Below are 67,051 nucleotides of genomic sequence, written 5' to 3' on the forward strand. Positions count from 1 at the left end.
CTAATTTTCTCTACCTAATTTATACTCATACCTGTGCATATTACTTATTTTTTAAACAGTTATAGAGATCATTATATCCTCTTACCCATAAGCATGTATGTATTTCCTTAGAACATGGTATTTTTATATATGACTTTAACTCAGTAAGGCTAAGGAATTAAACACTAAAACGGCTACATTTTGAGAGTGCCATGTCTTCCACAGGCTCATGTATTTGAACACTTGGTTCCAGATAGTAGCGCTGTTTTAGGAGGTTGTGGAACCTTTAGGAGGTGGGGCCTAGCTGGAGAAAGTGGGTTTCTGGGGGACAGGCCTTCCAGGTTAGAGCAGGGACTTGTTTCTGCCCAGGGCATTCGCTCTGCTTTGGATCCACTGAGATGTGAACAAACAGCCCCCAGCTCCCCCCACTCCAGTGTGGTCCCTCCCAGCCACAGTGCACTACATTCCCTTAAACGGCCAGATAAAACCTTCTCCCTGCAGGTTTTTCTCTCTGGTACTGTTTTCAACACAGTGAGAAAAGTAATTGGTACAAACTCCTTACTGTTCACACATGCAAATGCTAAGCCACTTGTGTGTTCTCAGAATAAACTCCATTTCAACGTGGTATTTTATCCTTATTGTATTGTTCTGGCTTTAGATTTGTTTGATCTCCCTCTCTCCCTCCCTCCCTCCCTCCCTTCCTCCCTCCCTCCCTCCTTCCCTCTTTCTGTGTTTACAAGAGAGCTTGGCCCATCCATAACTTCCTTCTTGGTAATAACCTTGCTCAGTCTTGAATGGTGAATGGGTAGTATTCACACTCTTTTCCGTTTCCTGGAAGATCTGTGTAAGAGTCTACTATTTATTCCCCAAATATTATCAAGAACTCACCTCTGAAGGGCTTTGGAACAGCTGCAAGGCTGGATTTATTTTCTTTTCTAGTGTCTCTTTTGCAAATAATGCCTTGAAAAGTGGTCATTTAACCCAATTTTCCTATTTATTGTAAAAAAATTGCTAATAGTAATAGTGTCCAATTATCTTTTTACTGTAAAGAATGAGTCATGTCCTCTTTTTTCTTCTTCATGAATTTTTTGTATGTTTTTCATGATTAATCTTAATACTTAATTTCCTTAGAATTTTCAAGTAACTCACTTTCTGTCTTGCTGACTCTTACACTCTTGCTTTATATTTTATTAACTTATATTTTTATAGTTTCACTTTCTTCATTTTTTGCCTTTGGGCTTGATTTGCCCTAGGCCTTCACTTCTGGAGACAGATGCTTACAACATCAAAATTTTGGTCTTTCTATTTTCTAATATATCCATGTAAGATTACAAATTTTTCTTTAGGTGCATCTCTGGCAGCCTTTCTTAAGTTTTGAAATGCTGTGCTCATAATTTCAAAGTACTTTTAACTTTCATTGGTATTTTCAACTCTTTACATTTTTTTAGTGAGATTTTTTTTCATGTAGTATATTTTGAACATATTTTTCCCCTCCCCTAACTTCTCCCCCAACTTTGTGCTTTTTCTCTGTCTCTCTAAAATAACAAATCCTACAATCAAAACAGACAATTCAACAAAAGAAAACTCATAAGATAAAAAAATGCTAAAATAAATTAAAAAAAAACAAAGTACATTAAAAAACACAGAGTCCATTCTGTGTTGGCCAACTGTTCCTGAGCATGACGTCTGTCCTGGAGTGTGGCTGGTATACCCAGTGTCACTCCTTTGGAGAAAACTGATTTTCCTCTTCCTAGCAGGTGTCCAGGTGTCCACTTCACCTTCTCAGTGCTAGGGTTTTGTCTGGTTTTGAACCTGTGCAGATCTTGTGCGTGCCACAGTCTCTGTGAGTTCCTATGTGTTTCCATCACGTGCTGTTTTCCTGGTGTCTTCCACCACGCCTGGCTCTTACAGTGTAAGTCTCTGCTGCTCAACTCTCAAACAGTGTAGAGACTATGACATAACTTTTAAATATTTAGGGAAATAGTTTATTTTATTTACTTGTTATTTTTGGTTTTTCAAGACAAAGTTTCCCTGTATATCTGTGGCTGTCCTGGGACTAGCTGTGTAGACCAGGCTGGCCTTGAACTCACAGATACCTACCTGTCTCTGCCTCTTGAGTGCTGGGATTTAAAGGTGAGCACCACTGCTGCCTGGCTAGTTTTAGTTTTTATGTGATTGATTTCTAGTTTAACTTTATTGTAGTTAGAAAATACACTGTATAGGATTCCCATAGTTTCAAAAATTTTAAGGACTTGCTTAATGGTAAATAGTGGTAAAGGCAGTAGGTTTACTGAGATGAAATACATAGTCCTTTAGTTCTTGGATGCAATATTCTAAATACGTTAACTAGCTCATTTGTTAATCATGTTGTTCAACTATTATAGTCTTATAGTCTCATCATGGTTTTTTTTTTTTTTTTTTTTTTTTTTTTTTTTTTTTTTTTTTTTTTTGTCTTGTCCACAGCTCCTAGCTATGGAGAGAGGGATATTATGGTTTCTATGCTCTGGGGTTTGGTTCCCCTGCATGTATCAAATTTGGCTCTCTGTATTTGGTTTTGTAATCTGCCACACAAATTTGTGAATGTCCTTTTCCCCTGAAAATTAAGATTTATTTATGGCTGAAAAGATCCCGATCTGATTGCTTTTATTTTTTTGTCATATTTAATCAGACTTCAGATTGTAATACGTTGTTTCCAAGCGTTCATCTCCTTGCACCTCCCCCACCGCACTGGATCCTGTTGGGAGGTCCCTTTTCCAGACCTTCCCTCCTGCACCCACTTGACTCAGCTGGCTTGGAAGTCCTCAAATATCCATCCATCACGCTCACCACTAGTTTTTTTGTTTTTGTTTTGTTTTCTATAATTATAAACAACAGTAACTTTACTTTTTAAGTAAAAAAATTGGACTTTATACTTTTAACTCATCATAGTCGATAGTCTAACAATTCCCATATACTCATTTTTTCATGAATAATAGTTTAATGCATATATTTTTCATTTCCAGGGGTAGGGATGTGTGTGGGTTGTCTGTAGTGCTGGGACTCAACATAGGGTCACATGTATGCTAGGCAAGTGCAGTATCCGTTACCCTGAGCCCAGCAACCTTCATTTTTGTATGTCTTCGCACACCTTTACATCACCCCCGTTGTTAAAGCGTGGTTCGGCTCAGTGTGTCACGCTAGCCTGATAGTTATTTTTCCTCAGCATTTTGATGCCAGCAGTTATTGCCTTGGGCCTCTTTTGGGGCTAATATAAAAATGCTAAGCACCTAACTGCTGTTTCTTTGTATGTAAGTTTTCATCTCTTTCTTGCACTTTGCAGTGTTTTCTCTTTGTCCATGTGGTTTCAGAGTTTCACTATGACGAATCTAGATGGAGACTTCCACTAAGAGAGGCTAACGACTTTATGATTCCGTATCTTTCTTTAGTTATGGAGACTCTTAGCTCACAACCCCACAAAGATTGCTTCCTGCCATTCCCCAAGTATCCACTCATTTTACTAAAATCTTGTGAATGAGTCTATGAATTTCTTTATCTAAGCATTATATCTTTTAAGTGCTGTTTGGAAAAAAATTTAATATTATACATATGTGTGTATGTATATAAGTGTATATGTTTTAAGTTTAAATTTGCTTTTAAGTGGTTATTTTCTGTGAAGATTTACTATTTTTCTTTGTGTGGGTGTGTGCATGGGAGTGCAGGTGTCCTCAGAGCCCAGAGGTAGCAGGTTCCCTGGAGTCGGGGTTCTAGGTAGTTGTGAGACACCTGAACCAAACTCGAGTCCTCTGCAAGAGTAATACATGCTCTTAACTGCTGAGCCGTCTCTCCAGGCCCTTAACTGTACTTTTAAATTCTATATAACAACACAAGTTGTTATACTCAATTATGGGATACTCTATGATATTTAAGAGATACAATGTTTAAATCACATTAATCATTTATTTCCTGAAATATTTATAATTTTTTATACTGAAAATTTCAAAGTATTTTATTTTAAATTTAAAAAATTACGTTATTTATTTTGTGTTCGTGTATGTGTTTGGGTGGGTGTCATGCACATGTGGAGGCCAGGGGACAACCTGAAGGGATGGATTCTGTCCTTCTACTGTGTAGGTCCTGGGGATTAAAGTCACTTAGCAGGCTTGAAAGCAAGGGCATTTCCTTGCTGAGCCATCTTTCTGGCTCTCTTTCTGAAACATTTCACCATATTTTTGTGATCTAGAGTTACTTTATTGCACATAATGTGTGTCTATATAGATTTGGAGTGTTTTGTCCTACACTGTGTTCTGGAGAATTCTTCAGTACTTCCCTCTAATTAGCATATTGTTTCTCTGTATCCAGTTTGGACTAGACTCATAGACAGACTTTAAAAAAGGAGTCTATTTTTATATTTCAAGCTCTCTAGATGATCCTTTTTCTATACATCTGCTTCCGTTAGTTTCCTCTCTGCACATGGCCTCTGTTGGTTAAAATGAAAGTTATTGTTTCACTTAATGTCATTATCACTTTTATCAACCTGTAAAGTTGGTCTAATCAGAAATCAATTGGCCCTCAGATTATTGATTTCATTATCATTAAGTATTTCTTGTTTTGGAGATGTTTCCTATGTTGCTCTTCACCTACCTTCCTTCTGCGTGGTTTTCTGTCCTTACTAATGATCTCACAGTTGCGTAGAGTGCTTAATACCCATGTCTCTAATGACGGCCCGCTTCTCCAATTTCAGGGTGGTCTTCCTTTACTGGTCAGGTTCTTCAGAGAAACAGAGGACAGTCTATAGACTTACAGAGGCAAATGGCCCTTGCTACTATGGGAGACAAGAAGCCCCGTGATTTGCCGTCCGTGCTCTGGAAGAGCGAAGCTGTTGTTGAGCTCTGGGACCCACGTACAGGAGATGGACACGCTGGCCCAGGCAGAGGGAGTGTCCAGTTATTCCCTGGCCCCTTTCTGTTCTCTTTTGGTCCTCAGTGGGTTGGATGCTGCCCACCCACACAGATGAGAGCCACCCCCTTCACTTCTTCTGATTGCTAATTCTCTTCAGAAGCACCCTCCCAGACACACAGAAATATTTTACCAGCTCCCCAAGTATTCCTTAGCTTAGTCAAGTGACACGTAGAATCAACAGTCACATGCTGTAGCCATCCTGGAGCTATCTTATCCACTGAGTTTAATTTAGTTTCTTTGCCCAAAAGGTTTCCTCTTGTCTTCTGTCTCCCCAGGCTGTGAAGGGGGAGACCTGGAGACAGACTGATAGCACCTTAGAGTTCAGATTTCTTCCCTGAAGAACACCTATTCCAGTGGCTTCCTCTGCCAACAACTCCTCTCCCTTAAAACATGACTGATCTCCCCGTTCCGCAGGAGTCAAATTCTAGAGCTTTCCTATCTGAAGACCCGTGACTCCTGTTGCTATCAGTTCCTAGCCTCTTAATTAATTAATAAAGCTGGAAATTGGGGCCTTACATGTGCTAGGCAAGTACTCTACCACAGAGCTGTATTCCCAGCCCAGTCTCAACTGTCTTAAGCCCAGCTATGTGGCTTGTGTTTAGTTTTGTGCCCATCATTGCTACGTTTGTGCAGCAAGGACATGTGAGACAGAGCAGGAGCACCCTGGCTTGCCCAGGACTCTCCCCATCTTAAAGATCGATTGTTCTCCCTCCTCTAGGAAACGCACACACTTGTAATTCAGAGGGCTTTCTGTGAAACCTCGACACTGGCCTGACGATCAGTCTCATCCCTCAAAGAGATGCCGGGAGTCAACATGGAGCCTTCTGCCAAGGGAAGGAGCGGGAGTGGGTGGAGACATCAGCTGTAAAGACCACAGTCTACACTGTAAGGAGGTGCCGGAAGAGATGAGGCTGGAGGTCGGCGGCTGGTACAGTTTGCGTTTGAAACATCCTGGAACGCTCGTGTGTTGAAGGCTCTCGGACTTCAGTTGGTGCAATTGGGAGGTGGCACCATCTTAGGAGGCGGGGCCTGGGTAGAAGAAGAAAGTCTTTAGGGTCGTGCTGTGTAGGGGCTTTGGGACCTTGGTCCCTTCCTCTCTTTCTTTGCTTCCTGCCACCGTGAAGTGAGCAGTTCTCCTTACCACATGTTCCTGCCGTGATAGACGGGGCTGCCACAGGACCCAACGCTACACAGCCAAGCAACCACAGACAGGAACTCTGAGCCCAGGTGGATCTTCCCTCCCTTTGAATTGTCGCGGGTATTTTATAACAGCGATGGAAAGCTAGCCCAGGAGCTTGTTCTCCGCTCTTCCTTTCCATCAGATTCCCAAAGGAAAACAAAGTTTTAACTTCTAGGAACAGAGATGTGGAAACCCTGGAAGAAACTAGATGCCAAGGTTGTGTCTCTTTTTAACTTTTGTTTACAAAATGATTTATGACACTGAAGCAATCTCAAATGTTCCCAAATGTACAGAAACTTTATGTGAGGACAATAAACATTCTTGTGTAATTGACTATGAGAAAAATCAGAACTAAAAATTTTTACTGTATTTTTCTAATATTATTTGTTTTAAATAAATTTTCCGTAAGGAGAATTTGAAGGTAATTCATACATTTGAACAATCTAGTCTTGGATATTAATTAGCTCTGAAATTTCTGTGTACATATGTGCATGAAGCATATGAGTACGTGTACATGTGTTTTTGGTGCAGGCACCTGCAGAGGCCAGGGGACGTTGGATGTCTTGCTCTATCATTCATAGCAAACCTGAAGCATTCAGTCTGGGCTAGGCTGTCTGGCCAGTGAACTCATAGGATTCACTGTCTCTGTCCTGGAGTGCTGGGGTTGCAGTCACATGCAGCCATGTCCAGCTTTTCCATGTGGGGCCAGGGATTCGACCACAGGTCCTCATGAATACACGGTAAGCACAGTTATCACTGAGCTACCTTATCACCCCAGTTCTGAGTTCTAAAGAGAAGATTTCCAGTAAGTTTGCACTGTAACCGAATCCGTACATGGTGTAAAACTATTTAAAAAATTAATCTAGAAGTTGATTATTATTATTTTTTCCATGATAAAGCTGAACATCTCAGGTCATTCAATGTGAACTTTCTCTTCACAGTCTGTTAAAAAACACAACTGTGGAGGCAAGCTCAGTTTTGTGCGTATGCAGATGTAGCTCTCAGGGGTTGAAACCTCAGTTTCTCTGAATTCTGTGAGCATGTGGCGGCCAGCCCTGAGCCATGTTCATCTCCCAGAAGATTTCAAAGAATTATCTTTTGAAAAGGAGAAGTTTGAGCTAATGAAAACCAGGGTAACCTCGGGCAGTCTCGTGGAGAAGAATAGAAACAAATTACTGCCGGCTTGTTCGACATTGTTGCTGGGGGCTTTCTTTTAGTCAAAGCAGCCGGCTTTGTTTTCTTGATTCCAAAAAGGGAAGTTACTTCAGTGAATGTCCTGGGAGAGGTAAGACAGCCAAGTCATGCCAGTGCTCATCTGGGTTCTTGTTTAATGATTTTGTTTGTGTGTGTGTGTATGTGTGTGTGTGTTTGTGTGTGCGTGAGTGTGGGTGCCTGTGGAGGCCAGAGCCATCAGATTCCCTGAAGAGGCAGTCATAGATGGTTGTAAGCTACTCCACATGGGTGCATGCTGGGAACTGAACTCCGGTCCTCTGCAAAAGCAGTACACACTCTTGACTCTGTCAAGTCATCTCTCCGGCCACACCCACTGTCCTTCTTAGGCTCAGCTCTTTGAGGGAAGTATTGTGAGGACCAGAGGAACTTGACATCAGCAGCCCCTGGGTCTGAATTCCCGCTGAGGTGGTGTGAATGAGATGTCCCCATAGTCTCAGACATTTGAATACTTAGTCCCTAGTTGGTGGCACCATTTGGTTAGGATTAGGAGGTGAGGCCCTGCTGGAGGAAACACGTCACTGGGTGTTGGCTCTGAGGAGTCCAAAACTGGGTGCCTCCCCCAGTTCACTCTCTGCTTCCTTCGGTTTAAGACCTGAGCTCTCAGCGGCTCATGCCTGCTGCCGGGCTTCGCTGTCATGATGGCGATGGACACATTCCTCTGGAACCGTAAGCCCAAACGCTTCCTTTTATAAGTTGCACCAATAGAAAAGTAAGTAATACAGCCAGTTTGTCGCTGGTCACTTGTCCAGGGAAGCCTTGGGGATCCTGCTTTCCTAACTCTGAGCTTCAATTTCTGTAACAATGAAGCAGGTAACGAGTGCTCCCACCCGCGACGTGATGATGGAGGTTTGGATTATGGGAAGGTCTACAATGCACCTGGTACATAGTAAATACTGAAAATTTTATCCTGATCAGCTCAGCCCTTCACTCTCAGGCAGTGATTCACAAGTGCTGATTTTTGTTGTTTTGGGGTGTGTGTTAGGGATGGGAACCACAGCTAGTCTTTGAGCTGCACTCCTAACCCCGAATCACACCAGTTTTATAAGTAGTTTCTTGCAAGTGGTGCCCAGATGATTCATACAGATTTTGTGTAAGAATTCAAAAGAAAACATCAGGTATCTATTAGCTGTATAACAAGTTATATCCCAAACAGCTTCAAACAACCATTTTATTGAGCCCCTCAGAGTCTGGAATGAAAAGGAACTCTGAGGTCCACTGCCTTATTGAGTAGAATTCAAGGGTTAGGGGCTCACCAACTGGAGTTAAAGAGTTACCTAGAAAAATCCTTTCCTGCCTTCCTAGCTATCAGTCGAGACTTTACGTTCAGGACACCTAAGCATGGCGTCTCCTTATAACTTGGGGTCCTCACCATATTGCAGCCCTATGATTTTATACACAGCAAACAAAGACCTGAAGGGAAGTTTCCCAAGAGAACCAGATTAAAAAAAAAATGTTCTAACCTTGGAAGAAGTCACATAATGTCACTCATGGTCCTCAATCGCTACCGAGTTCTAGGGGAGGGAACATAGACCATATCTGCCGTCGAGAATTCCCAAGTAATGTTATGAAACATGAGGAATGGGAGAGATTGGTCTGGTGTCTTTAGAAAATAGAATCTTCCCCACAGATGAGTCAAAAGTCCTCAAAACAGGCTGGGCATGATGGCACACACCTTTAATCGCTGCTCTTGGGAGGCAGAGCCAGGTGGTTCTCTGTGTGTTGGAGGCCAGCCTGGTCTACATAGTAAGTTCTAGGACAGCCTGGGCTATGTTGAAAGACTACTCATGTCTCAAAACAAAACAAAAACCAAAACAGTCCTCAAAGTATTTGACTGGCTCTGGCAGGAGTGTGGCGGTCTGAGAAAGGCCACCAGGTGCTGCTCAGTCTGGTGGAAGGAGGGAAGACAGACGGACCAAGGCAGAGCAAGAGAGGATGGAAAGGAGGTCGAGGGAGGAGACCCCACATCTCACACAGGCAACGAGGAGGAAAGGGAGGAAGGGGAATTAAAGGGCTCTGAGGTTTAAGTCTGAGTGTCAGCAGGGTGGAGCTGCTGTGATCTGAAACAGGGAAGTCACAAAGAAAAGCAAAACCCTCCTTGTTCCCTCTCCACTGACCACATACGCACACACAGTCTCCATCTGTTTTGCATGTATGCAATTTTGGTTTCACAACTCTGTTTGGGGGCTCAGATCCTGAGCCCCCAGGAAGCCCCTAAGGGGCAGAGGTGATGACTCCCTGAGAGATGACATCAATGATTGTGAGGGGAAATGAAGCCGTTTATGAGTCTCACTCTGGAGTCCAAATCCTCTGGTAATGGCAGGCTTTCCCTTTTTACAGGAAGGAAAGGGTAGGACGGTACGACTGGGCAAAATGCTGTAACACCGTCACGAAAACCTGTGATCCAAATATTTGCTGGAGGGTGATCTGGGACTCCTTTTCCGTGCTCAGAGGTGAGGCCCCCAGGTCTCCCTCCTTGACTTTACCTTCGACATCTTGGTCTGCTGTCCAGGGCACAGACATGGCTTTCCTCACACAGCTTCCCTTTCATTCCCCAGAGTTTCTTTCACCAGAGAGGTTAGGGCGTCATTTTAAAACCTTCTCAGTGAGTGCTCCACCCTTCTTAGTGGGGTCCTCAGAGGGACACTGAGCATGCATTCCCATGAAACTGCCACTGCTTTGCCATTTTAGGAACTAGCTTTTGGGAATTGCTATTAGAAGGGTCTGGGACGCAGCTCAGCTGGCAGAGCGCTTGCCTAGCAGGTACAAAGCCCTAGCTCGGATCCCCTGTACCACGGAAACGGAGCGTGGTGGTGCGTGCTTGCCATCCTAGCACTCCAGAGGTGGAAACGGGAGGATCAGAAGTTCGTCATGTTCAGCTCCATAGCCAGCCTGGGTTACCTGAAACCCTACCTCATGATCCCCTGCCCTCACCCATGGAATTTCTGTTTGGGTCATTTGGGAAACATCAGGGATCTTTTATTTGTAAGTGACAGAGATGAACCCAGAAAAATGAAAAGCAAATTCCCGATATATACGCCCAGCTCCAGTGTCTGGCATCGGACATGGGGTCAGTGTATCTCTGCTCCTTTCTATTCTCTTTGTAGAATCAATGACCAACTCTGAACATTGGGAACTCGGCTCCCATTGGAACTGGCCCGTCTCCGTGCGCAGCCACGCTGGACCTAGGAGGTCTGTGTTGGTGACTCTTTAAAGGTCACTATTTCCTTCTAGTTCCTTCTAGTGATCTTTAAGCCAAGCTCACAACCACATAAACAGGTACAGTGCTCTTAGCTTGGGCTCATGGCTGCCGGTTCCAATGGAATTCAAGTCCCAGAGTGTAGGGTACAGGGTACAGGTTCCTTGGGTTTGAATCCTCTCTTTGTTACTTACTATATGCAAATATTGGGGGGAGTTACCTAACTTAGGTCTTCTCAATGGTTGGGATCATCGGTGGGACTGTAAATGAATCGTAGAGGGAGAGGTCCTCCCCCTGCCCCGCCAATCATATTTTGAGTACTTTCTGTAGCGTTTTCCTGTGCACTTTATTCCATGCTCAGAACATGTCATTCTAGTCACATAGGACAAATACAAATTGACATTATTTTAGTCTTGAGAACTTTAAGGCATCTTTCTCTTGAGATGGTTGGAGACGTCCCAGGGATTTAGAGGAAAGCCGAGTCATGAAGTGATTTAGGGCTCACAATGCTCAGATTTGGGCACCGAGCATGTTAGTAGGAATGGAGGGCTGGTCTTCATGAATTCCTTTCAAGTCCCCATGGCTCCCATTAGAATTGGTCTTGCCTTGTGCACTGCCATGCCGGACTCAGGAGACTTGTGTTGGTGACTCTTTAGGAAGCTCACCTCACTTCCTTTGGTATTCTAAGAACTAAGCCCACGCTCACACACACACATATTGGGTTCCTGGGCTCATTTTTCCTTTATTCCTTGGCCATAGTTCTTCAGACTCCCATCTATGGAGGGCAGAGAGCTTATGCCCAAGGGGAGGTTAAAATCCGGGTTTTATATGTTTTCTGTCTTTGCCTGTACTCCCTTGCTTGGCCATCCTGGGAAGCAGCATCCATGGAGCCTCCCCCCACCTCCATCCGTCCACTGCAGTTTTTCCCTAGACAATTCCCCAACTACTTGAAAGCCGAAGAGTCTGCAATCTGGGTCTGAGTTCCCAGCTCCTTTCTAGAACCAGGACCCAAGTACTCCAGTCTCATGGACACACTTACAGGGTTGTCTGAACTTCCATCTCAGGAGCCCTGTAGCTTTGTGAGTGATGTAAGTTTGAGTGCACCAGAATTCCTGGAGGGCTGTGGCGATCTGTGCTCTAAATGTTTGCACATTTCTTCATTGACATTGTTTCCTGAGCACGTTCTGGGCCTTTCTTCTTCACTGCATTACCCAAGTAGGGCTTCTCCTTTTAGGCAAATCAACCTGTGTTTCACAGGCTGCGTGTGGCCAAGGATAGTCTAACGCAGCTCAACACAGAATCACAAATTTCCCTAAATCACTAAGAGTTTTTTTTTTAATTCAGATTTTCTTTTCAGTAACAAAATTGTAAGATTCTTATATTTTTGGTTGTGAGCCTAGCCTTTAACGGCTGTGCCATCTCTCCAGCCCAAAATTGTAAGATTCTTGAGCAAAACCTTTTTGATAACCATGCCATGTTGAAGTGTCAAAAGGTTTGACATGCCTGTTGGGCAGTCTACACACCAGCCTATCTGCTTCTTGTATCTGTTTAATAATGTGAACCATAATACTGATTCTCTCTGAAGTTATTTTTCATACTTTGCCTGGACCAGGGCAACTTCTTATGTGACCTATCCTGAATCCCTTCAGGCTGCATGCAGGCTCAGGTATCTGAGGCCTGTATCTGTCCATTCTCTCTCATGTTGGAAGTACTGATGGCAAGCTTTGTAAAGGGCAGGGAGCAATCTGAAACTTCTGTCTCCTGGAGTCTCCCAGGGAGCCGACATTCACTAGGTGACCTCAGGCAGGACAGTTATCTGCTCTTCATCTGTGCCTAGGGGAGATTGTTACTCAACTAGAACAAGCAACCCACCAACTCGATGTGTACATAGTTCCTCCCTCTCTCTCTGTGCCCCCTAGATGTTTACTTAAAAAAATTCTGAATGGACGCATGGACAGATAGGTACACATGGAATGGTTTCCTTCTATTCTAGTGTGTGTTCAGCCACACTGTTTATCTTCATTAATTTCAGTGACATAATTGTTATGTGAAAGACAACAGGGATGTGGACTATATTCCCCTCTCGGTGTTGTTAGGGCTTCAGGCAGGATCAGAGTAATTCAACCTATAGGAACGCTGGCTTTTATCCTGTGGCGAGTTCCATAACCTGATAGGAGAAAAGTCAATTCCATCGCTGTTTCTGCTTTTATTTCTCTGATTGCCAGTGATGGGAGGCACTTGGGAAAAACAATGGGAATATTTGTGCTGACCCACTTGAATGTCATCGAACTGCTGTGAGACACCAGACACAGTGTCTAAGTGCGGCTGGATATGAAGGCAAACATGACCAAATTCCTGAGGCTCCCCAGGCTGAGGAGTCTCACAGATGGAAACAGGTCAACTGTGTGGGAATGAGAGCAGCTCCCAGGGGAGTCTGCAAAGTGCTCCTGTGACTCTCTGCCCAGCCCAAGCTGTTCTCTGTCCTGGTCAGCAGCCATAGCGCCTCATCTCTTGCCCCTCACATCTCTTCCCCAAGTCTTACCTATGGCCAGGCTCCTGAGCTCAGCTTAGCTGACTCACTGGAGACCTTTGGAACATGTCATTTTTGCCCAGTCACTTTGAAGTGTCTATCATGTAAGAAACAAGTGCTCACTCATTACCCTTGGACAGAGTCCCAGGCTGAAATGACCCTGACAGTGAGTGTGTGGGTCCTCAGAGGGGACGACCTCTCTCCAGCAGAGCTGGCCTGGCTCTGGGCTTCTCTAAAACAGTCCTGAGGACTCAGTGAGCTCGGAGAAGCGTCATCAGTGGCTTTTGTGGAATGATTGACGCAGGCTAGACCATATGTGTCTGCTCTTTGTAGGGAAGCTCACTGACTAAGGTGACTGTCTCTTGTACGCTGCACCCCACTCTGCTGTGAGCCAGCACTGGGGAAACCAGCAACAGTAAGAAGTTAAGAGCTGACAATGGCCTTTGGGCACTGAAGAGCAGACATGATTCCAAGTGATGAGGCACAGCCATCTGACCAAGGACCAGAACCTGCCTATCCTGGAGCTAGATCTTAGTTACACCTTTGCCTATTGAAGAAACCCACAGAAGTGTTTTTTCCTACTATAAGGGAGTAGAGATTAATGGAAAAATTCGTGTCTCGAGGTAAACTAATGCAAAATAAGAGATGCCACCTTTTTCCTAGCTTGTGTCCTTCAAAATTAGATGTAGATAGATATCAGATAGATAGACAGATGGTAAGTAGGTAGGCAGGTAGATAGATGATAGATTGATTAATAGATACCGGTGATAGAGGTATACATGATAAAGATGATTGGTAAATATGATAGAGACAGATGGTACAGATATAGGTGACAGATCAAAGGTATAGATAGATGAAAGGGGTTAGAGATGATAATCCATTAATGGAAAGATAGATAATAGAAAAATGCAGATGATAGAGACAATAGATCAATTGATATAGATGATAGAGATGGTTGCTAGACCCAGATGATAGACCCAGATGTAGATGATAGAGACAGATGATAGATATATAGAAGACGGATAGGTAGAACTGGGTTCCAGGTGGGCTCCAACTGTGGGCATGTATTGGCTTCTTCCCTCTCTCGTCTGGCAGTGCCTCAGATAGCAAGAAACTGGACTCAGAACTCCTCCACAGAATGCTGTCACCTGCAGGGTGACGACTGCATCTACATGAAGGAGTCAGGCATCTCAGGTGACAGCTTGGGCTTGCAGGATGGCCACAGGTTAGCACCGTGCCTGACCCTATTCTCCAGGGGCTTACCCTACAGCAAATCTATCAGTCAAAACTTGCAAGTGTCTGGGGCTGGAATGATGATTCAGTGGTTAAGAGCACTTGCTGTTCTTGCAGAGGACCAGAGTTTGGTTTCCAGAGCAAATAATTGGCTGTTACTGATTATCACTCCAGCTTCCAGGATCTGATGACCTCTTCTGGCCTCCAAGGGCACTCCACTCATGTGGCATACACTCAGACAGACAGACACACATGCACACACACACACACACACACACACACACACACACACACACACAAAATCTAAAAAGTGTCTATGAAGAATCAGGAGAAATACCAAAAGAGAGGGAACAGCTGAAACCTAGCATCATTGTAGTGGGGGAAGAGTATGCAGTGACCTGTGGGGTAGGAAACGTCCATAATCACTATTTTATGGGGAGCACTGTGGACTCAGAGCACCGCCTGGATGAGGCTGTTTAACTCTTCTATGGGAGCACTGTGGACTCAGCACCGCCTGGATGAGGCTGTTTAACTCTTCTATGGGAGCACTGTGGACTCGGAGCACTGCCTGGATGAGGTCATTTAACTCTTCTATGGGAGCACTGTGGACTCAGAGCACCACCTGGCTGAGGCCATTTGATGTAATAGTAACTCCTTGGTAGAAACCCTGACTGTGCTGAGCAGCTGAATGACCTTCAGCACATTAAACTTCTATAAGTCTCAGTTGCTCCCATTGGGGCCAACGATGGCTACATCTTCAACTGCACAGGGCTGTGGAGGGGCCCAAGCGAGGTGATACATGTGCTTAGGATGTGACTGCATCCAGAGGCAGCTCCTCAGAGGATAGTGACAGTCACTACCACCCTGTCTTTGGCTGTGGCTGTTAGGTGACATAGACTCAGACTCACATGGGACGTGCTAGTGAAGGGCAGTGGTGGCTGGTCAGAGACAGTGTAGTGTTTTCCTGCGGGAGGCCAAGGAGCTGGCAGCCTGGGCTCTTCTTGGAGTTATTTTGTTGTGAAAATGTCCAACATACAAAGCCAGCGGGATAAAAGCGTAGTGGATATGTGTCAGCCCTTTAGGTGGATACATCAGTTGTTAACATTTTGTAATATTTTATTTATTGCACAGGGTTTGTTCATAAACTTTAAAGTAACTTACAAATATTATGTTTCAGTCCCAAGTGCATCTTTGAACCATGAGCACGTTTTCTTCCAGGACCACCATGTCATTATCCCACCTAACTAATTAACAACTCCACAAACACCCAAGCACCTTGGAATTTTTTTAGACTTTAAAAATTTTATTTTTTGTCTACGAGTGTTCTGTCAGACATATGTATGAGTACCATGTGCGTGCCTGATGCCTTCAGTTGTCAAAAGAAGACATCAGATCCCCTGGAACTAGAGCTGTAAATGGTTGTGAGCCACCATGTGGGTGCTGGGAACCAAACCCAGATCCTCTACAAGAGCAACAGGTGCCCTTTACCACTGAGCACTCTCTTTAGCTCCCATATTGGAGAGTCTGGAATCGCCTTTTCATTTCAAGATATATCATGCTGAGAACCAGACCATTCTTTAGACACAAGTTACCACATGCAGGGGAGTTGTCCCAGACGGTAGGACAGAGAGGAGACTGTATTGGTGGGCCAACATCCTTGGTGTATGTTCACTCTCTGTATACTTTTGGAACAGTGGAGCCTGGCCTGAGATCCTTAGCATGGATGAGCTCATTATAATTTGCTTCTTTCAAAAGGAGGAAAACATGTTTTTGAAGGCTGCTTGACAGACAAGGAGGATATTAATAAATGACATGCAAATTTCTTAATTTCGCTTTGGCTGGCTATGTGATTGCGACTTCTGTAGTACAGGCTGCTGATGGAACTTCTGAGCTGTGAGTCGGTATTAGGCTGTCTGGCTGGACTCCGCTAATAACCAGAGGGCAGGGTCGTTCTAACTCAAAACAGCAAGATGAGGACACATCTGATGAAAATTGGCCCGGCATGAGAAGTTGAGAGCTTAATTCTGGGGCTGTTTCTTGGGCAGCTACTCTGCAAAGCCTTGCCTGAGAGGCTGCTTGAAGTTCTTTTTATAGCTCCATGCCTCACACATGACAAACGGTTTCATTGATTACTGGCCTCCTGACACTTCACTTTGCCGTGTTATTGGTTTTTCTGTTTTTCCCTTCGGTTCTATACAGGGATGGGGGGCATCTGTGTCCTATTATGCAGGCTTGTGAGCTCTGGCCTTCTCGTTCATATCCTTTCCTTGTCTCCTGAAATCACATGTGAGGCCCTTCCTCATCATTTCACAGGATGCCTAGGGTCCCCTAGGGTCTCACTGTTGCCTTGATTGTTACCTGGAGAGAACCCAGCGGTGTAAGACAGTAGTTAAGAATGTAGGTATTGGAACAAGACTCCTTGGGCCGAGAACCTGCTTCCCACCACTCACTGCTTCTTCCTCTTCTCCATGGCACGATGGATCCTGTCCTTCAAATGGCCATTTCTGTGAAGAGCTGTCCTTTACTGCAACAAAATACCCAAGGCAATCGACTTATAAGAAGGAGGGGTTTGGGTTCACAGTTTCAGAGGTTTCAGAGCATGATCATGGGGTGCTGCTGACTTTGGGGTGGTGGCAAGGCAGTATGACACCACGGGAGCCTGTGGTAGAAGAGAAGCTCACCTCATGGTAACAGAGAAGTGAAAAGAGAAAGGAGGAGGAAAGACCAGGGTCCCACTACTGCCTTCAGATGCATATCCCCAACAACTTAACTTCCTTCAACTAGGCTCCACTTCTGGAAAATTCCATTGCCTCCCAGTAATGCCATTCTGGTAACTAAGCTGTCACAGGCCTGGGCAAGAATTAAGTTCTAGACTATGTTGTCATTCTCTTGCATTTATTCTTTTGAGAAGACTTTTTTTTTTTTTTCTGGAAAAGATTGTCCTCCCGAAGCATGAATGAATGAAGAACTTGTGTGCTGAAGAAAAGTAGCAGCCGTAAATTGAAGGCACATGGTAATGCAAGATGCCTATTTGTGTCCTGTCAGGTGAAGATGGAGCTCAAGTCTTATCTCCTCCTCTTTGAATACACAAGGTTTTGGACTGTGTGTGTGTGAATTGCATGTGGGTTGTGCTTATGTAAAATAAAACAAAAATCACACTCTCCCAGTTCCAAGATGTAAAAGTGACTGGTTTTATGAAGGAGCCCTTTTTATAAGATCTGAAGGTCATAACCAAACACAAGCTAGATACAATTTGATTGTCCAGCTCTTATTTAACAAGTTGCCAACACTTTGAACCCACTGCTGGGGATTCATATCATACTGTACAATCTCCCATAGATTTAAAATAATACCACCAACTCTAAGCAAGTCCTGAGCTTTGAATTACTTATAAAATAGTTTGTGGATGCCAGGGCTGACTTTGAAATATGTGAATTTTGAACCTCAGGCTCTTGCCTGTGGACATTGCTCAGAAGTCTAGTGAATAAAGAGCCCATGTTTCCTGGGCAGAACATTCTCCAAAGAGGCGATGACCAGCAATGCCAGGGAACATTTCTAGATACTTCTTTAAGCCGGCTAGTAGAATATGAGTGATTTAAAAGCTTGAGAGATGGGAGTAAGTGTTGGGAGCTTAAGTGGTTGGGAAAAGAGAAATTAGATAGCCTTGAGTAGCACTCAACATGGGAAGAAAGAAAAGAGAAAAGGAATCTTGTCCTCTGCTGAGCCGTAAGCAAAGCTCTGTATTCAAACACGAACCGTGCGAATGAGCCGCCTGCATGCATGGTCTCATTAAGCAGCATTGAATTGGAATGGGAAGATAATTATAATCTCGTTCTTTTCCCACTCCCATTACTGTTCAAATGCTTGTGTTATGGTAGTCATAGGTTGGCTGTGAACTCACTGAGAAGCCATCAAACTGTGCTCGACAGGATGAATGCTAACTTGTACACAGGCACAGAACTTGTTAGGTCTTGGCTGTAATTGGGGCAAGTGTTCACTCAACATCTGTCTTCTGTAGGTGTCATTGTTTAGCAAGCCCATTTTTCAAGGGGTTAGCAAGACTGCTGACTGACAGTAGTCCTTTTCTCTGCTTTCACACAGCTGGGGATCCACTTCTCTGGTCATGAGTCCAGGGAAGAAACTGTGGACAGCATGCACCTTTCAAAGCAGAAGGCAAAGCTTTACAAAGAGAAAACCCTCTTTTCTGCACTTTGTTCCTCCCTCTGGCTACAATTTGGATTTGCAATGTCCCTCCCCCCTCAAAGCCAATATATTAAAGGCTTGGGGTCCACATGCTGCTATTGGGAAGTGATAGGACCTTTGGGAGGTGAGGCTGACAGGGAAACTAAGTTATCGGAAGTGTTCCCTCAGAAGGCATTGTGGTACAGTGGTCTGTTTATTTCTCTTAATTTCCAGCAGTGAGGTGAATGGGTCTGCCACAGTGTATGCAGCCACTATGATGTGCTGCACAGGCCCTAACCAATACAATCATGAACTGAAACCTCCAAAACCCATGAGCCAAAATAAACCATTTCTCTTTATTAGTTGACCCGTGTCATGTGTTACAGTCACAGAAGGCCAATGTCAAAAGATCCAGGTGGCATCCAGCAAATGTGTAGGAAACCATGACTATGTTCAGAATGGAGTGAGGGACAGAATGATGGACACAACCTAGGTCCCCCACAGCATCAGTGATGCTCTGCCTCGGCCCTCATAGCAACCTTCACACGTCTTATTGTTGGAAAAGGGGCCCTGTTTCTCAGCCACTCTATCTCCATTTTCTGTGACTTGTAGATGAAAGCACGCTTTAATTATTTTATTACCTTAGTTAATTTGTGTGTGTGTGTGTGTGTGTGTGTGTGTGTGTGTGTGTGTGTGTACATACTGCTGTTCCATGGTGCATATGTGCAGGTCAGAGGATAACTTGAGGGAGTTGGTTCTCCTTCTGCCGATGTGGGTCCCAGGGATCGAACCCAGGTTGGGTGGTCAGGCTTAACAGCAAGTGACTTCTGCTGAGCCAATCATTAGCCCTGAAGGCATTTATTCCTGACGAATTGTGATCCAAAGGAATGTTCTTCCAGAAACCATGAGCCAAACACACTTAGCAATTTATTAGCATCTTCCAAAACAGTCTATCTGCAGCTTCAAACTACAGCATAGATGATTTTTTTCCTAATCCATGTTTCTTTCGGCTAAGACCAAGCAATTCCAGCTATCATATCCTGCAAGTGTGGGAGAGGCAGAACTCAGGACCTTCAATGGCGCATCTCTCCTCTGTGTTCTCTCTTTCTCCTTCCACCCTCCCCCTCTCTGTCAGGAGCAATTTGTATTTTCTTTGTCTTGTTGAGATGAGGTCTTGCTAAGTTACCCACACTGGCCTCGAACTCTTGGCTCAAACCAGCCTTCTGCTTCATCCTTCCTAGCATCTGGAGCTATAGGCATTTGCCTGGCCTAGTCCTTCTGTATTGACCACTCAAAAACCAGCATCCCTGGGCCGGGCAGTGGTGGCACACACCTTTAATCCCAGCACTCGGGCTGCAGAGGCAGGTGATCTCTGTGAGTTCGAGGCCAGCCTGGGCTACAGAGTGAGTTCCAGGAAAGGCTCCAAAGCTACACAGAGAAACCCTGTCTCAAAAAACCAAAAAACAAACAAACAAAAAACCCAAAACAAAACAAAACAAAAACCCAGTACCTCACAGGAGTGCTGTATATGTTTGGTTTACATAGCATGGCTTTGACCCTGTGTCAGATAGAAGAAAAGCATGAGAAACAGCTTCATGAGTGTTTCCTTTATTTATTCCCAATATTTATTTAACAAATATAAATTGACTAGACTTGTTATAACTGTCTCCTCAGAGGGTTAAACAATTCCAGAGGAAGTTTGCTTGTCCTTAGGCCTGCCTCAACTCTCTAAGCTGAATTCCAATGCAATGATTATCTGTGTCAAAGTCCATGAAACCTTGTCTGGATCATTTCTCAGTGCAACTGGGCCAAACCAGTCCCTCTAAGCCTAAAAAAGTTCACCAGACCAGACAGGATAAAAACTAGAAGGGTTAGGATGCATCTTTGGGGGGCGCTCTTGCTTGGCATGTGAAAGGCCCTACATTTGAACCCCAGCACTACAAACCAAAAACCAAGACCAAAACAAAATTGTGGAAGGCCAAAATGCAAGACTTGCTGAATAAAGGGAATGGATTTGCTTTTGCATATGTATGTGTGTGCATTTATATATGTATGGATACATGTATGTGTGCAAGTGTATGCGCAGGTGTGTGTATCAGACTTCTGAGTGCTGGCATTATAAGAGAGCCACCACACCCACCCAGCATTTATGTGGTGTGGTGGTTTGAATGAGAATGCCACCCCCCTCCCTAGAGTCATATGTTTCAATGCTTGGTTCCCAGTTAGCAGAACTGTTTGAGAAGGATTAGGAGGTATGGTCTTGTTGGAGGAGGGGTGTCACTGAGAGTGGGCTTTGAAGTTTTCAAAGCCCACACAAGGCCCAGTGTCTCTCTTTCTCTGCCTGCTGACTGTGTTTAGGATATAAAGCTCTCAGCTACTGCTCCAGCGCCACGCCTGTCTGCTTCCTGCCATGATGATCACGACTAACCCTCTAAATCTGTAAGAAAGTTCCCACTTAAATGTCTTCTTTTATAAGCGTTGCCATGGTCATGGTGTCTATTCACAGCAATAGAGCAGTGATTAAGACATATGGATCCTGGGGATTCTAACTCGAGTCCTTACACTTGATCAGCAAGTGTTTTATCCACTGAGCCACACCCTAGCTCCTGGAATGGAATTCTTAATAAGCCTACCAGTTTCTAGATCAGCCCATCTTGAAGAATTTTGATGCATTTGAAATGGGGCCATTTTAACTTTTCCTGATTAGCATTTCCAAGTTTAAGGAGCTGGTCATCCTTTGCCAGAACCTTCTGCATGGAAGAGGAGACCGGTAGAGATTCTAAGAGTTCCCAGAATCCTGATTCGGATTCACTGTCACCAAAGCCCAACAGATGGGTGTGGAGATTGCCACAAGATGAGCCTGGAGCATTTCTCCAAAGAATTACTTCTGCCTGATAATAAATAACCATGACACTTTTATGTTTAAATAGTAGACTGTGGAGTACTACTAAATGAGACGCGTGTGATACAGAGTCACACAAGGCTCAGGCTGAAGTCTGAGAGCAGTGCGTAGGTGAATCAGGCTTTCCAGATGTTGAGCTCTGCCCAGATGTCAGTCTTAGGAAGTGGCTCCCCTAGGAAGGGGCCCTGTGTAGTTTACCTTCCCTTTCTAGGCATTTCCCCTACAATATAGAAGAGAATATGGATAAAGGAAAACACATCTATTCACCATCCCACCCTCTGGGGAGCTCCACAGACGAAATGAGGGCAAGCTCTTTAGGAGCAATTCATTAATTTTATTTCCTTTTCATTATTTGAATGTGTGTGTGTCTGGGGATTTTTGCAGGTGACTGCTGTGGTCATAGGAGACAGAAGAGGGTGTCGGAGCCTCTGGAGCTGGAGTTATAGGTGACTGTGAGCTGACTGACAGGCTGGGAACTGAACTCAGGTCCTCTGCAAGAGCAGTACATGCTCTTAACCATGGAGCCATCTCTCTAGTCCACTCAGGAACCCTCTTGATACACATCTGCAGTGCATGCAGGGATCCTCTTTTACATAAAAGAGGATCCTATTTGTCTATGTGCTTTCATGGTACACAGGATAATTTTTAAATGGCCAGATAAATTTGATTTAACTTGATGCAAATAGATTGAGATTTTCAGACACCCGCTTACAGCAAACAATATTACACATTATGATGAATACACAATTAAGATGTGTAAATTCTCTCTCTCTCTCGCTGTCATTCTCCAGATCCTGTATATACTCCGTCATGATGGCGTCCGAGGCTGTAAGTGTATACTCCACATCGCACAGGTCCGAGGGAAACTGTGTCGATGAAAATGGCTCTGGGGTCTTTCTGGCTCTGAGCCTGGACAGATTAGAGCATCAGTTCCACACCTTAGTAGCCTGACCACTGCTGACACCTCGTGCGAGCCCACGGCGGTGAGAGGAGAGCCCCGCTGACCAGCTCAGTGAGAGGAGAGCAGAGCCCATCTGCTGATGTTGATGGGGCTAGATGTGACACAGCCTGCTGGGGTGGATGTGGGCCAAGAGTGGCCAACAGCAGGTGGCCCCGCACATGGTGTGGTGAGTCCAAGTGAGTGATGTGGGGCGGACAGGCAAGCAGAAGATGCCCGGCATGGACGCCCTGGGTACAGCTGCTGCCCCATGGCCGGTCTGGACACACCTGCCCAGCCTAAGGGCGCAGGCTGCTGTGAGTGGAAACCTTTGTTCGGAGAATGACTTTACGGCATGGTTCAATAAACAGAGGCAGGACGTTGGACGGGGACAGAGCCCCACACCCTTTCCTTTGTGTGCCCTGCTGGGTTGGGGGGAGGGGCCAGACTGGCTCCAGGCTCTGTCCAGACTTGCTTCTCTTCTTTTTCCTTCTCTCCCTCTTTCCTCCCGTGTGCGTGTGTGTGTGTGTGTGTGTGTGTGTGTGTGTGTGTGTGTGTGCATTCCCATGTGTGAAACGCAGGTACACATGTGCCACAGCACACATGTGGCGTTCAGAGGACAACCTCAGCTTGTTAGAGACAGGGTGTCTTCACTGTTTGCTGCCTCCCCAAGGCTAGTTGGTCTGCGGACTTCTGGGAATTCTCCTGTCCCCACCCAGGAGTGCTGGACTCACACATGTGTATTACCCTACCCAGCTTTACCTGGGTCGTGGAGATCCGAAACCAGGCCTCCGTCTTGTGCAGCACATGCTTTAAACCATCTGCCCTGACCAGACGCTGGGTTTTGAATCAGCCTGAACGTGGCCTGAGCTCTGAAGTCTCTAAAGTCTGAGGAGGCCCCAGCCCGCTTGACCCCTCTGTAAAATAGAGTTTTCTAAGGCTCAGGACCAGAACTCTATGTGAGTTCCCAGCAGAGTGCCTGGGTCAGTGTAAGTACACAGTAGTTGCTCACCAAATGGCCTTTCTGCTCCAGCGGGGAACAGCCTTATCTCCAGCTGGCCTGTATTGTGTACACACACACACACACACACACACACACACACACACACACACACACAAGAGGCACACCCTTCAAAGGCTCTCAGATCTGAGCACTGCTCAGTAGTCACCCTTTGATGTCTTGGCACGTGCTCCATCTGCTCTGCAAAGCCTCCCTTCTTCCCGGTTACAGGTCGTTCCCGCATCTATCGGTCCATTCTCCTCTCTCTGTTCTCTACGTAGGTCTTGGCTCCCCGTTTGCCTTTACTTATTCATTTATTTTTAAAATGAAACCTTGCTAGGTTACGCAGGCTGGCCTCAAACTTCTGGACTCAAGCACGTCTTCTTCTACCTGAGCTTCCAGAGCAGGTGGGATTTTGAGGGGGAGGGGAGGAATTTGTAACCAGCTCCTACTTGACTTATTATACGTCGGCTACGAGTGAGTTATGTTTGTAGATCCCTGTTGGAATCCAGCATTGTGCCACCCCGAGTTTTGGACCAGCACCACATTAGGGGCCTAGCTAGCACCTCAGGGTTTAAATTCAGATGGAAATTTCCTTATTTACTTTATTTATTTATTTTTTATTTTATTTTCTCAGGACAGGGTTTCAGTCTATATCCCAGCCTGGGACTTGAACTCACTATGTCACCCAAGCTTTAAACTTATTCCTGCCTCAGCCTTCCAAGTGTTGGGATCGTAGGCATCCATCACCAAGGCTAGCTCAAAAACGAACTTAAATTCCAACTCAGATCCTACCCACCTAAGCGATGGGTATCATGTGCCTCAGCCTGCTTGGTCTTTGCTTTCTGAGCAGTAACATGGGTGCGATAACAGCGTGAGAGGGTCTGATGAGCTTGGACGGGTAGCATTTGAAAACATTGATGAAGCCTGTGGAAGACACTTCCGGAGTGTTAGGCACTAACACTCGTTTTACTAATAGTTTCATTAAAGATGGATGCAGTGATAACAAGAAGACACAGCCAGTTTAGAGCTCAGGGTCTTTCATAATGAAGACTTCCCTCACTACTCTGCCCACAAGCCCGGCCACATTCCAGGCTCGTCCTTATCCTGAAGGCAGGGAGAGAGAGAGGGCAGGGAAGGCAGCTCTGGCCACACAGGGGGACAAGCCCCTGTGACTCACAGGGACTTACCACTGCGTTCAAAGCTCCCATTGTTACCTGGGGCAAGTTCTGCTTTCCATTGGCTGGATACCGTCTAGGGCGCTTTGGGGAAGGATATTTGATTTACACACAGGTTAGAAATAGAGTCACTGTTACGCTGAGGAGGAAACCAAGAGCTGTTTGTTCCACTGTCTTTCCGATAACATTAATTTCTCTTTCTTTTTAAGATTATGTGTGATTAAAAAAAAAACGCAACTCACTTGGTTTCTTTTCTTCTCTTGTGTCTGTCTGTACCCTGTTACCCCATAAACACAACCTCTGTGGTGTGAGAACTCATAACTCTGTAAGATTCTCCTTCCTCAGCCCGGAACCTGTAGCCTTGTGTATACTGGACAAGCACTCTACCCAGTGAATCGACCCCAGCCCTTGCTCCCGGGAGTGTGAACTAGCCCAGGGGCCTTCTGCTCTCGCTGGTTATTCTGTTCCAGTCAGCCTGGCTGCCTGGAAGTGTCGTGAGCCTGCTGGAGCAGACACGGACCAAGAGAGTCCAACAGCTGGCATCTCCCCATGTGTCCTTCTGGCACCATTTCATACTACATGTGGATCCGCAGACAGCCAGCCTGGGCTTGCGTTTCCTCCCTCTCCCCAGCCCGCCTTCCATCAAGGCGCTAGGTTCAGGTTTGAAAGTTACTGGGAATAGACAGGAAAGCTGGCCCTCGGGGCTGAGGTGGGCGGTTGGTTAGCTTGAGTGAATCTGAGTTCCACACAGCACCGGAGAAAGGTAAGGTCAACACAAAAAGAGCCATATTGGGCAGACACAAAGCGAAGGCGTCGCAGGCTGGTGGTGTGATTTTAAATATCTCCTTTGGTTTTTTAGAGGTCCAGAGGCTTGGCACATAACAAAGCTCAGCGTTCTGTGGGTTTCTTGCTCTAGTCCTTCAAAGACCTCAGTTCCTTCTCATGCTGTCCCATCATTGAGCTGGTCAGGATGGCTTCTCTTTGCTGGGCCATGCTGCTGGGTCAAAGCGTGTCTCTATTATTAACCTGTCTAACAGCTGGGAACAGTGAAGTACCCAGAAGCTACGTGACCCACCCAGGATCACGTGGCAGGGGCGTGGCTTGGGCTCACACTTCTGATGATGGTTCCGCCCGCTGCCTGCCCTTGGCTCAGGCAGAGGTAGCCACAGACGGTCAGCAGCTCACGTTACACAAGGGGTCAAGGTCTCGGCAGAGGCTGCCCCTCTTTCCCCGAGTTCAGTGTCCAAACAGTAGTAGAGAGAAGTGATGTGGAACCTTGGTAGCTTTGTCCTGGAGAGTCTCTTGTGGCAGAGCTGGGGGACTGTTGGTGACATTTTCATTAAGTGTGGCGTTCTCCTGGTTGGATTAAGAGGTCTCGGGTAGGTAACTGAATAGTTCACAGTGGCCCTCCACTGACAACGCTGTGTTCCAAAGGGCACAGCAGCTGTTCAGCCCGAGGGTTGCCGAGAGAGGCAGGAGCAGGCAGGCCAGAGGCTCACACTAGGGAGTGCCTGCAACGAGCCAGGCGCCTTAAGGGGCCTCCCTGGGATGCTTTCCTCAAGACTTCTACCCACTCCCAGAACTCCACTGACCAACTCCTCTCCTGCTGCAGCTCACTCCTGGTTGAGGAAATCAAGCCCAGAGCTAAGTGGAAAGCTGATGGTGGGAGATGGATCCTAACGCTTCAGCGTGTTGGTTCTGCGGTTAAGTCTTCCGCTGCCAAACTGCTGGTCAGCCGGGAGCCAGGAAAAACTTTTGTGATTAGTCTCTTTAGAAGGAGAACTCAACTCTCCTCCCCTCCCCTCCCCTCCCTCTCCCTCTCCCTCTCCTCTTCCTCTCCCCTCCCCTCCCCTCTCCTCCCCTCTCCTCTCCTTTCCTCTCCCCTCCCCTCCTCTCCCCTCCTCTACTCATTCTTCCTTTCCTTCTCACTCCTCTCTCCTCTCATCTCCCTCCTTTCTTTTCGAGACAGAACCTCACATTTGTAGCCCAGGCTCCCAGGCTGGCCTCCAACCCCAGCTGTCCTCCTGCCTCAGCCTCCCAAATGCTGGGACTGCAAACGCTGCTCCACTCTGGGCTGAGAAGTCTTTCCTTGAAGGGGCCCTTCTAAATCTAGCAGCGATACCGCGCTTTCTTCTTTCTTACCCAGTGAGTCACGCAAGGAGAGGGCAGACAGGCTTTCCCTGTGAAGCCCTTGCTGGGTTTCCCTCCCGACTGGCAGGGGTGCAGGGGCACCATTTTGGCTACAATCCCGTGGAGTTTCATTTTCACGTTTTTATTGAAAAATCGAAATCCGGGGAATTAGAGCCTTTCCATATTGATTTTCCAGGGGCAAGTGAAAATTGCATTTTGTATAGGACCAAGGAAGTGCCACCTAGAGTGGAGACAGGGTGGACTCCGGAGATGGCAAGAGACCAGGGGAACCCTGGGGCTGGCAGAGAGAGTCTCTATAAATTTTTGACATGACAAAACCAAGAACCAAGTTTGATCCATGTGATTTGATTTCCTGCATTATAATACTAATTTCATTTTGTTTTCAGTGGACAGGAGAGTGAAGCGGGAACTTTGGGGGTAGAAAACTCAGTTTCTCCTCTGGGCATGTTGGGGTCGGGCATCAAGTGTGCACACACACCCCCACTTCAGCCAGGCAGGACGCTCTAGGACAATGCAGGGACCCTGCCAGAGTTCCAACCAGTGCGTTCACTTTGAGGCCCACATCTGCGCTCTGGGTTCAGATCCTGTTGTTACAGTACTTTGAAAAATTAGTTAATGTTTTTGAACCTCAACTTTTCATCTATAGGTGGACAATAATAATAGAAATATTAAGTAAGGTAGTAAGACTTAGGTGATTAAGCTAAGAAATAAATATTACTTGGCTGACCTAATGAATAAGTAAGACACCTGATGTAAATCATTTGAATTGTTAGTTTAGGTATTTTCTGGGTATGATGACAGTCTTTTGATGAGATGGAAATATTACTTTTTTTTCTTAAAAATTTAAATTCTACTAGTTTAGTGTGTATGTGTGTGCATGCACATGATGTGGTACATGTGTAGAGGTGAGAAGACATCATGCATGTGTGAGATCTCTTCCTCTACTATGTGGTCCTGAAGATCAAATTCAGGTTGTCAGGTGGCAAGTATCTTTCCCTACTAATCCTTGCTAGTCTCAAGACTAAAGCATCTTTTGATGCACTACGAAGTATCACAGGGTTTATGGCATTGGGGTGACCTTGTAGAAGGTGTGCTCTGTCATGTTGGATTTTAATGTCTTCTGCCTATCAGGCTCAATGCCTTCTTGTTGACTGAGAGTGAAAAACTATGATGCCCCTACAAAGCTGCTTTCTGGGAAAGACATTTTGGGAGTTTTTATGCAGGAATAATTGGTTCTTCGTTGGCTGCATCTTTTTCTGCCTACCCTTTCTAACACCTGTACAATGTCCCATCTCCTACCCCTTCTAACACCCGTACAATGTCCCATCTCCTACCCTTCTAACACCCGTACAATGTCCCATCTCCTACCCTTTCTAACACCTGTACAATGTCCCATCTCCTACCCTTCTAACACCCGTACAATGTCCCATCTCCTACCCCTTCTAACACCCGTACAATGTCCCATCTCCTACCCTTCTAACACCCATACAATGTCCCATCTCCTTTCCACAGCAGGCTGGTCATGAACATCCACCAAAGCACTCAAAATGATTCTGGCAAGAAAATAACATGTCTCTGCAAAGCAGATGAAAATCCTGGGACTTCGAATAGAGTAGGTGGGCAGCGGGGAGACACTGAGCCAAACACAGGATACCCCAAGGTGTTCCCCAGGCACCCCAGCTTTCAGGATAACTCACAAATGTTTCAGCCAGATGTGTGGTTCTTGGAGTAAGAAGTTAACAACTGCTCTGAAGATGAGAAGCACTCGGAGCCTGCTAAGTAACTTTATTGTTGCCTTGTAGTGTGTGTTGCTAGGAGAGACATCAATGTTACTGCTGGGGAATTAGCGAGAGGCAAGCTCAGCCGGAAATGCTGAGGGCCAAAGAAGAGAAGAAAATGCTGGGGGTGGGAGGGAAGGGTAGGGAGGGGAAGACAGGGGTAGGTGCCTGGGCGTTGGAATTCTTCCTCTTCAATGGATCCTCTTCCAACCTGCCCGAGTACAACAACTGGACATGGCATGTGACAGGCGCCACAGATGGATCACGTTTCCCACACGCAGCTGTAATATCTGGCACACATGTGTTCGGTTGTTCACCAGCTGCTCCGCAGTGGCCTGCTTCTCTGCTTGGGAGACAGGGGGACGCTCCACACTTGTTGCTGCTGAAAGGGAGGAGGGGGCTGGGAAGTCCAACTGCCACCGGGTACTCAGGATTTGAATTAGTGTATGGTTCTCCACCTGGGTCTGGAACCTGGCTCTGAGGTGTCGGGGCCTCTGCCCACAGACTTACTCAGGACAGGCTACAGACAGGTGTGTGGGGATGGGGTGGTGTGGGGTACCTTCAAGCAGAGCGGGTTCGCCACCAGAGGCCCAGGGAGCCTGGCAGGGAGGTGGTGGGTCCAGGGATATGAGACCAGTGGACTCTTAAGTCAGGTCTCATCTCCCCTTTTGAACAATTGGAGATCTTCTGCCAGGTTCCTGACTTGGTCCACACCTCATTTCCTCATCTGAAAGCTGGGTATGTATTACCCCATCCTCTACCTCCTCACAAGGACTCTGTTAGGCAGTGTGTAAAACGTTTAGGGAAGCCCTGTCCCTCACTCTGCTCTTTGCAGCTGGAGAAGGTAGGACAGGGTCAAGGGCTTGTCAGGCTCCTGGGACAGGGCCCCGGATGCCTATTGTTCAAGCTTGGCTGAAGGGATCTGAGGTTCCAGGCTCAGATATCAGGAGCCTCCCAACCTGGATGACTGGATTCTGGTCCTCCCCACCCCCACTCTCGCCCCATGGAAGTAGAGGGCTGGCGTTCAGGAGCAAAGTTATGGAAGAACGGGAAAGGGGAGACCCACGTGACGACCTGTACCACAGTAAGCCAGATTTGGCTGCTTGTCCTCAATAAGCCAATTGAAAGAACCAAATTAATGATGACAGGTGGAGAAGGGAAGTTCAGTCAACGTGGCCACACCGGGCAGAAGGTCGACGGGATCAAGCAATCCTCCTACAAAGTCCGTCTTCAGGGTCCTGTCATGAGGGGAAAGTTTAAATAGAAAGCTAGAGACAGGCATAACCAAGCAGGTCACCGAGGTGTGGTTCTGTCCACTGTTGTCTAAGCCCTAAGCCTCCTGCAAGGTCCACGGACCAGCTATAAATCTTTCTCCAGGAGACAAGTTCCTCCTCCGGCGTCCCCTGGATTTCAGCCTTTTCTTTTCCTGGGAGGCCATTCCTGGGGGAAACTCTAATTTCTTAGGGTCCGCTGTTGTGTCATTACATGTGACAGCCAAAGGGAAGGACACAGGTCAGGCCGTTGCATTTCCACCATAGCTCGTCGGTCTCGCCCTTCGCCTGCGGTCTCTCTTTTCTCTTCTTAGCACTTATGGGTTTGAGTTCTTCATGGTTGCTGTTATTCAGAGCTCCTCGGCCACTATGGACGCTCTGGAGGCCCTGGGTCACCTGCCTGCCCACTTATCTGTCCTGGGCGTACGGAGAGGCTTGGATAAGTATCCGCTAGAGACGCCAAGGAGGGAGGGCAACAGGAGAAGGGTGCCCTCACTGTTCGCCACTCCCAGCTCTTCCAGTGGACAGGACCATTCACCTCCAAAGCATGGCCGTATGGGTACACGTCCCCCATCTCCTGGACTTCGACTGTGGGAGGAAGATCTCATGGGGTCTCCTGGAGGAAGCGGCCACCCCAGACTTTGTGGTTTGGACACGGTGACTCACTGGTTACCTTTCTGGGTTTGCTTAGGGAAGGAACATCACTAACTTTGTTGAATGAGTTTCGGCTCTCGTTACTTTTCTGCGGCGATGGTAAAACACTGACCAAAAGCAACTTGGGAAAGGAAGGTTCGTTTGGCTTACACTTCCACGTCACACTCCACTCACTGAGGGAAGCCAGAGAAGGAACTGAAGGCAAGAACCAGGAGGCAGGCACCATGGAGGAATGCTGCCTGCTGGCTTGCTTTCTGCCTCACTCCCAGGCTCTTGGATAGATAGATGTGCTGCCAGGGCCAACTGTCAGAAACAGTCATGCCCATGGTGGACTGGGCTCTTCTACACCAGTTAAGACAATCCCTCATAGACAGGTCCACAGACTAATCGGGTAATTAGACAATTAGTCAACTGCAATACTTGTGTGGGATTCTAGATTGTGTGAAATTGAGAGTTAATGCTAACACAGCATCCTCCACTCCAAATCCCTCCTGTGCGTATTTAAAAAAATTGTCACAATCTTATCTCTTTCAAAGAGACTCATTCTCCTCCAGTTAGGCTAAGCAGGTGAGGTGGTCACTCTGAGGTCTCTCCCCTGGATGGGCCTTATCTGTATTTGCCTGGCATATGCTAACTAGATGTTTTTCCTGGAGGCGCCTCCTTCCCAGGCCAAACCCTCCCAAATACCCCTCTGCCATTTTTGTCAGCATTCAAGCTACTTTCTCTTCTGGGCCACCCAGGAAAACTCCTGCCAGAGACTGTTCTGATTACCTTATATTGAATGGGCCATTGAGGCGGGCACAGTTCACAGGTAGGAAAACAGAAGATCAGAGTGACGTTACAACTTTCTCAATGTCACGTAGTTGTAAGTGACGGGTCTGATAACCCAGTAACATCCCTGAGCCTTTGCTCGTTCCTTGCCGCTCGCTGTCACTAAGCAACACTTGGGATGGGATAACAGCGTGAACTGTAGGACCCTGCCCTTGCTTCCCAGGTAACACCATGCTCTTGGGGGGAATAATGCCATTCTTTATTCATTCATTCAGTGAGTCGACCCTGGGCACCAGCTGAGTGCCAGCGTCTGTTCTTGTAGATGGAGCGAATCTCAGCTGGTAACGGACCCATCCACCACTGCAGCACTTCTGAAACGGTGGAGAGGCAAATGCTAAATGGATGTGCGGCACACACCTTGATTAGCGGGTTACTTATACTTACATTAGGTACTACGAAGGAAAATGTATTGTGTTGGAAGGGAAGCTTGCTTGGGGGCAATTAAGGAGAAATTTCCTGAGGAAAAGACTGTATCGTCACCTTTGATCCAGTGAGGACGGTGTCCTGGCACTCTGTGGGGGCTGGAGGAGCACCCACAAGGGTTGATTTCAATGGATCAAGCGATTCAAGTTCTCATGCTCAGCCTAGAACAGAGGAACCAGTATGGGGGACCTCAGGGAGGAGCCCCCAGCTGGAATAGACTTGATGCTAGCAAACTGCTGTCTGTGGGCCTGTATTTTTCCTGGTGCTCAAGGGACAGTCTTGGTGACCCTCACAGGGCATTTCATAAGGAATGGAAAATCACTTGTTGAAAACGTGGTCGGAGTTTCAGGACCCAGGCAACAGGTTGCCGTCCCTCCTCTTGCCCTTCCTCTGATCCGCTGTGAGATATTCTCCGTGTTTCCTAGCAAATGTTTGCCTCTCTCTTGAAAACAGACAGAACAGCTCCTGCAAGCTCTGGACCTCACCCAGGTAGCGTCTCCCTGTGGGCATCGGCTGCAGCTCAGGCGGGTAGAGTGGAGTCCCCCAGAGACAGCTCCAAGAAGGGGGAGGCAGAGGCAAGCCTGTGGAGGTTGGTTTCTGATGGGATGGAGATGGGATGGAGGGAGGCTCCTCCTCCTTACCATCCTGATACAGCTGCCCAGATCCCTTCACTGCACATTCTAGAACTTCCCTCAGAGCTGTTCTGGAGAAGCCAGGTACCGCACATCCATGTTTTATTCCCTCAAGATATGTGCTAGGCAGAGAAATCGATTGAGGGGCAAAATCTATGAGCAGCTACCTTCCTGCTCATGAGGAGTCTGGAGCACTCTGAGCTATGCAAAAGAAGCAAGGAGACATTTTCCACACAGCCTCAGAGGGGAACATCCCTCCAATTGTGTCCTCACTCAGATGGACACACAGCTGAGCCTGGCACACGTTGGTAGCTAATTATTGCTCCAGACCTCTCTGCGGCTACTGTGGGACTTGTGAAAACAAAATTCACTCTTCCTACAAGAATCCTGGACTCCCGGTCTGTGATGTTTTGACCTCTGGGCAGCCCACTCTCTGGATGAATTATAATTTGCCCCACAGGAAAGAATGCAGCAGCTCAGATTGGGAGGCAGACTAGAAGATGGACTAGTGGTGGTTAACTTTCCTCCATCACCAACTTGATGCGTCTCCTAGGAGACAGATCTCTGGGTGTGTCTGTGAGGGTGTGTCCGGAGAGATTAACTCAGGAGGGAAGATTCACTCTGAATGTGGGTGGCACTACCCCCTGGGCCACCTGGTCACCCACCCCAGAAGTTGCATTCCTCCTGACTGTAGTTTTCCTTGGGACTGATCCTGTCTTAGGGAAGACTTGGTGACTAGATTGCCGAGGATGCCGAGGTGCAGCCCCATTAAATCTCAAGACTCCAAGAACTGATTCAAAGGATGTCTCACTGGTTTTCCCACTAACAAACCTTTTATGCCTGAGAATTTTTTTTACATGATCCTGGGTATATGGGTATGTAAAATACATATACAAAGCAAACATTTACTGATATATAGAATGTAGTTTTCAAACAACATATTAAAAAAAAAGCCAATTCTCACACTAATGAGATGGATGCTTGTGTTTATTTTCATGTAAAGATTTAAACTGTGGCTGAATATTTGATGCTGCCGGACACAGGGCATCTTCAACATTTTTCAGAGTTGATTAGTATTTTTGTATCGATGCTGAGAATGCCAGCTTCACACACACACAAACACACACACACACACACACACACATACACACACACACACACACACACACACACGATATCAGCAGTGTGTTTAGAGCCGTTTCAGGGATTTCTGGAAAGTGTCCCCTAGTTCCAAACCATAATTAATTTTTATGAAGTTCAAGTTGGAGACTCAGACAGAAAACTTTAAAGTAAAGCACTCTTCCAACACATTACGACCCGGAAGTCCACTAATGTGCTACCTGCTGAGGACTGATGACAGGAAAACATGGAAAGTCTTTGTTTTCTGTAATTAAACCATCATGCTTCTGCAAGAGCGAAAACCTAGTACGAGCCATGAAACACTGCAATTCACAACATATGAGAGTCTCAAATCCGAGCCAAGGTGTTTCATTTGGAATTTGTTGATGTTGCATGTCACGGCATCGAGCACGGTGCGGAGTGCGTGTGGTGTGTTCAAAACCCAGACTCGGTGGAGTTGCGGGATGCGGCGTGTGTGAACGCTGCACAGATTCGTTACGTCTGGTTTCAGATTCATATTTGGTTGTTGCATGTCCAGAAAACTTTACTGATGCCAAATACTTTGCACCCCCACATTGACTTACACATAAGCCATGGTTTAAGAACTTGGGGTCTGGACTGGGGTGACGACTCAATCAAGAAGCAGGGGGACCTGTCCCCTGTCCCCCAGAACACACATAAAAGCTGGGGGCAGCGGCGTGGACCTGTAATCCCAGCACTGGGGAGACGGAGACCTGAGGATCGCTGGAGCTTGCTGGCCAGCTAGTTTATCCTCCTTGCTGAGAGACCCTGTCTCACAAAATGATGGAGACGCTTAACGTCAACCTGTGGCCTCTACACATGTGTGTGTGCAAATGGGTGCGCATGTACACACACACACACACACACACACACACTGGGGTCTAACCCACGTGCCCTGTATCCTATCGAATCGACCCCAGTTTTAAGTAACCATCTAATGTGTGCTATTTCAGCCTTAACGATGTAGAAGTTTACAAGGAAAATTGCTTTCAGGGTTGGGACGTAGCCTCATTTTCCTTTGCTACCCCTATCTGGGCAATGTAGGCTGTGGTCTGGCAGCTAGAAAGCGCTCTATAACTCTGCTTGCAGATGCCTCCTCCTTTAAAAGGGTTGTGTGTGCTCATGCAGGAGTGTGTCTGCATACACATCTGAATAAGCTGATTCCTGTGGCAGCTGCGGATCTCCACCAGCAAACAGCCTCATACTTTGGAGCTGACTCATGCACCTCCCATACTCTAGCACTTTCCAATTCCTGAAGAGATCTCTACAAGAATCTGATTTTTCCCCCCATCTCACCAAATCCCCTTCAACATCAAAATTCAGAGTTTGAAAGTGGGCTTCTCCATTTCTCGAGAAGAATGGGGTAGACCGTTCTTACAGGCTCCATGTTAAGAAAAGGTATTGAATACATTCAGGAACCAAAACAGACTCTTCCTGAGAGGCGCTGTGCATGTTGGGTCCTGTGCTAACATGGGCACGCTGTATATTGGGGTCACTAGCGAAGTCCACCATCCTTTTGCTTGGGAAGGTTATGAACAGCTGCTGTCTGTTGAAATACAGGTTGAATGAATCACAGTAGACCCTCAGTGACAGACAGCTCACACTTACAATCAGTTCTCCAAGAGTCGTTACAGATGCAGGACTTCTCTTCAGCTCAGTGAACATTGAGCCCAAGTCTCTCATTTTTAACAGGCTTTATTATGTACAGGAGTTTTACGTTCACAGCAAAATTAAGTGGGAGATCCAGAGAATTCCTGTGCACCTTCCTCACCTTCACACACATGTAACCTTCCTCACTAGAGGGTACACCTGTTACTGTTGATGAATTCCCTCAGCCCGTCATTTCTTTTCTTTTTTTTTTTTTTTGGTTTTTCGAGACAGGGTTTCTCTGTGTAGCTTTGCGCCTTTTCCTGGAACTCACTTGGTAGCCCAGGCTGGCCTCGAACTCACAGAGATCCGCCTGGCTCTGCCTCCCGAGTGCTGGGATTAAAGGCGTGCGCCACCACCGCCCGGCGTTCAGCCCGTCATTTCTATCCGACGGTCATAAGACCATTTTGACCCTGTATTCCAGGCCCACTCTTCAGAGCTGAAGGGAACCAGTTCTCTTGAACTCCCAGGTCTGACCCAACATTGGAAACTGTTAGAAATGGCAAAACAAACAAACAAACAAACAAACAAACAAAAAACAGGTTCATAGGAATGAACTGATGTGGAGTTACCCTTCTGATGAGCCTCATGACCACAGGCCTCGGAGTAGCCAAGCATTAGAAGAGGCAGCATCACATCAGAGGTGGTGTTGTGGGGTCTTGAAGAGAGAGAGAGAGGACTTTAGTTCTGTTGGACAAAGAGAGCTCCTGCCCCAGAGGTTTTCAGGTTGGGGGAAGGCATGCTCCTCACCATATGACCTGCCTGTGCCAGAAGGCACCAATGAAAATAAAGTCACATTTCAAGGTTGTCTTGAGCTGCTGGGCAAAGGGAAAGCTGTGGCGTGCTTTATCAACTCTGCCCCAGAGAGGGCTGTGGTGTGTGTGTGTGTGTGTGTGTGTGTGTGTGTGTGTGTGTGAGAGAGAGAGAGAGAGAGAGAGAGAGAGAGAGAGAGAGAGAGAGAGAGAGAGAGAGAGAGAGAGAGAGAGAGAGAGAGGCATGATTTCTGGGAGAAGACAGCAAATGGTGGATCTATAACCTAACAGAGACCATCATCGTGTTTTCCAAGCTTACACGTTCCTCTCCAGGAGGGTTGTAGTCTACAGCTTCTAAAACATTTAGGAAAGGGATCTTTCTGAGAACCAACTCCTACAAATCCTTCTCTAACCTCCATATCACATGCATTGTGGTGTATGGGCCCCATCCCAAATAAACAAACAAATGTAATCAAAAATACAAAAAGAGAGGAAGAAAGAAAAGGCTCCTTCCCATCTTCTTCCTGATTCAGAATGCTGACCGCTGGCAGGAAAATGGCCCGGCTCCCAGCATCAGCATCTCTCTGTGACTCCAGCCCTACAGGGCAGACTTCCTGGAGTCGGATGCTTCCTCTTGACACACATACCGGAGAACTGAACAGGCCACTTTTGTCACTCACCACTTTGGAGCTTGGGCTCTATCCTTGGACGTCTGTGACAGTTCATTAAAATGTAAAAGTCCTCGGCAGTTGTGAACGCAGGAAAACAGGATGGATGAGGCATCTTTGGAGTCCTGTGTTGTGCCCGAGTAAGAAAAGGGAATGCTGGGGTGGCTTGGCTCATTCAGTTTGGCACTGCTCAGGAGAAGAGGGCAGCCAGCAGTTTTACTGAAGGATGTGGTGAAAGTCCTACAGACAGATCCCCTTGACTGAGGAGACATCGACCAAGGGTGTCACTAATAAAAATGTGGTACCGTGCTAACAAGAGACAAAGGCCTTACTCACTAATAGCCCTCAGCATTTTAATTACTTTTTAATAACATGTCATCACTGTTACCAAAATCTGACATTTTCTCATCAGAAGTGTTTCTGGTTTTGACTTCCACTAAGAGGAAGGGACTCTGTGCGTCGAAAGGGCAGATTTTCTTCTATTTCTGGGCCCCGTTGACTTTCAGGGTAGTAGATATTATTTGTCATGTCCCCAGTGAGAAGTCTAATAAAATAAAACAGTATGATAATATGATCCCGAGAGAGAGAGTCCATGTGCGGGGTCATGACTCTCATCGATCTCAGAGATTGTGTTGTCCTTGGAGGTACCAGGGACGGACGTGTGCCATGAGGGCAAGGTGGAAGACACCACTCGGCATGTTTGTGCTCCTTCCTGCCCACTGCTGCTATGACCCAAATGTCATGCATCTCCGTGCCTGGATCTTTTCTATGGCTCCTTCCTGGCCTGTGGTTCTTCCTGACCCATCCTTCCCAGGGGAAAACTGTCCTTAAAGCTGTGTGCCTGTCACAGCCCTTCTCACACAGGAGATTCTCTTACACCCCACTGGGACTAATGGGAACTATGAAAACAGCATTTTATAGGCCAAACACAATTAAAAAGTTTCTTTACTGCAGGACTTTTTGGAGCCTTAAGATGCTAATAAGCATTGCAAATTTTCAAACATGTCCCCCAAATTTACTTGACTGCGATCCTGGCAGGAAACAGATGGCCCATTCAAAGGAGTAATTGCAGGGACTATTAACAAAAGTATGAACAGATTAAGGAAATCAACAAGAGGATGACGAAGTACCCAGGAGCCCTGGCAGCAGCCAGGAGTTGCTTTTACCTGAGGCTTTGAGCTAAAGGAAGGGAGCAGACGTGCCAGGGGTGGGTACAGCTTGGGAAAGGACACTGCTCATCAGAAGCTGGGACCTACCACCGAGGGCCATGTCACTGGCAAACACAGCATTGCAGAGGAACAATGCCTTGGCGTCTTCCTTCTACTATGTTCTAGAGTCAACATCTGTATCCAACCCAAAGCCAGAGGCCTGGGTCACACAGTTCCGAGACGCCAGCCTCCCCGGAAACAGTAGAACCAAGGAAGACAGAAGGGAGCTGGGGAAATGGCTCAGGAGGTAAAATGCTTGCCATGTAAACATGAGGAACTGAATTTCAATTCCTAGCACTTGTAAAAGTTGGGCATGGTGGCCTATGCCTGCAATTCCAGCACCGGGGAGGTAGAGACAGGAGGATTCCTGGGGCTCGTTGGTCAGCAGTCTAAACCAATAGGTACCATGTTTTGAGAGACGCTGTCTCAAAGAAATAAGGAGAAGCAATTGAGGAAGATATCTAATGTCGACCTCTGCTCTCCAGACCCATGTGTACCTACACAGACGTGTGCGCACATGATCACATACACAGGCACAGACAATAAGGGAAGATGGGCTGTAGGGACACCTGTTAACAGCAGGTAGAGCACCACCTTCTAGGCAAAGTTGGCATAAACCATCAAGTCTATTCACTGGGCTGGGCACCCTCATGCCGCCTGTACACATGGAGCTCCCCAGCCCTCTACTGCATTCCTACACATCTACCCATTCCTACGCAACCCCAGAAATACAGTCTGGGATTTCAGGTCGCAACTGTGGGCCTCTTGGTGGAGACTCCATCGCTTGACTGAGTGGCCATCCCCTTCTCCTCCTCTCTTAGGGGAATTCTCTGGTCACCTCAGGTAAAGTTCATTTCTTTACTGTCCTCCAGAATGGGGGGGGGGTCACTGTTTTCGATAGGTGGGACACATTCTGAAGTGATTTTTGTGTGGCTTTCAGAGCGAGTGGTGACCTGGGGGGGGGGGTAGTGTTTGGGAGCTTTAGCATATCAGAAGACCTGGAATGCCGTGGTGGCCTTTGGGATTGGAGTATTTGAGACCGAGCATTCCTGGGTGACTTGGAGGCTCTGCCTTTGGGGCCTTCAACACTTTCAACCCAATCACGGATCTTACAGTAGAAGTGGGGTTCCAATCCCCCACCACCCTCATTCCCTTCTCTGTGTGACTAGCGTCGTGGTCCTTGAGTCCACAGTGCCTGCTCCTTGCCCCAAGCTGTCATAGTGACAGGAGGATGGAGCAGATAGCTGTGTGGTAGGAGCAGGTCATGAGGGAATGAGCTGAGAGCTACTCTTGGGGTAAAGGTGCCCTTCGGAGCAAACTTGTGACCCTGTAAGGCCAGGGTTTCTCTGGCACCATCTGGGTGCCCTATAGGATCAGAGGGACAACAGAGGTCTATGTTCTCCTCTCTGCACACGCTGCTGGGTCCTCCCACCAGCCCCTGAGGACTGATGAGCTACACAGCCACTGGGCTTTTCTCTGTTGGGGAGTGGGCTTCCCTTTCTGTGCCGCTGGAGTTGGAGCCCTTCCTTCCTTCTTTGGTCACAGCCTGGTCAGTCTGTCCCCTGTCTCTCGGCACCAGCAGGGCTGTATCTCCTGGAGGTGGCTCTTCCCCACCAGCCCTACCCCGTCTGCCCTTTGCTCAGAATAGACATGTCCTTTTCCTCTTCCTCCTCCCCTTTTCTTCTCCCTCCCTCCCCTCCCCTCTGGCCGTCCTGATTTTCCAAGCATGGGACCCAACACTATCACCCTGGCCTCCTTGAACTTTACATTTCTCATTGCAATGTTACTACTTTGCTCCAAGGGTAAAACCCAAGATCCATTTTCTTCTGGAGACTAACGGACTCTAGACTGTAGATGAATTTCTAAACTGTCTTATTAAATAAAAAACACAGAGCCAGAAATTGGGGTTAAAGCCTGAGAGAGATCAGAGGAATAGGAACAGCCACAGCTAACCTTACCTCACCAACTCTGCCGCTTCCAAATGCAAGATACTTTCTGTCTACCCATGCCTATATGCCTTGCTGTTCTGCCATCTGATTTGCTCTCTCTGTCCAGCTACCTCACTTCCTCTTCCTGCCCACTTCCTGTCTGTTTGTACAGACCTCCAGGGTTAACTAGTGTTGGAATTTAAGGTGTGTGCCACCACGCCTGGCTCTGTTCCCAGTGTGGCCTTGAACTCACAGAGATCCAGACAGATCCCTGCCTGCCAAGTGATAGGATTAAAGGCGAGTGCTATGTTGCCTGACTTTGGTGTTTACTTATAATGGCTTGGTTTTTCCTCTGATCTCCAGGCAAGCTTTATTTATTAGAGCACAAATAAAATATCACCACACTAGACTCCATTACCTGTCTTCCAGTATCCTATTTTTCACCTAGTCGAATTATGGTGTTGCACAACAAGAGCAGAGGACCCACAAGGAGACTGTTTTTGCAATGTATCCATCTCCTTTTGATTTAACACATTTAGAACGCTGGCCCTTCACAAGCCTCTGAGCTCAGAATGTCAGAGAACCCCAACATGCTTAAGACACAGTTTCTGCTTTCTAGAAGCTTTAAACAAACAATATACTAGTGCTCATAAGCAAGGCAGGTCAAGTGGTTCAAGAAAAGACAATACCAGCCCTAGTGATGACAGTCTGTATCAGGCGGGGACCTTAGAGAGTTAGCTAGAGGGAGATCCAGGAATATCTGGCCATCTTTCCTGAAAGAGTTTACTAGATAGATCTGGGAATTCCAAACGTGAATGATCATTCATTTTGTAGCATCCCCATCCCCTATTTCTTCAAGCTTATACTTGGTGCTGTTCATTAAGTCAAGGTGCATGGTTGGTCCCAGGAGCCCAGAGGGAATGTTCTACATTTCAGATGGAGCCATAGGACTTCTTACTTTTAGCCAGATCCGTGGGGGATATCCCACTCTCTGTATTAAGTGTAAGATGTGTGGGTATTGCTTTTGTTTCTCGGGGAAATGCTCCTGGTGACAGACTCTCACTAAGGTGAACATGGTAAGGAACTGGGGCTCTACTTGGTACTCTGTCCCCTCTTTTGTTGGCACCGTCACTGTCTGCTCAACATGTGTAGTCACCCAGGGGACATGACATTCGACTTTGGGTCTCTGGAGGTGCTGTCTCTCTCTCCTCCTCCGGCTTCTCTTTTTAATTTCACAAAGAATCTCAGCGAGGCCCATTAGCTGACGTGGGGCAGGTGGGAAGACAGCATTTATGATAATACATTTTCCGGCTGCCTGGTCCCCAACACCTTCTGGTCCCTGCAGCCTCCAGCCTGAAGATCACAAAGGTGCATACTGTTGAGTCCTGACAGGCACCTCTCCCTGGGACCATTTGTGTTTCTCTTCCCCAAATTGTTGGCAGGTGGAGTCCATAGCCACCTGGGCTCCTGGGATTTGTCCTCCCATTCATCGCAGTCATACTGAAGCCTCCTCGACTTCTGCTGCTGAGGGTGTCTCCTTCAAGGAGAGGGTCGGCACCATCCCTGGTTAAGGAGGGCCAAAAAGAGTTCTGACGTCAGAGTCAGCAATGACAAGAGAAGCGGGAAGAGCTGGGGTCATGGGTCCGGACTTCATGATTGGAAATCAAAGCAAAAAAGTGCATGGACACAGGAGGATTTTGATTCATTTCACTGAAGTTACTTGATTAAATACTGTTGATGGGAGAGGGGTGGAGGGAGGCAGAGAGACAGAGAGCTTTTCTGTGAAGCATCTATTGGCTGGATGCAGAGGAGGGGAACTGAAGGGCCTGAAGTCCCAGCATGCCCTGGGCGACTCAGTGCCCTGGTACAGGGACAGTCTCTGCTGCTTCACTTTTCTCCCAGCTGCACCTGCCCATGTGTTCCTGAAAGTACCGCCTGGTATATTTTTCAACGTTATGTAAGAATGTGTATTATTGGATACTCCTGCAACCAACATCCAGCCCACACTGAAACTCCAGGTCTTTTGGAATCACTCCGATTGAAATTCAAAGTAAAAACAAAATTTATTTCTGAAAACTTTTTGAGAATTTCAAAACTCACCCAGTTCTATAAAAACTGTATCCTTCTGTCTGCTGCTGTCACAGCAAGGAGGCTAGGAGTCCCTCCTTTAGAGGGGGATAGAGGGACCCCAGGCTTTGCCTCACTGGCCTTGAACCTGTGATCCTCCAGTCTCATGGTTTTGAGTGCTGGGATTACAGATGTGTGCCGCACTGTACCTGGTAACTTCCTTGCATTTTGCTATTGTTTCTTCTTTAGTGGCAAAAATATAAGCCCATTCCCAGAGTTCCTGCGGTATGTAGATCTCTGGAGGGACGCACACGTGCATCTGGTTTCCGGCTCCCATTGTGCATTTTATTCTGAATCCTCAGAGGAATCCTGGACGGGTCTGGGGTTGTTAGGTTTGCCTTCACTTACCCATGAGAAAGCCGAGAGTCCTTGGAGCAGACAAAGGGTCTGAAGCCCCTTCTTGAGCTCAGGGCAAGTTGGGATATGGGTGGGGCTGGAGGGTGGTGGTGGCGGCACTTTCTAACTTCTCCAAGTCCCTCCGCTGCTTCTGGGTCTGCTGTGGAGATGAGAGACAGAGACGGGCAGGGAGAGGTGAAAAACGCGAGGAGGAGGAGGAGGAGGAGGAGGAGGAGGAGGAGGAGGAGGAGGAAGTCACTGAGGCTAGGCAGCTGCACAGGGCTGTGGGGTGAGCTTGCTAGCGGCATGATTGGAGGCCTCACTCCCATGTCCTTCAGCCACTCAGACTGCTGTGGCCTCCCTCCTGAGAACTTGTAATGTCACTCCGCTGGCCAGTGGGAGGCTGGCCTGGAAAAGCAGGCGCCCGTCTTGGTGGTGGCATTCCTGGGCTCAGGACCAGCAGGAGTCTGGAGCAGGCAGGGTGCCTCCTACCTCAGCTCCGCTTTTCCCTCTAACTGGGAGGACGCAGGCCTGGCTTATTGATTTTGATCCCGGAGGCACTTAAACAACCGATTTCCGATGGATTCTCCCCTCAAAGAACCCTTGGCAGCCATGCTGGCCTCTAGATGCTGTTTTTAGAAATATGAAAGGAAAGCACTTCTGTGATAAGGGCTCACCTGATCCGTCTCAGCCTTCCTTCTGCAGCCCACCGCAGGGGATGGGCAGGGAGCAGCCGCTGCTTCACAGGCTTAGGTAAGCGGCATTGCGTCCCTGCCGCCTGGAGCCTCCTCTGCACTGCCTGCCTGCCCGGGCTTTCTACACACACACACACACACACACACACACACACACACACACACACGTACAGAACACACACACACACACACACACACACACACACACACGTACAGCACACACACACACACACACACACACACACATACAGCACACACACACACACACACACACACACACACGAATGCACGCACAGCGTGAGCACACACACACGCACTCACGCATAGCACACACACACGCACACGCACGCACGTACAGCACATACACATACACACACACACAGTGAGCAAGAGAGACAAAAAGAAAGGTGGTCATATGTATAGATAGACTGGTCTATATATTATGTATATATGTGTTTTTCTCACGTACATATTAAGCATATATGTGAATAAACAAATATTGGTGTTTATATACATAGATACAGCTCAGTGTGTATTTATACAAATTTATACACACTGAGTTATATTCATGTATAATTTGCACCTGCATGAATAGGTGTATTTACATGTGCATACATGTGTGGACATGTGTATATATATATATAGGTGTATATGTACATTTTAATTTTTACTGTGCCTAGTACTTCACCCATCGATTATCATGGCAACCTATCCAGTAGACACCATTCTACAGAGGAAGAATTTGAAGCTAGAAGACACCAGTTAGCCGCCCATGGTAATGTGGCTAGTCAGTAACAGAGCAGGGACTGAACCCAGGGGCTCCTTTCCTCTAAGGACTGTGCCATAGTCTGCGGTTGGCTAGTCTTTCCTAGCCTGGCGTACCCTTGGGATGAAACCCTCAGCCCGCAGTACCCCTGGCTTGGGTTCCCTTTGAGATAAGCCAATGTGGCTATTCTCTTGTTCTTTTCCCAGACTTGGCCCATTTTTTTTTTTTCCTGGCTTCGTATTTTCTGATGTTATCAAAACAAACAGCACGGTTCATGGTGCATGGGTCTTAATTTGCCTTATTATATAGATGGCACATATTCCTTAAGAATCCATTAACTTTAATCTAGTGCAGGCTGAGACCACGTCTGAGGAAGGGCCAGGGTTCATCCACAGTTCACGTGGCAGAAATGAGTGAGTCACTCCTTAGTGGCACGGCCAGGGCTGGATCACCCTGCGGCTTCCTTCCTTAAATGGACAGAGATTCCAACTGCTGCGTGAATAACAAAGACCTTGATGTCCCACTGGCCAGTGGAGGCCAGGCCAGCCAGCAAAGAGACCGACCGCAGCAGCTGTTTTTTTCCAGCATGCTGAAGGCTGCAATCTTAACCCTGCTCAGCTGTCACGGTGAGACCTTGTGGGGGTCCAGCTGAGAGGGCACAGATGGCCCAGGGCCATGGGTTCCACCCCTGGAAAACCACTCTCTGACTCTGTCCCATGGACAGGAGTCTCCCAGCATGCTCTACAGTCAGCTCCCTGCCCAGAGAAGCATTGCTCTCTGGAGGAAGAGCGGGCAGGTTCATTCGGCGATGCTTTGGGCGGAGGACATGACAGTGTTTAAGAATTCAAGGGATACAAACTTTATTCTCTACGTGATGCCATTAATGCCTTCTCCACCCTCCACATTCTTGTTTCCCCCTTTCCAATCTTGACTCTCTATGTCTGCCTTTCTGAACCTGGCTAAACACTAGATGAATGGAATTGTTGAATGTCATTATGTAATGCACTTCTTTGTTAATTAGAGATGCAAAAGGTCACATCTATGCGAAGGTCACTCCTCTAGAAACTTCTAGTACTTTCCGGCATGAAGTGCAAGTTTATTAGAAAAAAAATTTCAGTAAGATTCCACATTAATTATGATCACCTGGAAAAACTCGTTATTTTCCTGATGAAAGGGGAAACGAATCAACAACACAGCAGAAAAAAGTCTGAACAAGAGGTTGGGACAGGAATAGCAAGACCAAGAGGGAAGCAGGCCACAGGGCTTCTGATGCTCACTGCTTTCTTAGGGCATACCAGGTAAGTCCCCGAAGCAGCCTGAACCTCAGCTTTCTCATCTAAGAAATGGGAATAGCTTTCTCAGGGCCATTGTTAAAACTAATGAGGTCATGTGGAATGGCCCACAGCTGGCCAGAGTTTAGGAAATAGGAATTCCGTTTCTCCTTTTTTTTTTTTTCCTTCGTCTCCACCCCCATCCCTTAAGGAATCCATATTTTCCACTTAGGGTACAAACATCACTCAGATAGACTTTGGCAGATCATTGAAGGCACAAGCTGGCTCCTCAGAAGAGTTTGCTCTGTCCCAAGACCTCTCTACGTTACAGGGTCGATTGTGTGAAGGCTGCCGGTGCCTCTGGTTCCCAGCCAGGCCGAGGAGGCATGAGGGCCTCTTTCATGCTCATGAATGACTGGGGCTGGTGAGCTCCGTGGATGAGCTTCTTTGTCCACACGCAAAGGAATGGGGTCAGTGTCCCTCCCTCCAAACACTGTGCCCACATGGCTGCCCCATAGAGATTGCTTTGTTGTTGCTGCTGCTGTTTTATCTAAACTTTCTTTAAACTGACCCCCTTTCTCCCCAGTGTATGTGACAATAATTGGCCCCCTATCAACTGTTTCTGAAAGGAGCCCCAATGGCCCTTGGTCAAATGCCAAATAAACAGTCCCCACCCCACCCCCCGAAGGGCTCCTTCTCTGACAGAGTGTGGGGGCACTGACCACTGTGGTGTCCGCAAGATGGGAAGAATCTTAGGGTTCCTCCCAGCTAAAGAGAGGTAGCACAGTGCCTGGTCATATCTGAGTGACTATTCCCCCACTCTTTGTCTGCCTCCCCTGTGAGGCATCCCTGTCCTCTGGCTTGGCAACTGGTCCAGAATCAACAAACATGTTGACTTATGCTAAGTCCTGTTGGCTCCCCGTTCCCCGGCTCTTGCCTGATGCCCAGGGCTATGACACGGAATTAAAATGTGGCCAAGCACCCAAGGAAGCTACTGTGGTTTGAACCCACGGAGCATGCCCTGCCCATGCCCAGGCTGGTTGGGTTTCAGGACGAAAACTGTCCAGTGTGCTCCGAGTTGTTTCTTGACACTAATTTTTGTCATATAAAGTGGCCTTGAAAGTGAGGACGGTGCACATTGTAACCTCATCCTGTGAGTGAATTTGAGACAGAGCTGGAAGAACACGCATCACAACACTAGGAAAAGTATCCATTGTAGCTCTGTAGTTTACTTTATTGTATTGTTTTACTGCTTAGCAGATGATCACGTTTCATTTTCACAGAAAAATGATAAAAATGTGTTTTGAAGATTACAAAAACAGCTGACCACAAAACACATCATCCTTCCCTCCTCGATGAGCTCAATGGTGTCCTTTCCCCACTCCCCCCCCCACCCTTTTTCAGGTATAAATCCTTATTTGCTTTGTGTGAGCTGCTGAGTGCTATTTACAAGTCTATTTTCAACTAACAAGCTTACTTTGGAAGGACAGGGTAGACTTAGAGGGAATTACAGGATTTGAGTTGGGCAATGTCTTGGATGCCGTGCCTGTTTTTGATGGACAAGAGGAGAAATGACTAAGTGCCTTTGGCTGAGAGGAAGCCGAAGCGAGCCACTTTAGGTTTGCGATGGGCTCAAGTCATTGCTTTTTTCATAGTCCGTGAAAAAGTCGGTACCCCCGGAGGAGGCTAAGCCTGGTCCTTTCTCTCCCATTTCTCCAAGACCATTCGGGTCAGAAGAATATTTGTATAATTAGGACCCTTAGTGCTTGTGAGCACATGTGCTTATGTTCTACATGTGTTTAAGGACATCAAGGCTTTGTTTGTGACATAAGAGACCTGCTTGGTGGTGTCTGACCCAAGGAAGCTGGGTGCCTGTATTCAGCCCAGGGAGCCACCGCCGCCGCAGGACCTGCACTGACTCCAGCAGGCGGTAGAGGGCGCTGTACTTGGACCTGCCATTTGTTCCTATGTTCCCTGTCATGAGGGTCCCCCATTCTTTGGGCTCCATTGCTTCGTCTCTGTCCATGAGTGATGGACTTACTGATGCAGTGTTTCAGTGAGTGTATTCTTTCTTTTTCCCCTGTGGCCCAGAGAGATGCGAACGAGCCAGTGCCGGCCCAGGGCCTGTGTGCAGACTGCGGCTGCTGAGGGCTGGCACGGCCTGCTGGCCCGTGAGCTGCAGCATCGGAGCAGGGGCATGCCAAGTCTCAGCAGAGCAGACAAGGCTTGATGGACGCTGGCTCGGTGCAGGCAGGGTGAACATCCTCCGTTTTGGAGAGGATGGGGAGACGTGGGAGGACTAAGGCCCAGGTCTGTGCAAACACCATCGCTTCCCTCCCTACCTGTTTGGATTTGGTGATGAGCATTTGGGTTTCAGAGGCTGGTAGGGGACAAAGAGCAAAGAGATTTTCAAATACCCCGGAGCTAACCTAGGGAGCGACTGGAGATGAGCTCCGAGGATGCGGAAGAAGGAAGCGATAAACCAACCCAAAAACCACTAGTGCGACCACGTTACCGGTGTCCCTCAAAAATGGCTCTGGGTGCAGAGTCAATAGTATTGCTCGGGGGTGCAGTGCTGAGAAGAACCAAAACTGGGCCCACAAGATGGTTCAGTTGGTAAAGACACTTGCTGCCAAACCTGACAGTCTGAATAGGACCCCTGGGACCCACATGGTAGAGAAAGAGAATCCAAAAGTTAAGCCTCTGACTTTCACACTTGTGCCCAGTGGCTGGCATGTCCACATATGTACAGACACATAGAGGTGCATGGATAAATAAATAGATACATAAATATAAATTAGTTGCTTTTTTTTTTTTTTTTTTTTTTTTTTTTTTTTTTTTTTTTTGAGGCAGTGTCTTAATAAGTAACCCTGGTAACCCTGGCTGTCCTGGGACTTGTCTTTTTGTAGCCCAGGCTGGCTGGAACTCACAGAGATCCTCCTGCCTCTGTCTCTCGAGTGCTGGGATTAAAGACGTGCACCACCATGACCAGGCTAAATAAATGTAATTTAACAAGTAATTGAAACCTTGAGCCTAAAGAGAGCATTAAAGATGAGGTACTGGAAAAACAGGCCAATCTTGAGTTCCCAGACACGCAGCTTTGCTGAGGGGACAGGAGTCCCTGTCAAAGGTGCTTATAGGTTGTTAGGTGGCCTGCCAGGTAAGCCAGTTCCTGATCAAAAGCCTGTGGGCTTTCCCTCCTTTTATTGAAAACAGATCTTCCTCACATAATATATCCAGTCCCAACCTCCTTACTCTTCCCAGTTCCTCCCCACATTCCCTCCCATCCAGATCCACTCCCTTTCTGTCTCTCATTAGAAGATAAACAAGCTTTTAAGGGATAAAAATAAAATAAAACATGATAAGGTGAAACAAAAACTAACACACTGGAACTGGGCAAAACAAACAGAAGGAAAAGAGCCCAAGAAACGAGGATTAGAGACCCCCTTGTTCCCACTCTCAGGAATCCCATGAAAACACTAAACTGGAAGCCCTAATATATACACAGATGGCCTGTGCAGACCTGTGCAGGCCCTGTGCATGCTGCCTCAGTCTCTGTGAGTTCACATGAGCTTTGATTGTGTTGGTTTAGAGGGCCATGTTTTCTTGGTGTCTCTACCCCTTCTGGCTCTTACACTCTTTGTGCCTCCCCTTCCGAGGGGTTCCCTGAGCTCTGAGGGGAGGGATTTGATGGAATATCTCCTTTAGGGCTGAGTGTTCCAAGGTCTCTCACCCTCTGCATAATGTCTGGCCCTGTTCCCGTCTGCTGCAGAAGGAAGCTTTTCTGACGATGGCTGAGCATGGCACTGATCTATAAGTACAGCAGAATGTCATTATGGGTCATTTTATTGCTTTTTTTTTATAAAAAGAATAGTAATATTTCATTTTATTCTCAGTCCCTGGCCTATCTAGTCTCAGGTTCTTGGTCACCCAAGTAGTATTGGGTGTGGGCTTCCTCTCACGGAGTAGGCCTTAATTAAATCAGATAATGGTTGGTTTCTCTTACAGCTTTGTGCCACTGTTGCCCAAGCATTCCTTGCGGGTGGGACACCATTGTAGATCAAAGACTGGGTAGGCGTCTGTTTCTTTTTTAGTAGTGTGCAGAGTACCTTCCTGTACCAAAGATTATAGGGATGAAGGCTTCTCCATCTTCAGCTCAACTTCTCCATGTCCAGTGAGATGTGTAGATGTTATCTTTAGCAAAGGGACCTTGCCTCAGTTTTCAGAGAGCAGCCCTATAGCCTTGTCAACAGCCTGGGTTATTTGGGGATTCCCATGAGACCTAACTACAGAAAAGTGACATCTCTAAATCAACCTATGCTGAACGTTGCTGGTTTTTATGGGGTGAAGGTGAAGTGGGGGAGCTGTGAAGGTGTATCACAGGCTCTGCTGATAGTGTTCAAAATCAGCAGTATCCAGGGTGGCAAGATGGCTTTGGCAGGCCAAAGCATTTGTCATGTAAGCCTGTGGATGCACCTCCTCCTGGGAACCCCTAGGGGAAGGAGAGAATTGACTCCTGAAAGTTGTCCTCTGACCTCCACACATGCCTTGGTATGTGAGTGCTCGAGTACACACACACACACACACACACACACACACACACACACACACACACACACACGGAAACAAAATAAAGCCAGTGCTATAGACTTAAATTACCTCAGTATACAACAGACCAAATCTAATCTAATTTTTTAATGTATTGCTTTCGGGCCCACGTTCTTAAAAGGAAAAGTCACAGTTCTGATGTGTACCTCACAGTGACCTGTGAGCCTACCAATTGGCTGACATCTACTGGCTGTCTTGTTGCTCTGGGTTTTGGTGGCATCGAATGCTATCGGCTGTTTTCAGCCTCTTGTTTGCAGTCATCCCTGCTCCCTTTCTCAGCCCGGGTCCAGGAGTATTCCTGAGGCTCTTCTTCACTCCTCTCCCGGTCTCCTAGCACCACTCTTCACCCAGGGCTTCATCTCACATTATCTCTTAGTCTGACACTTCTTCTGCACGTGCTCATAAGCTCCCAATGACCCAGACAGACAGTGAGTCAGAAATAAGTGTGAGCTGCCTCACTCCAGAGCACCAAGCAACTTAGAAGAAGGCTATTCTCCTAGCAACGCAGAGAAGAAGCTGGATGGTGGTACAGCAGAGGAAGCGTGAGGCTAGAAGGCTTTGTGTTCGGGGAGACGTTAGGAGTGTTTTCTACGTCTTGATCTCTGGCACACTTACTTTACTTCCATTCCGCCTCTTGCTACAGCCTTTTGAGTGGTGGGTTTTTATACCCCCCCTCTCAATTTCCAGTCTGGAAGCTATTTGAGAGGAAGGACAGACTTACATCTTTATAGATTTAGTCTGCTCAAAGAGAAATTGTGGTATGAGTTACTTTCAGCAATAGGGCAGCTGGGATTGGAAGGAGGGAGCCATCGGGATGCTGAAGGCATCTGTTGATGGCACTTGTAGACCAGTTGGATGTGAGGAGGTAGGAGGAGTTGAGGAGGACTCAGTGCCAAGCCAGGGTGGCTGGGGATGGTGACACCATTATAGGAGGGAAGGTGCCCAGGAAAGAAAGGAACAGTGGAGCGGTGTGCTGGGCCTGGGTTGCAGACACATCAAGACGCTGTGAAATTTGGATGGGGAGATGTTTAGGAGGCAGATGGAAACACAACACTACGCTGATCTGCCGTGACTCATTCCAGGAAGCCAAAAGCATCTGAACTGGAAACTTAAAAAAATGATATCACACACTGAACACTGGGCTCACAGGGATTAGAAGGGCCCTTAAAAATCACGAGTGCAATTGTTTACTGACCACTTGAATCCTCTCTAGAATTCACCTGCTGACCTTACTGCATTTTGGTCTCTATTGGCAAGCTTTTTCTGCACTTACAGCGTTTTTCTCTTGGAGTCACCTTCAAAGACTTCAAAGGTTCACTGAACTCTCAGAATTTAGTCTCTTGCTTTTTCATCACAGATTTTTATCAGTCGTCTGTTTGGAGAGATCATCTTATTGAACATTTATCGGCCTGGCTTGGGTTTTCCCTAAATTTACTATGGAGATTCTCTGAGACTGTTGTTTTAGATTCTGTAGGAAGCTTTAGGTTAATGAAGAGTCCTTTTTACTGCTCCGGGGCTGGAGCGCGGGCATGCTGGCTCTGGGGAGAGCCGGAAACAGCCTGCCTCATGTGGATCTCAGCTGTCCTACAGTTGGGAGACATCGGGCAGGTGACTCAGCCACTTAGAAACTTTGTTCCTTTCTGGAAATGAAGACGCGGATGGTGTTAATCTAGAGTTCTTGGGAGGGTTCACTGTGAAGGGGTTTAAATCTCCATAAATCTTAGACATCATTCTTACCGTCTTAGACACAACCACCACGCAACAACCTGTAACACAGAGAGCATAGTGAAGAGAGAGGAAGATGGCAGATGTTCTTCTCACCTCCCTTATTGACAAAGAAGGGATGACTAGACTCTCTCAGGTCTAAATGAAATGTGTAGTGAGGAGGAAGCCACAGTGAAGAGCCAAGAGTTACAGTTTTCCCAGGGAGAGAGTCTCGGGGAAGGAGCGGCTTCCGGCATTTAGAAGTGAGAATGTTTGCGTCATCATTGGAAGGCCTGTTTGAAATACTTTGGCTAATTAGGTGATGATTAAATCGTGCAGCTCCCATATGCTGTGCTTTCTTCTATACAGAATACATCTGCCTGGAAAGTTCTAGGTCTACGCATTCATGAAGGAACTCTTGCAGAGTTTGCATACAGCCAGCCCTTGTGGAGTGAATGGTAAATTACTGTCTAAAGGCTAATAATCATCATAAGCACTGAGCATGTGCTTTGTGAAGTAATCTGATTTAAACCTCGTGATGTTGGCACTCTTGTTATTTCCAATCCCCCACCCCCACCCTCCCACCCCCCACGCCCGCTCCCACGGAGAAACTGAAGTCTAGCAAGCTACACACGGATCCACGACGGGACCCAGACCTCCCTGACATTTCTTTGTGTGAGTACGTGAACTTCTTTTCTTGTTCGGTGGGGTGTTATGAGACAGAACACACCTACAAGAGAAATGACTCACAATCAGTCTCTAAATAGATGTGGCTGCTCAAGAATCAAGAGAGACCGGCCTAGGGCTAAGCTGATCGCAGCCACCTTGAGATGGTGGGATGAGTCTTGGAGATGCTAGACAGAGAGGGGCGAGGAGGGAGAAGGAGGAGGAAGAGTGACCTGGAGGTGTCTGTGACAGAAGACTGACAGAGAGCCTCTGGGCAGGTCAGTCTCTAATCATCTAGAAGGTTCTTTCTTCTCTCCCTAGACAACACTGAGCCCATTAGAAACAGACTCCAGTGGCCTGTCCGTTCCCCTTTCCTAGAATTCTCTCCTTTCAACACAGACTTTTGTTTCCGAAAGCCTTCACTTTTTTCTCCTATCTGTCTTTCCACATGATTTACCTTTTACCTGAAATGCCCTACTTCACAGCCCTAGGTGCTAAATGCAAAAAAGGCACCATTTATTCTGCGTACATGTAACGTAACACGGGTTATCCACAGGTTCCTATAATAATTTTGCAAGGTGATGACTCTTTGCATTTTGCAGATAGAGAAAGAGAGATCCACCCAGTCTAATTTAAAAAAACCAATTTTACCTAATTAGATCTGGGGCTAGGATGTAGGTCTGACTGACTTTACAGGTGGTCTCTTTGTCATTTCCCGGTGCCTGTTGAGACTTTTACTTATCATTTAAGACGTGGACCTACTGCCTTCTTCCCTTCAGTAAAGTGTGAATGGGAGCCTCAGGAACTGCACATCCCCTAGTGGTTCCCGCAGACTATGAATTCGGTCAAATCCTGCACTTTTGTTTGTTTGGTTGGTTTTGGTTTTTGGTTTTTGAAGACAGAGTTTCTCTGTTCAACAGTCCTGGCTGTCCTGGAACTCTCTTTGTAGACCAGGCTGGCCTCGAACTCAGTGATCTGCCTGCCTCTGCCTCCCAAGCACTGCCACCACCATACCCGGCCAAACCTGTACTTATTAATGATCTATTACAATTAGGTGTCTATACGGCTTTTGAACTATAACTTCATGATAGAGACAGGTGTATCTTCATAGATCTATGTAATAATATATCTTCCCCCTCTCCTCCATCTTCCAACCTAACTTTCTACACAGCTCATCATGTAATATGCCACTAATAAGTTATTGTTGAATTAATGAATAAATTAATCAATACTAAGGAGCTTGTTTGTAAAGCTGTGAACTTTCTCCTCTTTGCCAGATGATCAATTCTGTCTCTAAGGATGTTCTCTGTCTGCATCCCACACCAGAGTGATGAGCATGAAGCAGATGGCTGGCCATGGAGACATCCATCCTCGGAACCCAGTGCCTGCTTCCTAAGCCAGTGTGCTGGAAAGGATTGGAGACTGAACCAGGCCCTTGGCCACCTTCTTTGTGGCCCCAACAAATGCAATATCCACTGTAGTAGCAACAACAACAGCGGCAGCACCTAACCTAAGGACTGTGTGAGACTCTGGTTCAAACCCATCATACAGTACGCACAAGTCCCTCACATCAACGTCATTCCACAGAGATGCGTGCTAAGTGCTTCTTCCACAGCTATCATGGCTTGAGTTTTCTCCCAGTGTTTGCTTAGCCAAACGTCCAAGCGGTTTATGTTTTAATATGAGAAGAATCGCCTAACCTCAGAGAGGTTCACCCACATTCCTTGTCAGTCATTCCCCAGCCTCTGTCATTCTCTGACCTACCTACTTTTAGATTCCAGCCGCCCTGCTTCCTTCAAAGCATGATGAGACTTTCATCTCTGGAGTCTGAGCTGATTGCAAATGGACTGAGCTGGCCTCTGGGTTTGAAAGAATGAACACATCTCCCCCAGCAACTGAGCAAAGATGAGTTGTCATCCAACAGAGTGATACATCTGTGCAATGAAGACAGTGTTAACAATGGGCACTCCGAGTCCAAAGGAGGAGGCGTTTGTCCGAATGTTCTGGCCACAGTGTGAATGGCAATAGGTCATTTAACTTTGATTCTCAGAGTTGGTTTTCAAGGAAATAGACTTCACATTGTGCATGTTCATCTTGCCTTGAGATTGTCCACCTTGCTTTGGACTGGTTGCCCGAGTGTCATACTGTCTTATATTTGACACAGCAGAAGTGTCCAGGTTCAAGAGATAAAGGTTTCTCCACTTCTCTCTGCCTCCTCATTCCACCCCAGGATGCAGGTCCTGCTGTAACTATGTATTGAGCTGTGCATCTGAAGTAGGGGAAGACACCGGACATCAGAGGACCAGCCAGCCAAGCAGATGGGTCAGACATAGGAACTTCCTCCTCCATCACCAGATCAGGGCTCAGGAAGGCAGGCAGGCTGCTCCTGGGACATTACAGTCACCCAAGAGTGGTCCCTGTCACTGGGCATGGCAGGCTCACCCTAGAGGCTCCTGGGAGCCTTGGGGAGATTACAATTTTTTTCGGGCTAAAGACATTATGCAAATGCTTAGGGAAGAGCCATTAACTGATTAACAGATGAGTGGGAATTGCCTTGTCTGATTAGGTGATTAATACCTATTGTGAACCAGCCGGAGTCCAAAGAGAATACAGTCTGATGAAAGACGACTAAATATTTGGCCTATACCGTTACAAGCCTTCTAGGTGGGTGTGTGCTCTCTCATTTTGATCTGCCATACAACAAAATGATTTTATCCCAGGGAGAGAAGAGGCGAGGGGTAGAGAAACCTAGTCTCCAGGAAACCTAGCTGTGTTTTCTCTTCCCGCACAGGGGCCTATGGCAGCATCCCCTAGGAAATGGCTGTTTTCCATGTTGATGAAGAGTCAGGCTTGGAGCAGAGATCAGTCAGTCCAAGGCTCAGTACCAGGATGGCGAGAGGGGTGGGGATGGACTCACAGCTTTCCTGAGGGGCCAGCCTTCCACTGGTGTTGCAAAACGTAGCAGGAAAGCATGGCTTACTCTGGGGTCAGTTGTTCTTAGTGTTAACTGTGAAGATAATGATGATAAAAAAAAAAGAATTTGTGGGGCTGTGATGCTGCTGCTGAGCCCGTCACATTTACTATTTAATTTAGTCTTTGGAGAAACACTCGTGGAGTAGGCGTTAGGAACGTTATTTTACAAACGAGGAAACTGAGGCTCAGAGACAGGAACCAAGTGTTTGCATCAGAATTTGGGCCTTTCTTTCTCTGATGATGAAGCAGTCCCCTGTGGCTGGAGGAGAACTCAAGTATGGTTGAAAACACCCATGTTAGCTTTTCCATCACTGTAACAAAAAACCCCGAGATAATAGAGTTAAAAAGAGGAAAGGTATGTATCAGTTCATGGATTCGGAGGTTTCAGTTCCTGGTCAGTAGGCCCGTGGCGAACTAGTATTTCCTGGTAGGGACTATATGGTAGAACAAGCTGTTTGTAGCGTTGTTGCTAAGAAACAAAGAAAGAGGTGGAGGAGACAGGTACCAATACCCCCATTAAGAGCATGTTTCCAATGCTCTAATTTCCTCTAAGCCCCACCTCTTAAAGTGGCCAACTTCTCAAGAGTTCCATGGGCTGGGGACTAACTCTCTAACACACGGCTTTGGAGGATACTCTATATTTAAACTACAGCAACACTCGGAGGCAGAATGATGCTTCCAGCACCCGGAAGCTCTGAACTCTAGGACTTTGGGATAGTGTCTGCTCTCCATCAGGGTTTTGATTTAGAAAAATCCTGAGTAATTTAGTATTAAGAGAAAGTGCAGCACTAAATGATGTCTAAAAAATCACACGTTTGCTAGAAGAATATCGAGAACGTTTTCTCTGAGTTGCATTTGTTGTCACAGTTTGGGAGTCATATTGATTACTCTTAAGACAGGGCAAGCAACTCAACCTTTCTAAGGTTTATTCTAGGGAGAGGCCGAATTCAGCAGACAGTGCAAGACCTTTGGGTGCTCAGAGCTGGGGACCCACAGAGATAAAAGTAGAGTAAGGCCAGAGTGCTGAAATGGAATTTCCAAATTGCTGAGACCAAGTCCCAGGTGTCTTCCCTGAGACACGTAAATGGAGTGCCTAACTGTCCAGTGGAATGGCGGCAATTCCGTCTCAGTGAGGCGGAAGTGGATCTGTTAGTTCAGTCACACACAGCTCAGCAGTAGCAAAGCTGAGAAGCAGGGGAGCACTTCACAGTCTCCCCTGTTCTGGTTTTCAGAATTCCATGTCCTGCCGGTGAAGTCCAGGGATGCAAAGACAGCTTCTAGACATCCCAATGCCTTGGTGTGGGTGGATCTCACTAGAACACTCCACGCTTCTTCAGCCCTTCTTCCCACCCTCATTACACACCGTCTTGGAGACTATTTTCAAATCAATTCATCAAATGAACAAACCCATGCGGGCCCTGAGAAATTTGTCACTAAACTTCACAATAAGGCCCACTTCAACTATTGCATGTAAACATTTTAGGATCTGAGGTTTGGATGGAAGGATCTACTTAGGAAAGGAGAAGAATATGGCTGTGTAGACCTAGATGGGTCTCTGGTGAGAGACCATGCAGCCCCACATGAGCATGAATAAGTGAATTATCTCAAGACAAATGACCATAGGCTGCCAGGTATAGTGGACCCTGTCGAGAGAGAGAGAGAGAGAGAGAGAGAGGAGAGAGAGAGAGAGAGAGAGAGAGAGAGAGAGAGAGAGAGAGAGAGAGAGAGAGAGAGAGAGTAATCTTTTTGCTTCAAATTCCTGAGATTCTTGAAGGCAGAAACACATTTTGACTCCACATGAAGCAAGTGATCATCGCACCTATTGATCAGCACTACCCACAGTGGTGAGGAAGAAATGTCCACCCCTGACCAGCTCACACATCTGTATTCCTCGTGGCTCCTCCGAGGTCTCTGAGTAACCCTACCATCCGTGTGCCTGATGTGAGATCCTCCTTTCGTTTTACCTGTTTGGCCTCTGGTTTTTACATGCCTGTGTATTTTATTTGATCACATATATTTTGGTGATCCACTTGTGCAACAAAGCAGCGTGAGGTGCTCATGGTGACTGCGTAAGTCACTTGCCTGGCCATATCTCAAGTCCCCTATACAGAACACGTGCAATAGTGTATCAGATCACGTCCTGCTGCCCACTGCCTGCAAACGGGCTTTCCCTGCTTCTCCTCTGTGTAACATTATGTCATAATAAGGGATCATCTAGATGTCAGTGTGGTATATAACTTGCCCTTGAAGGTCCCTGTATCCAGGACATATTTTCTTCACTTGATACCTTTGGAAATTTCTGCCGCAGTCCTCTGACAATGAACTGAACTTGGATTCTGCAAATGCATTTGAGCTTTGACTTTCTCAGTATTTGTAAATAAGGTTGAAAAAAGATTGCCCTCCCCAGAGAGGAACACATCAATTCCGTGGAAAACTGGGGCACACACACATTAGGAGACCTGGATCCAGAATCCCTGGGGCAGGAAAACAGGTAAATCAGAGCCCAGTTTGTGCCCAGTGTTGGCCATGCTGCCCTGTCACTGGGGTTGGGAGGCAGCTGAAGCCAGGTGGGCGAGGAGCAGAGCGGCTGTGAGCTCTCTGAGGTGGCCAGATGGCAGGGAGCAGCCTGCTGGGCATGGTAATGGCCAACCGAGGCATGGGCACTTTTTGCTGGAATTTGCTTTCTGTTATCAGGACGCCAGGTGACATGGGTCATCTTCCGCTTCAAGCCAAGTTACAGGACAACAGGAGAAATCACCACCTGGCCGAGACACCTCGGCGAACAGCTCGCACACGGCTGAGCCGCGAGTTCATCCTCAGAGAACAAAACTCTAGCTTGTCTGATTTGAAAGGGCTCCTACTGTCCAGACCTGTGCAGGCCTTCAAGGGCTGATCCCGAAGTCAGTGTTCTTGCTGAGCTTTGCAGCTGACCCCGAGGGCTCCCACTTGCTCTGCAGACTGTGACTCCGTTCCAACCCACACTTGGCTCTCTGCCCCTCTCTCCACCCACCCATTGTCTTGTGTGCCGTTTACTTATGGAAGGCTGGTAGCGATAGATTTTGTAGGCGTTGAACAAAGAGACTTTATCAAAAAGTCGTTTTATGTAAAGGAAATGGAGAAAGTAGGATTCTGGGTTGGAGGGGAGTACTTAATAATGAGCACGCCACGAGCATGGGCAAGCTCCTCCATGGAGGGCCCTCTGTGGCTCCAGCTAAATGGCCCTTCAAGATGAAAGACTATACGAACCTTCTCACTGCTTCCCCAGGGCCCTGTACCTTTTAGGCCAATGGCAGTTGCTACACAGCAACAGAGTCACAGAACTGAAGGGGACCTTCTGGTAACTTCTGCTTGCTCCTCTTCCGTTAGGGATAGGAGGCCCATGTGAGTGACAGGTGTTTGTGATGGGGTCTCTACCGGCACACGTTATTAGCACATATTAACATTTGCATATATTTCTGGGCAAACCACGGCAGAGTGAAAGAATGGGCAGGTCCCGGGCAATTCTGCATCTCATTTGTCCTGAACTCCAAGCTGGAAGCAATAAAGCTTCAACAACGACAGTGGGAGGGTTGACTCAGGGTAAAAGGCTGGTTCTTCAGCCTCTGAGATCAGTTCTTTGTTGTCCACAGGCTCAACTTCAATCCCCTGGAGGATAACCGTTAATGTGGGGGTGGAGGTGAAGGATCCTACAGGTGTTCATCAATCCAGAAATAATGCTAACATGGAGGACAATTCGGGATCCCTCGGGTACCCTGGAATCAAGGGGTATTGCAAAGAGAGAAGGAGAGGACCCCAAAGGCATGTGTAAGGACAGAAGGAGTCTTCCAAGGTGGAGGGCAGGTGCCCAGGGCATCCATATGTAAGCCAGGAATGAGGTGTGTGCACACCCCCGAGTGTCCTCATGCGTCCACTGCAGAGAGGAAAACTGGGCTCTAACTCCAGGGAGGAGCTCTGAATGAGAGAGATGGGCAGAGCAGCTCCACACACAATCCCAAGGCTGAGTGTAAAGAATGGCCAGCGGAGATCTGGGCTTGGAGAACACTCTCAGCTGGGCAGCTTTGGGTGGAGCCTGGATCCTTGCCCTGGGTCATACTGATGGTCATCTAAAGGAGTCTGGGTGGGTTGTGGTGTACTAAGAGGGCAGAGGAAGGGCCTCAGGTGAGAGAGGACAGTCAGATTCATGTCTCTCCCCCGGCCTTCTAGCCTCTTCTATTGCCAGCTTACTCCCTCTCCTAGACCTTGCTGAGGTGATTTCTGTCCACCAAACGGCCACAGATGCCATGTTAGCCTGGCTTTCAGTTGTGTGGCCGTGAAGATGACCCACAGTTCAACGTGGCCCCGAGGCCGAAGTGGACCCAGTCCATGCTTCCCTATTTTCATGTCCTTTCCCACACGGAGGCAGCTCATAAAAACATGGCTGTAACATTGGCAGGGCTGGGTTAGGCGGGGACTTTGCATTCTCAGCCAGTACCCAGGAAAAGCCGTGTTGCTGGGTGGAGGACCTCACTGGAAAAAATGGAGAGCTGAGAAATCTTTGGGGGTACTTCTGAGTGAGAGGCTGGATGCTGTCTTTCATCCAGCGTCATTCTTACAGATAAGAGGCCCCCTCCTCCCCCAGCGTTTCTGATAGCTGGAGCTCCACAAAGTTTGCTCATGAGAAAGGACGTGGCAGGTCAAGCCAGAGCCACCAGCTCAGAGCTGAGGCCAGATGGTTCCCAGGAGGTCCTGAGGGCTTTGGGGATGACAGGACATAGAGTCAGGGGTGGGGTTAGCCAAGGCAAATCTTGCACTGAGAGGTGACGTGGTGTCCCTCATCGCCTCCTTGGAGCTGTTTCACTTCCCCCAGAGCCTCCCCGGTGTTTCCCTTTCGTCTGTGGAAATCTTTTCTGTGGAAATAGTTCTTCAAGATTTTAAGAAGGGCAAAACGGTCACGCACAGAAAGGAAATTGGGATAGTGTCAAATCAAGTCCTGAACACTGTGTGGCTTGCAGATCTGAGGCGATCCTTATAGGCATGTGAGCCTCTGCCTAAACCAGGAGGGATGGATGCTCCTTGTCCCTGCAGAGGCCATGAGTGTGGCACTTAGAGGTGGGACCTTGTCGGGTGGGATTGTGGAGCAAACACCGGGCTAGCAAGCAGAACAGCTTTTTGTCTAGGTTCTCATTCTCAGCCTGCAAAATGAGGGGTTTGATCTAAGTAGAGGACTCTTAAGAGCATCTCCCCCCCCCCCCCCAGACAGTTTAATGTGGGCCATGTTGGCCTTGAGCTCACTATGTAGCCGAGGATGACCTTGAACTCCTTATCTTACTACTTCTGCTTCCTGGGTGCTGCATATAGACAGGTACCATTACCATACCTGGGTTTTTGCAGTGCTGGGGACTGAACTCAGAACTTCATGCATGTTAGGCAAATACTCTGCCGATTGAGCTATATTCTCAACCCGAGAACTTTAGTTCTTAAGGCCAGTATGAGATCCCATCATGATGAATTGGAAGAACTCAGGATGCCAGACTAGGCGCCATCTAGAAGTGATTCCCATTCAAATAGACCACAGAGGAACTGCAGCATTAGAGGTCAAAGCCAGCAGTCCATTACAGTTGTTTTCAAAGCTGTGGGGGAGGAGAGCAGAAGCTAGCCTCCTAGGGAAAGACCAGTCTCTCTGTGGAGCCCCAGCATGACCTCAGTCAGGCCAAGGCCAGCCTGTAAAAGCTGCTGTCTGAGATGTAAAGCTGGAGACATCCTCATCCTTTCCCAGGGAACAGAACGGAGGTGCCGTTCCCGAGAAAGCACACCCGAACAGACATTAGCCTCTGCCAGCTGCTCCTGCAATTACATTTAAATTCACTTAGACTAATTTCTCACACTTGATAAAAGCAGTTGTCTCTCCAAGTTATTCCCACATTCTTCCACTCCAAACACAATATGAAAAACATTAGGGCCCACTGAGGGGATCTTCCACTCTGAGAATCTCTGTCATCCTCCATCCTTCTCCACCTCCATCCTTCTCCACTCGGGACAGCTTCTGCGTTTTCGGTTGGGAGCCGAGAATGTGGCACAGCCCTATTAGCATAAGATGCGGTGACTCACTGACTCACGATCAGACTAACATTGGGCTTTAATTAATTATATTAATTTTAGGGGAAAACAACAAAACTCGAGTCTGCGGCGCTTCATTTACTGAGAAGCTCCAAAATGTCTTTTATTTTTAACCGCTGCCATAAAAACATCTTCACTGAAATAAAGTAAAAATCAAGGAAGGGCCTATTACTCAGCGTGATCACGCCCTTTAAAAGGCTTTGACATTTTCTTTATTTTTTCTAAGGTTTTTTTTTTTTTTTTTTTGAGGAAGAAAAAAAATATATGTATATGCGCTATTACATAACACATCCATGCATGACACACACCGCACCAGCTCTTCCCTGTGATGCTGTGCCTCTGCAGGCCCTGGTTTCCAATCAGGTTCTTCCCTCTCAGAGCCTCACAAAGTGAGATTTCATTACTGGATTCTCATAAAGAACTTGCCTTTACATAGCTTCGTCTCCGAGAATGTTCCATGATAGGGAAACATTCTCAAATATTTTGTCACAAACCACACAGGTGCAGTCCACTTTTATTTCTTGCTCATTTGCTAACATCTATCGGTGGCCTCCCCTGTGCCTGGTACCTGTGTGGGTGCTGGGAATGTAAAGAGGAGCCTGGAATCAGATCACCACAGGCTACAAGGGGAAGGAAATGGGGTTCCAGATGGTTTGTGGTGTGATAGATGAAGAGCAGGGCTGGGGTGCAAGGAGGGAGTACCCAGAAGACCCGGGAAATAGGAGGTGACAGGAAGGAGAGCTGCCGTGGAGGTCCAGAGCTCTCTGTCCACGGAGGGCCAGACACTGACTCCGAGTTGGGGGAAATCATAGTAAACAAGGTAGACACAGTCACAATGCTGGTGGAGTTTACAATCTAGCAGAGGGGTGACGACTGGCCAAAAAAGAACAGGAGTTACATTGCTATTGTGGTTGGAGCTAATAAGGAATACCACAGGTTTTCTTTGTTGCTGTTGTTGGTGTTTGGTTTGGGTGTTAAAGATTGAACCCAGGGCTTTATGCATGCTGGGCAAGAGCTCTACCACTGAGCTACATCTCCAGCCTTCCTTTTAAATTTTACCTTTTGAGATAAGGTCTCATTAAGTTAACCAGGGTGGCCTTGAACTTCCTGCCTTGTCCTAAAAGGTAGCTAGGATTACAGGCCCATGCCATCAGACCCAGCCCAGGTTCCTGAATGTTATATTACTGGAATGCTAAGCAATATGTTGGAAGTAAGGCCAGGCTTCCCTGAGAAAGGGACCAGTGAACAGGGACCTCACAGACAAACAGGAAGGATGCAGTAGATGGAGAGAGGGGGAAGTGCATTCTGGGCAGAAGGAACAGGTATGCTAAGTATGAATAGGAGAGGAAACTTGGAGTTTTCAGAAGCTGATTGTCTTAGTCAGGGTTTCTATGCTGTGAAGAGAAGAAAATATTTAATTGGGGTGGCTCACTTACAGTTTCAGAGGTTCAGTCCATTATCATCATGGTGGGGAGCATGGCAGCATGCAGGCAGACATGGTGCTGGATCTGAGCTCTACATCTTGTAGTCAACAGGAAGTCAACTGAGACACTGGGCAGTGTCATGAGCATAGGAAACCTCAAAGCCTGCCCTCACAGTGACACGCTTCCTCCAACAAGGCTATACCCACTCCAACAAAGCCACACCTCCTAATAGTGCCACTCCCTATGAGATTATGGGGGCCAATTACATTCAAACTCCCACACTGATAATCCCCCACACTGGAGCAAAGGAAAGCAGGTAAAGGCACCTTGGGACCAGAGCTGGACAGTTGGCAATGCAAGAGTATATATGACTTAGACCTGGGTTAAGAGCAATAGGAGCATAACACACACACACACGCACACAGAGAGAGAGAGAGAGAGAGAGAGAGAGAGAGAGAGAGAGAGAGAGAGAGAGAGAGAGGGGAGGGAGGGAGGGAGGGAGGGAGGGAGGGAGGGAGGGAGAGAGAGAGAGAGAGAGAGAGAGAGAGAATGAGGATTTATTTGAGGAAGACAATTAAAGTACCTAGTGCTGTACCTGAGGCCTAAGAAAATTAATTATGCCCTGCACACAACTTTTTGTTCTCAACTTTGATCCGTCTACTTGGCTGGTCTCTGTAATCTGTATTCTGTCCTGCTCATTTCTAACCTAGTCTACTGACTGTCATCTGCTTCCATAACAACTTATGATGTACCTAACAATAAACCATCTGATGATGGAATAGATCATTCAGTTACCATATAAAAGAAGCATGTTGAAGAAGCAGAAACCCACATGAGGTAGTGTGAATGAGAAACATCCCTCCACAGGCTCAGGTATTTGAACACTTGTCCCCAGTTGGTGGTACCGTGTGGGAGGGTGGTGAAGCCTTGCTGGGGAAAGTAAGTCACACCGTTAAAGATGTGACCTCTCAACTTCCTGTTCCTGCCAACGTGCCTGCCCCTTGCTGCCATGCTCCCCCCACCCCACCATGCCATGATGGATGCATCCCTGGGAAACCGCAAGCCGAAATGAACTCTTTTAAAAGTTGCTTTTGGTCATGATGTTTTAACACAGCAACAGAAAAATAACTACTGGACCATTGCTCCCCAAGCTGACCACACTGCACAGGGATGAGATGCATGCATAAAGAATCTGATAAATACGGCACTGGTGGCTATAGAGCATGCATAAAAGAGGGGAAGGAAAACAAAGTAAGAATATGTTAATAGGAAACCTAATGTGATATACAGATAGCTTTTTAGAATTAATAAGGTATATTACCAAAACTGTTGGATAATGTATTAGTCAACACTGTTACTGTAACAAATATCTGAGAGAGAGAGAGAAAAGGATATATTTTGGCTCACAGTTTTGGGGATTTCTGGCCATGGTTAGTTGTCTCCAACACTTTGGGGCCTGTGGTGAGGTAGCACATCATGGTGGGAGACACAGCCGAGCAATACTGCTCCGCTCCACTGTCAGAAAGCAGAAGTGTAGCTTGAGTTTTCCTGCCTGGCCCACGGTCAGGGCAAATCTCTCTCACCTGCCAGTCCCACAGCCTCTCAGACCCGACCAAGTAAACACAGAGACTTATATTGATTACAAACTGTATGGCCGTGGCAGGCTTCTTGCTAACTGTTCTTACAGCTTAAATTAATCCATTTCCATTAATCTATACCTTGCCATATGGCTCGTGGCTTACCGGCATCTTCACATGCTCTTTGTCATCATGGCGGCTGGCAGTGTCTCTCTGACTCAGCCTTCCACTTCCCAGCTTTATTCTCCTCCTTGTCCCACCTACACTTCCTGCCTAGCCAATGGCCAATCAATGTTTTATTTATTGACTAATTAGCAACACATTTGCTATACAGAACATCCCACAGCACAGAAGGGAGAGGAAGGAGCTGGAGATGCATAATTTCCTTTCAAGACACACCCTCGTGAGTAGAGGACTTCCCACTGGGCTCTAGTTCTTAGGAGACCCATCACCTCCCTGTACAGCCACGCTAGGTACTAACATGTGGGCCTTTGGAGTGCACAGCCATGCTAGGTACTAACATGTGGGCCTTTGGGGTGCTTTCAAGATCCAACCTAGAGCAGATGCAATGCCAGCTGCATTCCCATAAAGCAGAAACAAAATATGTTTTAAGATATGAAACACTTAACATATACATACATAATATACACACACACATATATGTATATACACACACACATATATGACATCGCCTCTATGGACCACATTTTAAAGGCACATTGAGAAATCTGATACAAGGAAGAGAAGACTTGGTTTCTCCAACTACATACTTCCTTCTGTGACTTCTCGGAGTATAGGGCTTTTTCCCCACTAGCAAGTAAGTAACCAGTTCTGCTGCAGATACCACAGTCTGTACTCTAATCTGGTTCATTTCTGACTCTGTATTTCTGGAGATAGTGACAGATCCCACACACTAAGAATCAGTCCCCAAGATAGTCCCTTCACCACTTCAAAAGCCAATTGGTTTGTTGTTGTTTGAAATAATACATTTATTTCTGTTTTTGCATAAAAAAAATGAGTACTATTAGTGAGGAATGCCCAGGTTGCTTCTGTAAGTCAAGGTTCACAGAAGCCACTCCTCTGGTTCAGTTAATTTGCTGAGTGACTCCAAGCAGCATTCATGTTCCATGGCTCAGTATAAAAGGCATTACAGAGGTCACAGACAGATCGAGACACAGGAACCCTGGCCTTCTAGGTTTTCATGGAAACATCATAGCATAGGTGTGATTGTCAAGCCTGGCAAGGTCTGCTTATGTTCAGAATCTTCTTGGCTTTTCTCCACAGCATTTCTGTACCCAGGGCACGGGATAGGAGCCCTCTGGAATAAGGAAGGTCTCAGGGCATACTGTCCTACATGGGCACATCAGAGAAGTTTTGATGGTCATTGCTCAGACAGAAAAGTGTAAGAAGACCAGAATTTATATGGTTTGCCTTGGAGAAGAGAAATTCTCTGCCATGGGGAGGGAGCTATGAACCAGGAACTACAAATGAAAACCAAATACACATGTTATGGTATCATAAAATGTTCAATGAAGCTGAAATTGAGAATGTACCATATCTATGAATAAGAAGACCCAATTTTGTAAAGATACTTATCATCCTTAATTGATTTGTAGATACCATGTTTCCTAATTTTAACCCAAATCTCAGCTAGACTCTGCCCTTAGTTCAGGGGGAGACAGATAGGCCAGTGGAACAGAACACAAAAGGCAGAAAGGGACACTGAGCACACAACAGAGGCCCACAGGGGGCCAAAGGGAAAAGGAATGCCTTTAAGGTAACAGAGTCTAGGTAAAGAACTGAATGTGATGCTAATTAGACAGTAATAATGGAATATCAAAAACCAGAGAGAGAGAGAGAGAGAGAGAGAGAGAGAGAGAGAGAGAGAGAGAGAGAGAGAGAGAGAAATATTGCAAACCCCAGCAACTACTCAAGAAGACACCTACATGGCCAATCCATATGTGTAAAGCACTTTATTATTGATGAGGGAAATGCAAATATCAACCACAAAGAGATAAAACTCAAGATACCACAAAGAGATAACACCTCTCAGGTTGGCAAGAGTGTAAATTTGACAACACGGGTTGCCAAAGTCGGTTGTTACATTGCGTAACTCTCTCGGAAGTCTTGTGAGCTGCTGCTGAGAGAAGGGAGTAAGCTGACGTAACTGCTTTGGAAGACAATTGGGTGTTACCCACAATGGTTTAAGATGCACCCAGAAGTCAGCACCTCCACTAATCCCGTTTTAGAGAAACTCATGGGGTTGGGGATTTAGCTCAGTGGTAGAGCGCTTGCCTGGCAAGCACAAGGCCCTGGGTATAACTCCAATTCCAGAGGATCTAATTCTTCTGGCCTCTGCAGGCAACATATACATGTGATATGACATGATGCTCAGACATACATGCAGACAAAAACATTCACATACATAAATAAAAAATACTTAAAAATACATGCGATAACGTTTCTATTCATGTTCCTCCTGCCTCTTCAGTACATCCTAACTTGGTTAGATAGTTCATAAACCCTAGGCAATAACTACTACTATTTTTCTGCTAAATGAACACAATAGTGGAATAATTAATGACTTATTGGCATAGATCAGTGCATCTCTTAACCCTCATTAAAGGAGCTTCTTCTTGTAGTAGATCACACTTAACACAGAGACCCACTCCTGGTTAAGTGCGGAGAACGAGACTCTGAAGTGCTCAGCCCTAAGTGAACACCCTCTCCTCAAGGCTCCAGTGATCACTGAAGAAGAGGAAGCAGGAAGACTGTCAGAGGTCTGGCTCTTATGATGCTCTGGGTGGTGCATGGCCACAAGGAAACGGTTTTCTGGACACAACTGGGAAGTTACACGTTTGACCTCATAGCTCACTCCAAGCAGAAAGTCCCAGCACGGAGGGGAGGAGGTGGACACAAAGTCCCACCTCTAGCTGAGGAGCTATTGGTAATTGATAGCTGCTGGGTGAGGAAGAGTTAGTTTTCTTTAAGGATATGGCCCCTGGTAGGTCAACCACTTCCGAGGGCAGGCCTCAGACCCAAGAGCATTTGGGCAACACAAATGGCTTAAAAATAGACAAAACTGGGTGAGTGTGGAGGAGCAGAGGATCTGGGAGGTACTGTGTGTGTGCGAATGTGATTAAAATACATTGCATGACATTCCCAAAGAATTAATAATGCTATTATTATTAATAAAAAGATTTAAACTCATTTACTATGCAGTGTGTGTGTATATAT

The 67,051-nt window shown here is 46.9% G+C and overlaps 2 long non-coding RNA genes across 2 annotated transcripts; one reads left to right on the forward strand and one right to left on the reverse strand.

Annotated features, from left to right (window-relative positions):
* Positions 1–37,362: 37,362 nt before the first annotated feature.
* LOC131925092 (uncharacterized) lies at positions 37,363–37,783 on the reverse strand. The gene is made up of 2 exons (XR_009383150.1): positions 37,668–37,783; positions 37,363–37,510 (listed from the first exon to the last, which is right to left on the reverse strand). It is a non-coding gene; the product is annotated as an uncharacterized LOC131925092 (long non-coding RNA).
* A 26-nt stretch (positions 37,784–37,809) lies between these two features.
* On the forward strand, positions 37,810–53,949 carry LOC131925094 (uncharacterized). Its single transcript, XR_009383151.1, has 2 exons — positions 37,810–37,890; positions 53,022–53,949. It is a non-coding gene; the product is annotated as an uncharacterized LOC131925094 (long non-coding RNA).
* Positions 53,950–67,051: the final 13,102 nt, after the last annotated feature.

Source organism: Peromyscus eremicus, chromosome 15, assembly GCF_949786415.1.
Source record: "Peromyscus eremicus chromosome 15, PerEre_H2_v1, whole genome shotgun sequence".
Taxonomy (NCBI): Eukaryota; Metazoa; Chordata; class Mammalia; order Rodentia; family Cricetidae; genus Peromyscus; species Peromyscus eremicus.